Below are 70,330 nucleotides of genomic sequence, written 5' to 3'. Positions count from 1 at the left end.
ATAATGGCCATTTGGCATAAGGGCCGTTTGGCATAATGGCCATTTGGCATAATATATATGCGGTGTCAAATTGAAGGCCATTTGGCATAAAGGCCGTTTGGCATAATTTGTATGCGGTGTCAAAATGAGGGCCGTTTGGCATAAAGGCCATTTGGCATAATTTATATACGGTTCCAAATTATTTGCCGTTTGCAACAATTCATATGCAATAAAGAAGGGTAAATTACAGAAAAAGTGAATGAAAGTTTTCCTATCAAGGCTTTCAAGAAATGGTCAGTTCATAAATTCCATTGAAATAAACAAAGAACAGGTCGCGTTTCAAAGAAGGGTAAATTATAAGAAATTAAAATGATAAGGTGTTGAAGTGAATAATCTTCAGCGGGATATACAGTGAACCCTTCAAGAGACGATGTTCTGACTCGATAACGAGTCATGGAAGCAAGTTATGCCATATTATAAAATATGTTATGGATTACTGCGATGGTCCCTTGAAAAACCCTAGCAGCACATGTTTCACATAGGTTACTGCAATTCATCTGTGACCAGATTTGGTCACAAACAAGTTGCTGCAACCATTTTTGCCTGACTTTTGTTGCTCGGGAAGCTTTTTAAGGATTTTATATTCCACTTCTCGATATTTCCATGAGCCGATGGTCCCTTTATTATCGACTCATGGAGGTTTGACTGTCTCAACAATTTTATGGTGTACTGTTTCGTGATGCACGTGTTTGCCTGTTATAAAGCAAAATGTGTTATTTTGCCTTCTATAACTGCTCGCATTTGCCCGGTATAAGGCCAAATATGTTATTTTGCCTTCTTTGAATACTCGAATTTGCTCGGGTATTGGCAGCAAAACGATTCACTGCAAAATAATTCTAGCTGCGGAATGATACAAAACGCAGAATGGAATATTGGGCAATGGTAATGATCGCGATGTGGTACATCAAGAAATGGATTACCGCGGAATGTTGTATATCGCAAATTGTCGTATAATTTTTAGAGCCTTAAAGTCTACTTAGCATCATCGGAGTAATTCACCTCCGATGATGCTAAGTAGATTTCTGGGCAATTAATTTGGAACAGTATGTAAATTATGCCAAATGGCTTTTATGCCAAACGGCCCTCAATTTGACACCGCATACAAATTATGCCAAATGGCTATTATGCCAAACGGCCCTTATGCCAAATGACCATTATGCCAAACGGCCCTCAATTTGACACCGCATACAAATTATGCCAAATGGCCATTATGCCGAACGGCCAGTATGCCAAATGACCATTATGCCAAACGGCGTTTTGCCAAACGGCATTATGCCATATGGCATTATGCCAAACGGGATACCGCCTTCATCCAAGCTACTCAGGAAGTTCTAAATGATGACGTCACTCTGATGAGGGTTCCCGGCCATGCTGGCATCCGGGGAAACGAAAGCGCCGACATCCTGGCCAATATCGGCCGAACAACAAGCTCCTTCCTCTACCGCAGTGTTTCGGTTGACAACGCCAAATTGTGGGTGAAGAACTAAATTAACATAGCATGGGCAAATGATTGGAGAAGGCAGTGACACATCTGCCGAATGGCAAAAAACTTCGTTCCCATGAGAGGACCTACCGAACTGCCGTGAGCAGGTTGTACTGTCGCGCCTACGCACAGGACACACCAACCTGACTCACTACCTAGGTTCTAAAGAGTATCACCGCAAATGCTCATTTTGTCGTTACCAGATAACCATCTGCCACATAGTTAATGAATGCAAACTTTATGAAGAAACCAGAAAAGCGAACAGCCACAGACAACGCAGCCACAGCCCTGATGAATGGTGTCGTCAACCAGCGGCTGTTCTCTGTTTTGTAACTCTTCCAAGTGGTATCGGTCCACGTCACGTAGTCCAAAGTAAACATGTTCTTCCATCTTCAAGAACTAATCACTAATCAAGCCTGTCTTTAAGAAGAACGGGAGATGGATTGTTACAACCTCAAGACGGTGTTTCGATAAAAAACGAAGTACAACCAAACGCCGAAGGTGGAAAACAGCAAACCGAAAGTTCCGCTCAACAGCGTGTCTCATCAATGCCAAGATAGGTCTGGTAAGTTGGAGGTTCGTGATGACTACGCGAAATGGGCGTTTGGATGGCAGATGGTAATAATCAAGAAGGGAACCTGGCCATCGGTTAATTTTTCGAGTGATCATTCGGGATTTGGGCGATCAAGCTTAATCGATGATGTGCTTGAGAATCGAAACAAATATTCTTGTCTTCGAGTTCCAAACTCTTCAGCTTCCGATGCTTCCTGTTGTCCTGAAAGACCGTCCGGTGGCTTGTTAAAGATTTTTTGACTGTTTGAGCATTCTTCCAGACCAGCGAGACGTTTTGAAAGCCCAAGATAGTCCAATTGAAAGAATCTTCATAACATCAATCGCCAAAGAAAATATTTAAAATTATGTTATACATACGTCCCACGCATTTGATTTTTTTTGCCACCCTACGATTGAACGGTTGTTCCAGACAGTGCCAGCTTGGCCGCCTTTTTCCTCAGCTTGTCCTCGAGCCACTGCTGCGGATGCATTTTCTTACGATGCGAAGCCTTGTTGGCATTCGAGTTGAACGTTCGATCGCAAAAGTCGCAACTGTACAGAGTGACTCCTGTGTGCGATGCCATATGTTCCTGAAAATGGTCTTAATTATATGTATTTGATTTTTATACAACCATGTGGTTGTTTGCAAAACGAGTCTACCTACCTTCAGTGTGATTTCTTTCTTGAAGCCTTTGTCACACACCGAGCACATAAAGTCACCCGTCTCGTGGTTCTTCATATGGTACCGATAGGTGATTGCATTTTTACATTCCGTGCCGCAAATCTCACACGTTTGGGTTCCCGAGTGTAGCCGCATATGCTGGGACAGCTTGCCCGTCCAGGCGTTGCAAACCGAACACTGCACTCGAGGTTTCTGCGGTTTCTTCTTTGGCGTTTCGCTGTGGGTTTCAAGATGTGACCGATACGAAGTGTAGATGCTGAAAGTTCTGGCACAGACATGGCAGACGTAATTCAGCTCCTTTGTATGGATGGACTTGTGATGCTGCTTTAGGAGAGCTTCGCAGATGAATTTCTTGTCGCAAATGTCACACGACCACTTGCGATTGTGATAGCGCTCGTGAATTCTTAGAAATTTCTGATGCGTAAACATTTTAGGGCAAATGCTACATTTGAGCGTTTTTGTTTCTTCCGGTGCGTGGTTACTATCCATGTGGCGCTTGAGGGACTCAGTGTGGGGTAAATTCCTGTGACAAATCTTACACTGAAAGCTGGTCGGATCTAAATGAAAAAGAACGTGATCGATGAGTCGTGGCTTCTTATTGAATCTTAAACCGCAACAAAAAACATACGCGAGTTTAGAATGTTCAGTCGACGAATGCCGTTGCAAACTCCCAAATGAGTCACATTTCTTCTGACACGAATCGCACTCTAGGTTTATGTTTTCTGCGATAATCTTCTCATTGTCCACAACCCGCGTTCGACGCTTTACATTAGAGCCTTCATCGTGGAGCTTTTCATGTCGCGCTAGGCCTTTACTGGTAGAGAATTTCTTGCCGCATTCTCCACAATCGTATATTTTTGCATCCTCAGGTGTGTGTACCTGTTGTATGTGTCTGCGCAGCGCTTGCCGGCTGGGACATGCTCTCGAGCAATGTGAGCATTTGAACCGATCAGGATTCAAATGGAACCGAATATGTTCCTCAAATCGAAAGCGGTTTGATATATTACGATTACAGCACGATACATTTGCTTGCTTTTTGTGTTCTGCCATTGAATGATCCTGTAGCTCTTTGAAGGTTGTATGCCGTTCCGAGCAAGTATCGCAATCAAGCGACAAATGTTTGGATACATATTCTTGAATTTCCTGCAATTCTTCTCTCGTTGCCCTAGTACGCTTTTTTGTACGTTTTTCAATTGCACCTTCTTCGTTCATTTCAGAACTATCACTTCCTTCTGAATCTGAATTTTCGGAATATGAATGTTCGTAATCTTCATCACCATCATTTGAGTCTTCATTATCAATTTCAGATTTGACTGCGCTATCGTCGTCGATTGATTCCTCTTGGTCCGAAGCACTAGCTTCTTGAATCAGTTCCATCTTCTGCAATCGTGTACGTTTTCCGATTTCTCCAATACCATCTGGTGGAATATTTCTCTTCTTTTTACCAGCATCTTCAACAGTACAAGGAATTTCTCCTTTGATTGCACATGATTCCAAAACATCTTCCGCTTCCATGTATTCATCTGTGGTGCCAACTTCCTGTTTAATCTCCATCAGCTGTACGTGCGGGTACAGCTGATGTGCGTGTAGTTCCTCCACTTCGCAGTAAAATCGATGGAATTCTTCAATTTTGACCCAACAGCTACGGCAAATGACGCTCTGAAGGTATTGATGTTCCTAAAAGATGAACGATGTGTACATTAATTCTGGTTCTAACAATTCTGATCGATATTACTTACGCCGAACCAGAAATGCTTGCATAACGCATTCTGCACATGCTTGTTCTTGCTAACCGTGAGTGGCTCATCGCCACAATCAATGGCCTTGGCACAGGTGAGACAGCCAGACATTGTAATCTGTGAAACGGAGCCAAATTTACTTCACAATTGGTTGATTCAACCAATAAGTAGGAACTTCAACTCCTTCTTACTGCGCATCTATGTTTTATCTGTCTTATGCTTTACCAAACATTTACTTCTGTAATACCGAAACGCTTTATACCAGGTTTCTACAACTGAGACTACCAAGTTGCAAGCAGCGAGATTCGAGGAATCTAAACCACCGATGCCTGACTGCAGCAGAACAAACAGTGGAGAATTTGCAAACTGAAATAAGGAAAATATTGCAATAAAACATCAATTTCATCCAGTATAAGATACCAGTGAAACTTCTTTTTATTACCTACTTTATTTGATAGGATGTCAGATGAAGAACCGGACTGAAACAGTTTGATTAAAACCTTAAGTTTGGTATGTAGGGGGAATGACGGCTTTGGCAGGTTTTGTTCTATTATTGTCAGGGGGGTTTTTTATGACTGATTATGCTCAAATTTGGCATAAACATTCTTTGCATATCAAAGAATATTGTGGCCAAATTTCATAAAATTTGGTCGACAAAAACCCCCCTGCCAATAATAGAACAGAACCTGCCAAAGCCGTCTTCTCCCCTATATTCAAGAAAAGTGTGACAAACTCGTAAAATGCTTTATATTGATCTGAATTCGGCTGATTTAGATTTTCTCTTATCATAATTTTCCTTACTTACAATCTGAATTATCAGGAATGAACAATATCATCACTGCTGATGAAAGGATTGCTATCAAACCGAACAGAACTCAGTCAATATGCCTAACTATGAAGCAATTTAACGGTAGAATGATGACGATTAGTTATCGGAACACTAACAGTTTTAACATTTTCAAATTTCATAGACTTACCTCACATAAATTCAAGGTTTTAAACTGAACATCGAGTGCTAAAACAATCTATACATGAAACTGATGCAATGACTGTCACGGTAAAAAAGGTAAAAAACGTAAACACGTCAAGTGATGCCAGCTGTAATTGTTATCGGTTAGGATGTTTCCAAAGGATTTTTGGGATTTATGCACGCAAAAAAATGTTGCAGTCGAAACTACCATTCCGAGGGTTAATTTAAGAATACGCACCGACGATTTTCAGCAGACAACAAACCTGTTTGATTTTACCATGCGCGCAGTAAAAATCAACTGTGGTCCTGGTGGAATGTTGTTGCATGAACTGAATCAGTGGTGAATTTGTTCGAATGCATGGTTAATTTAGCTTAAAATTTGTGGTTGTTTTAAAAACATGGCGTAGTCTACAAAATAGTAATCGTTACCATGGAATTTTTTTCTGTGTGCGATTATAGCGATAGGGTAACTGTACCAGTTTTGGCAATTGTTCCTAATAACTCCGAAAATAGAGGAATTTGAAATCCTACCGACTAACTTATGCTTCCTGTGGTTTTTGTGGAGACGCAGAGGTAAACACGGTTAGCAATCATAGATATGTGTAGTCACCAAAGCCAAGCTAAGCTGGCAAGGACTGTCCAAAAGCTTGACGACCCCTCCGAAAGCCACCAAGCCTTGATGGTGTTACCTGGGACACTAATGGGCCAAACACAATGGATACGTTTGCGTGCGTTTTGAGTTTTCCCATGGGAAATCTGTCAAAACGCACGCAAACGTATTCATTGTGTTTGGCCCATAATAGACCTGACGGACCTGACACGACGGCCCTCGGCACGGCAAATGCCGGGTAAAGCGTACCATTGGTACTTCGCGTACCTGAAGGAATAAAATAGACCCCATCTCGCGGTCCTTAGCCTCTTACCCAGCAACTCCTATCCCTACCTCCCCGCGGTGCTGGCCGGGATACGAGCAACCTTAGGGAAGATCGGGTAACCAACCCCGGTGGGAACTATGGTCGTATGCTGACAGGGAAGGGGGGGTTTGCTCCTCTCCGGAGGTGCAAATCTTATTGAGCGTCTGTTCTCCATGTCAGGATCGGCTCACAACAACGTCTGTTCTCCATGTTAGGGGCGGCTGATCATCGTCCGAGTGGCAGTGAGGGACTCTAAGTGAAACTGTGCACCATGGTCCACCGGAAATAAGGAGGAATGGTCCTCCGGAAATTTAGGGGGTTTGGTGTCAGGCCCTGCAAGCCAGCCTTTAAAAAATCATAAGCAACGAACAATCAACAAGAGAGTACGGACCGGAACCATTGGCGAAGACCACTGCGACGAAAAGGGACTAGCGATTGGAAACTCGGTTCGTGGAACTGCAAATCTCTCAACTTCATCGGGAGCACACGCATACTCGCCCATGTGCTCAAGGACCGTGGATTCGGCATCGCAGCGCTGCAGGAGGTTTGTTGGAAGGGATCAATGGTGCGAACGTTTAGAGGTAATCGTACCATCGACCAGAGCTGCGGCAACACACACGAGCTGGGAACAGCTTTCATAGTGATGGGCGATATGCAAAGGCGCGTGATCGGGTGGTGGCCGATCAATGAAAGAATGTGCAGGTTGAGGATCAAAGGCCGGTTCTTCAACTTCAGCATAATCAACGTCCATAGCCCACACTCCGGAAGCACTGATGATGATAAGGACGCATTCTACGCGCAGCTGGAACGTGAGTACGACAGCTGCCCAAGCCACGACATCAAAATCATCATAGGAGATTTGAACGCTCAGGTTGGCCAAGAGGAGGAGTTTAGACCGACTATTGGAAAGTTCAGCGCTCACCGGCTGACGAACGAAAACGGCCTACGACTAATTGATTTCACCGCCTCCAAGAATATGGCCATTCGCAGCACCTACTTCCAACACAGCCTCCCGTATCGGTACACCTGGAGATCACCACTGCAGACAGAATCACAAATCGACCACGTTCTGATTGATGGACGGCACTTCTCCGACATTATCGACGTCAGGACATATCGTGGCGCTAACATTGACTCTGACCACTATCTGGTGATGGTTAAACTGCGCCCAAAACTATCCGTCATCAACAATGTTCGGTACCGACGACCGCCGCGGTACGACCTAGAGCGACTGAAGCAACCTGATGTCGCCACTGCATACGCGCAGCATCTCGAGGCAGCGTTGCCGGAAGAGGGTGAGCTTGATGAGGCCCCTCTTGAGGACTGCTGGAATACAGTCAAAGCAGCCATTAACGACGCAGCGGAGAACAACGTCGGGTATATGGGACGAAGTCGACGGAACGATTGGTTCGACGAAGAGTGCAGACAGATTCTGGAGGAGAAGGACGCAGCGCGGGCGGTCGCGCTGCAGCAAGGTACCCGGCAGAACGTGGAACGTTATAGACGGAAGCGGAGACAGCAGACCCGCCTTTTCAGGAGAAGAAACGCCGCCTGGAAGAAGCGGAGTGCGAGGAGATGGAACAGCTGTGCCGTTCTCAAGATACACGCAAGTTCTATCAGAAGCTCAACGCATCCCGCAAAGGCTTCGTGCCGCGAGCCGAAATGTGCCGGGATAAGGATGGGAGCATCTTGACGGACGAACGTGTGGTGATCGAAAGGTGGAAGCAGCACTACGAGGAACATCTGAATGGCGCTGAGAGTACAGGCAGTGAAAGTCAAGGCAGCGGAGGAGATGACTATGTCAGTTCAGCGGACGATGGAAGCCAACCAGCCCCCACCTTGAGGGAAGTTAAAAATGCCATTCAACAGCTAAAGACCAATAAAGCAGCTGGTAAGGATGGTATCGGAGCTGAGCTCATCATGATGGGCCCGGAAAAGCTGGCCACTTGCCTGCACAAACTGATAGTCAGAATCTGGGAAACCGAACAGCTACCGGAGGAGTGGAAGGAAGGGGTTATATGCCCCATCTACAAGAAAGGCGACAAACTGGAGTGTGAGAACTTTCGAGCGATCACCATCCTTAATGCCGCCTACAAAGTGATATCCCAGATCATCTTCCGTCGTCTGTCACCATTAGTGAACGAGTTCGTGGGAAGTTATGAAGCCGGCTTCGTTGACGGCCGTTCGACAACGGACCAGATCTTTACTGTACGGCAAATCCTTCAAAAATGCCGTGAATACCAGGTCCCAACGCACCATCTGTTCGTTGATTTCAAGGCGGCATACGACAGTATAGACCGCGTAGAGCTATGGAAAATTATGGACGAGAACAGCTTCCCTGGGAAGCTTACCAGACTGATCAAAGCAACGGTGGATGGTGTGCAAAACTGTGTGAAGATTTCGGGCGAACACTCCAGTTCGTTCGAATCGCGCCGGGGACTAAGACAAGGTGATGGACTTTCGTGCCTGTTGTTCAACATTGCGCTAGAAGGTGTCATGCGGAGAGCCGGGTGTAACAGCCGGGGTACGATTTTCAACAGATCCAGTCAATTTATTTGCTTCGCGGATGACATGGACATTGTCGGCCGAACATTTGCAAAGGTGGCAACAAAAGTTGGACTGGTGGTAAATGCATCGAAGACAAAGTACATGCTTGTGGGCGGAACCGAGCATGACAGGGCCCGCCTGGGAAGCAGTGTTACGATAGACGGGGATACCTTCGAAGTGGTCGAGGAATTCGTCTACCTCGGATCCTTGCTAACGGCTGACAACAACGTTAGTCGTGAAATACGAAGGCGCATCATCTGTGGAAGTCGGGCCTACTACGGGCTCCAGAAGAAACTGCGGTCGAAAAGATTCGCCACCGCACCAAATGTGTCATGTACAAGACGCTTATAAGACCGGTTGTCCTCTACGGACATGAAACATGGACAATGCTCGAGGAGGACTTGCAAGCACTCGGAGTATTCGAGAGACGGGTGCTTAGGACCATCTTTGGCGGTGTGCAAGAAGACGGTGTGTGGCGGCGAAGAATGAACCATGAGCTCGCCCAACTCTACGGCGAACCCAGTATCCAGAAGGTAGCTAAAGCCGGAAGGGTACGATGGGCAGGACATGTTGCAAGAATGCCGGACAGCAACCCTGCATAGATGGTGTTCGCTTCCGATCCGGCAGGTATGAGACGGCGTGGAGCGCAGCGAGCGAGATGGGCAGACCAGGTGCAGAACGACTTGGCGAGCGTGGGGCGTATCCGAGGATGGAGAGATGCGGCCTCGAACCGTGCATTGTGGCGTCAAATTGTTGATTCAGTGTTATCTGTTTAGATGTTAACTAAATAAATGAATGAATGAGATCCAGAATTGGGTGTCCAACTCGCCTGAAGTTCTACAAAGTCTGGGAGAGGAAAAACTAGCGGCGACGGTACATTTCGCCTGCGATAAACAGACGTCGAAGGAAAGAGTTCTGGGAGTGATCTGAGACCCAAGTATGGACTTATTCTCGTTCTCAACAAAGCACCGTGAAGAGATGATGCCTGTAATACTTGTATAAGGAAAACGCCCTACGAAACGACTCATCGCAAGCTGCGTGATGGGATTCTTCAATCCGCTCTGTTGTCGCCGTTCACTATCCACGGCGAAATCATCATCCAGCATCTCTGGCGCTCCAAATGTGTCTGGGACGAAGAGATCGAATCCGATTCCTTGTATCTGTGGAAGGTGGACAAGGTTGCCACAAGAAGAGGAGATCTGGATCCCCAGAGTGATGCTATCTCGGCGGTGCGAGGTCCGCCGAAGTTGATTCGCTGGAAGTGCATATCTTCACCGATGCTAGCGAACACGGGGTCTGCATCGCATATCTGCGAGCAGTTGCGCAAGGAGAAGTCAACTGTAGTCTGGTGATGTCTCGGGCAAAAGTGGCACCGATTAAACGCCAATCGATTCCCCGCCTGGAGCTGATGGAAGCTGTTCTAGGAGCTCCAATGAGCCAAACCGTAATTCCTACAATATTAGTTGAACCATTTTCTGGATCGATTCCACCACCGTATGCAGCTTGCTCGATTCCGACCAACACCGCTACAAGCGGTCCTGTATACGAGTTGAGAGACAGGGTCTTCCGGACTCTAATGTTGGGCAAGTATGGACAGCCTTCAATAATTGCTTCACCTAACAGTGTTCCTATTCTCAGTGGATTAGCCCAATCGCGCAGCAGCACGGCCACCTCAATCTCAAAACACTCACCGTGGGCGCAATGTAGGCTCTCCCTCGACAGACTTCCGTAAAGATAACCTTCAAATTTATTACCAGAATGCAGGCGGCATCAATTCCAATGTCCTGGATTATCACCTGGCCACTTCGACCCAATGTTATGACGTGATCGTGTTAAAGGAAACCTGACTCGATAGTCGCACACTCTGTAATCAAGTATTTGATTCCGGTTACGAGGTACACCGCTGCGATCGTAGTTCACGAAACAGCAGAAAGTCTTCCGGTGGTGGTGTTTTAATCGCAGTAAGATGTGGTTTGAAGGCTAGAGTCATCGAAAATTCTGAATGGGAACGCTTAGAGCAGATCTGGGTGACCATCGTCCTGCAAGATCGCATCCTTCATATTTGCGCTGTTTACATTCCTCCTGACAGAACTAGAGATCTGGTTTACATCGATACTCATTGCCACTCTGTTTCATCTATAGTGGAAAATATGGCCTCAATCAACGAAGTTATTGTTCTAGGAGATTTCAATTTACCCGGTGTCCCATGGAAACCATCTCACAATGGGTTTCTTTATCCCGACGGCGAACATTCCACTTTCCATTCCGGGGCAGGCATTGAAAGCGTGACTGAAGCGGACGAGCATTGATCTAATTCAATCATAGCATCCAGACCGCATCGTGCTTTCGTGCTGTGCGGTTCTTTCTCTCTTTGCGGAAGGAAGTTTTTAATACTACCCGAAGCTATTTTAATTTCAACGGTGCTTCTTAGCGCTATTTGTACCCACTGATCCCGTTACGATCTTTGCAAGGACCCGTGCCTTCGTTTTACGTTGGACCCGTTTGCGGAAGTCAAATTCCGACAAGCGATGGTAATCCTGCAGGGACACCGTTCTGGGAAAAAACCTCTTAGAAGGTCACGTCTCCACGCTCAACAATGAGTATTAATAAAAACAAGAGGAAGGGGGAGTCTTTGAATTCTCCACTTCCTTCTAAGAAACAAGGTTTCAAGACCGTCCTGCCAAAGCGCGGAAAAAATAGAAGGAAGCTGGAGAATTCAGATATTCCTTCAAACTCTAATGTCGGAAATAATTTTTCTCCTATCGAACTGAGCAATCAGTTCGATTTGATTAATGATGATATTGAGCAAATCGAATCTAGCCCAGGTGATTCGATTCATGTGAAAAAGCAAAGGATCCCGCCGATTGTGGTATCTGTTGCCGAGTTTTCTGGCTTTAGGAATGAGATTTTGAGTAACCTTCAGGGGATCAAGGTTTCATTTCAGATTGCTAGGAAGGGTGACTGCCGCGTTTTGCCGGGATCCTTTGACGATCGCAAACGTCTTCTTCAGTATTTAACTGAGAAGCGCCATAAATTCTTCACATACGACGACAAAACTGAGCGATTGTTCAAAGTCGTCTTGAAAGGTCTCCCCAGTGATGACAAATCACTGGATGAGATTAAAATTGAAATTTCTCAATTACTTGGATTTTCACCAGTCCAAGTAATTAAGATGAAAAAGAAATCCCATTCTGGTACTTCCCAGAGGGGCATTTCCCAAGAATTTTATTTAGTTCATTTTAACAAAAGTGAACTAAATAATATGAAAAGTTTGGAAAAGGCCTGTATTATGTCCCATGTCCGTGTTACATGGGAACATTTCCGCAGGCCTGGGGGAAATTTCCAAAACCCCACCCAGTGCCGTAAGTGCCAAAAGTGGGGTCATGGAACCAAACATTGTCACATGGATGCCAAATGCATGATTTGTGGTGGAACCTCTCACGCCAAGGACGCATGTCCTGTGAGAGAAGATTCCAATAAATTTAAATGTGCTAATTGTGGGGGCAATCATAAATCCAATTTCTGGGAATGCCCTTCACGCAAAAAAGTTTTGGATTCCCGTGCAAAATTGAGAACAGGAAATTCCAATCGGATCCCAGATTCGACGGGTAGAAATTTTCAAACGTTCAAATTTCGAAACCGGTTACCGGTCGAGCAATTCATACCCACCACAATTCACAAACAAATTTTGCCGCTCGTCAACGGGTAGCAAGCACTTCAGTAAATTCCAATTTTTCCAATGTACCTACGTATGCAAACATCGCTGCTGGTAGACAAAATTTCTCTTCTCAAAATGAGGTTTATACCCATGTTCCAACGGAAAATAACGGTCATGTTGCCGATTCAGGTAGCATGACTGCTTCCGATTTTGATTTTTAACTGAACAATTGCATCACATGATTGATGCAATGTTCAAAGCAAATACCATTCCTGAAGCTGTTCAGGTTGGTATAAAGTACACACAAAAATTGTTATCGGACTCCGTTTCAATGGATCCAAATAATTGTGTGAAAGTTCTAAATTGGAATGCCCGCTCTCTAAAGGGTAAGGAAGATGAATTATTCAACTTCCTTTCAGTTCATAATGTGCATATTGCCATTATAACTGAAACGTATTTAAAACCAGGACTCTCCATTAAAAGAGATCCAAACTATTTTATCTACAGAAATGATCGTCTTGACAGCGCCTGTGGTGGGGTCGCCATTGTCATTAATAGACGTATCAAACATAAATTATTTTCTTCGTTTGAAACCAAAGTTTTTGAAACCTTGGGAGTTTCTGTTGAAACAAATTTTGGACAATTTTCCTTCCGTGCGGTAAGACGCGCGGCTACAAAGCAAGACCATGCTGAGGGTGGCTGGGTTCGATTCCCGTTGCCGGTCTAGGCAATTTTCGGATTGGAAATTGTCTCGACTTCCCTGGGCATAAAAGTATCATCGTGCTAGCCTCATGATATACGAATGCAAAAATGGTAACTTGGCTTAGAAACCTCGCAGTTAATAACTGTGGAAGTGCTTAAGGTCACTCCTGACAGAATCCAAGTTTCAAAGTGCTCGCGTTTTCGGGGGCACACTACTCGATACGGAGGCGGCGGACAACTGTCATTTTTGTTGTTTCAGCTTTGCTAAGTCGCAGCATGCGTTAAAAAATAAAAATGACAGTTGTGCGTTGCTTCTGTATCGAGTGGTGTGCCCCCGAAAACGCGAGCACTTTGAAACGTGGATTCTGTCAGGAGTGACCTTAATGATCACTAAGCTGCGAGGCGGCTCTGTCCCAGTGGGGGATGTAATGCCAATGAAGAAGAAGAAGAATTTTCCTTCATTGCAGCCTACTTGCCTTTTCAATGCAATGGGCAGCAAAAGAATTTGTTGAAAGCTGATCATCAAATTCTGACTCGCAACAAATCAAAATTCTTCGTAATTGGTGACTTCAATGCCAAACACCGTTCATGGAATAATGCTCAAAGCAATTCTAATGGTAAAATTTTATTTGAAGATTGTTCTGCGGGATATTATACTATTCAATATCCCAATGGCCCTACTTGTTTTTCTTCCAGTCGAAATCCTTCTACAATTGATTTAGTTTTAACGGATTCAAGTCAGCTGTGTGGCCAATTGGTAACTCATGCTGACTTTGACTCTGATCATCTTCCTGTGACATTTGAAATCTCACAAGAAGCCATTTATAATCCAATCAGCTCTACTTTTAATTATCATAGAGCTGATTGGGATTTATATAAAACGTATATCGATAGGAATTTTGATGTTGATATTCCTCTCGATACCAAAAGTGATATTGATAATGCTCTCGTATCTTTGACAAATTTAATTGTCGAAGCCAGAGGCATTGCAATTCCTAAATGTGAAATTAAATTCAACTCCATTATTATTGACGACGATCTTCAGCTACTGATCCGTCTTAAAAATGTGAGAAGAAGGCGAGATTTGCAAAATGAAATTAAGAATGTTTCGCTATTCTGAGAAATACCAACTTTGAGAATAATGTCTCGAAGTTGGATCCCAGTTCGAAACCCTTTTGGAAATTAACAAAAATTCTTAAAAAACCTCAAAAGCCAATTCCAGCGCTTAAAGAGGGAAATAAAATTTTATTAACAAATGGCGAAAAGGCTCAAAAACTTGCTCAGCAGTTCGAGAGTGCCCATAATTTTAGTCTAGGTCTCACTAGTCCAATTGAGGATCAGGTTACACGGAGCTTCGAAGCCATTCTCAATCAAGAGAATGTTTTTGACCCTTCGTTGGGAACTAATTTGGATGAAGTGAAATCTATTACTAGAAAATTTAAAAATATGAAAGCCCCGGGTGATGATGGTATTTTCTACATACTTATCAAAAAACTTCCTGAGAGCTCTTTATCCTTTTTAGTTAATTTATTTAACAAATGTTTTCAATTGGCATACTTTCCAGATAAATGGAAAAACGCCAAAGTTGTTCCAATTTTGAAGCCGGACAAAAATCCAGCTGATGCTTCTAGTTATCGCCCAATCAGTTTGCTTTCTTCAATAAGCAAATTGTTTGAAAAGATTATTTTAAATAGAATGATGGTTCATATTAATGACAATTCTATTTTCGCTGATGAACAATTTGGTTTTCGCCATGGGCATTCAACCACCCATCAGTTATTAAGAGTAACGAATTTAATTCGGCTCAACAAATCTGAAGGATATTCGACTGGAGTTGCTCTTTTTGATATAGAGAAAGCATTTGACAGTGTTTGGCATGAAGGTTTGATTGTAAAATTGATGAATTTTAATTTTCCTCTGTACATCATTAAACTGATCCAAAATTATTTATCAGATCGCTCACTGCAGGTAAACTATCAGAATACTAAATCTGATAGATTACCTGTAAGGGCTGGTGTCCCCCAAGGCAGCATACTGGGGCCCATATTGTATAACATTTTTACTTCTGACTTACCTGATTTACCACCAGGGTGTCAAAAATCTTTGTTTGCAGATGACACGGGCCTTTCAGCCAAAGGGCGAAGCCTTCGTGTCATTTGTAGTAGATTGCAAAAAAGTTTGGATATTTTCTCCTTTTACTTGCAAAAATGGAAAATTTCCCCGAATGCTTCCAAAACTCAGCTTATAATTTTCCCACATAAGCCGAGAGCTTCTTATTTGAAACCTTCTAGCAGAAATATAGTCACTATGAATGGGGTTCCAATTAATTGGTCTAGCGAAGCTAAATATTTAGGACTTCTGCTAGATCAAAAATTAACTTTTAAAAATCACATTGAAGGCCTTCAAGCCAAATGTAACAAATATATTAAGTGTCTATATCCACTTATAAACAGAAAATCAAAACTTTGTCTTAAGAACAAACTTTTGATTTACAAACAAATTTTTAGACCTGCCATGTTGTATGCTGTGCCAATATGGACTAGTTGCTGCAATACCAGAAAGAAGGCACTCCAGAGGATTCAAAATAAAATTTTGAAAATGATTCTGAAGTTGCCTCCGTGGTATAGTACCAATGAACTTCATAGAATTTCTAATATTGAGACATTGCAACAAATGTCCAACAAAATAATTTCAATTTTAGACAAAAATCGTTGCAATCTTCTATTGCAACGATTAACTCCTTGTACCCTTAGTATAAAATAGGTTAAGTTTAGTTTAAGTTGAAAACATTGTAATTCCTACATGGTTCAATTCAACCAGAGGAAAAATTCTAACTGCCAGAGGCAATTGAAATGTATTAATAATAACTAAAAAGTAACATAGCAAATAAGGATGATAGTGTTAAGAAAACACGGAACACCTAGTCTAAGAGATGAATACATGTATTAGATAATTAGCAAATAAAGTTAGTTAAAAAAAAAAAAAAAAAAAAAATCATAGCATCCTATGCCAGTGAGTGAACAGCCTTGCTCAGATGGATACCAAACAACGATTATGAGCGATAGTTGCTGCGTAAATAACGAGCAACAGTGTTCGCCAAGCCATACTTGGTATGGTATCCAGGGAAGCTACGACTGGAGCATTTGTGTAACGCTTGCTCTACTAGAATAAAACCAAAACACATCCGATGTTCTGCTTTATTCACTCTGTTTTCAAGTTGCTGGGATGGAGGAGAGAAAGTATCAAAGCCTCCCATGCAGTGTATCAGAGTTCCATTCTCATAGCGGATATAATTTTCCAAATATCTAAAAAGATTTTTCTAACAGCGTGTGGTAACAACACTCATTGTTAGGTTACCAAGTGATTTGCCTCGCTCAGTTGTCTCCCATTGGTGAGTGATGAAGATCTTTAAACATTGAATCAATGAACGCCAATTTTCAACGACCTAGAGAGCATCAGCGATTAGGCCGCAGTAGAGCATCAAGTTGGCATGAATTTAGCCGATTTTTACTCATGATCTGATTTTTTTCAATGCCTGTTCCGGGGCATTGAAGTTAATCGACAGCTACAGCGCGGCGACGCTAGTTCAAGTTAATCACGTCGTAAACGAAAATCTACGCAGTTTGGACCTATGTTTTGTGAGTGCCAGAGACGTCGCTCCATGCATCTACATGACCCCTGCTCCTTTGGTCAAAATCGTCCCGCATCATCCACCTTTAGTTGTCTCTTTTCCGGAGAACTTGGAAAACGACTTCGACGATTTTCCTGTTCCCGTAGCGGAAAGCCGACCACGAAAGTATTGTCGAAGTGTTGGGAAGTATGGACTGGAGTTCGATATTCTCCAACGACATCGAGAATGCTGCTCTTACTTTTTCGCACGTCTTGGCCTGCGTAATCGAAAGGCACGTCCCTAAAAGATCAACAATAGAGATTCTCATCCCTCCTGGCAAACAAAGGAGGTTAAAAAACTGAAATCCACCAAAAGAGCTGCTCTTAGGAAATACACGAAACATCGTACACTTCTACTTAAGTCCTACTATGTGAGATTGAACTACGATTATAAGCGACTCAGTCGTTTATGCTACTCGCAATACCTAAGAAACGTGCAATCGAAGCTTAAAACCCATCCGAAGACTTGGAATTTTGTGAACAAACAACGGAAAGAATCTGGTCTTCCTTCGACAATGACATTACACGGTGAGGCCGCTTCAACTCCTAAGGACATTTGTCGTCTTTTTTCGTTGAAGTTCTCTGACGTTTTCATCGACGAGCAGCTGTCCGACGCCGAAGTTACTCTCGCAGCGAATAACGTCCCACTGTTCGGCCAAGCACTGAGCAATATCGACATCGACGCCGAAATGATCTCGACTACAGCTTCACGACTCAAGCTTTCATTCAACTCCGGCCCCGATGGTGTCCCCTCTGCATTCCTGAAGAAACACATTTCTAGCTTGCTAACACCTCTGCTTGCGCTGTTTAGGCTATCTATCTCCAATGGTCACTTCCTGTTCACAAAAAGGGAAATAGACGAGACGTGGATAATTATAGAGGAATAACGTCTCTGAGCTCCATTTCAAAGCTGTTCGAATTTGTAATCATGGAACCTCTGCTTTCTCACTGCAAACATTATTTGTCCGAAGACCAACATGGGTTTACGATCGGCCGCTCCACAACTTGTAACTTGTTGTGCCTTACTTCATATATTACGGAATGCATGAATGACAGGGCGCAAACGGACGTAATATATACCGACTTATCCGCCGCCTTCGACAAGCTGAACCACTCTATCGCTATAGCAAAACTCCGAAGGCTTGGAATATGTGGCTCTTTCTTAGAATAGCTCCGTACATACATGACTGGACGCCGGCTGTCGGTCTCCGTCGGCGAATGCACATCTGACGATTTCCCGGCTTCATCGGGAATACCACAAGGAAGCCACCTAGGACCGCTGATTTTCTTATTATACTTCAATGACGTGAACTTCATAATTAAATGTCCAAAGCTTTCATACGCTGACGATTTGAAGATGTTCCTCCGGATCAACTCGATAAACGATTGTCGCTTTTTGCAGAATCAACTACTATTATTTTCTGGCTGGTGTTCCATCAACCGAATGGTGGTCAACCCGATAAAGTGCTCTGTGATTACGTTCTCCCGGAAAAAAGAACCAATTAATTTCGATTATAAGCTACTTGACTCCACCCCGTGGCACCCGAGCTATAACAACGGTTCCGACAGAATCGAGTCGGTGCAACGCCGATGTTTACGTTTCGCACTACGTAAACTTCCATGGAGGGATCCACAACGTCTTCCAAACTATGAATCGCGATGTCAGTTGATACATTTGGAACCGCTTCGACACAGTAGGGAGACAACTCGAGCTCTTCTAATTGCTGACATCTTGCAAGGCCGAATTGACTGTAGCTCTATCCTGAATCAAATTAGCATCAACGTCCGTTCCAGAACACTACGAATCGGCGCAATGCTAAGAATGCCTTTCAGCCGAACTAACTACAGCATGCATGGTGCTATCAGCGGGTTGCAGAGAAACTTCAATCGTGTCTCAGCTTTGTTCGACTTTAACATTCCCCGACAGACGCTGCGCCGCCGTTTCTACCAGTTCTTTTCAGCACAGTAGACTACGTAAAGACTGATATGTTTTTGTAAATTGTTTTAAATGTATAACTTTTAGTTTTGTTTTATATTCGCCCAAATATTTTTTTTATCACACCATCATTGGGACAAATTAGTCTGTTGATGTAGCAACAATAAATAAATAAATAAGCAATTCGTTGCTTTCCGGGTCGGAGAAATCCAACGCAGCTCAACATCGCAGACGTGGTAACAAAGTGGAGGAAAGGAGGTCTGCCGTTGCAAAGTGATGGTGAGTGGTTCAACGGACCGTCTTTCTTGAATCGGCCACAAGAAGAGTGGCCAGCGCAAGAGCCGGAGACCAAAGAGACGGATGTTTAAGCGAGAGGGGTTGTAATGTTCCACGAGGTGATCGACTCCGAGCCGATTTCTCGCTGGACGAAACTGTTGCTGGTAATCGCCAGCGTATTACAGTTTATCGCCAAATACTAGCTACGGCGAAGCAACGGCGGTCGATAGAAGCGACTGCAGTTAACTTCTTGGACAAGAAGAGCTCCAGCAAGCGGAAACGATTAGCTGACGACAGGCACAAGTGATAGTTTTCCGGACGAGATGAGTGCGCTAACGATTGACCCAAAGTGCCAACCGGGCGAACGAATGGAAAAGCTTAAAAAGGATAGCCCGGTATATAAAAGCTCGCCGGTATTGGACGACGAAGGCGTTCTGCGAATAGACGGTTGGATTGCGAAATCCGAGGAGAGTTCCTTCGACAAGAAGCACCCGATCATTCTGTCACGGTTCCACGACGTCACTTTTATGCTAATCCAGCACTACCACGACCAGCTCGGAGACCGTCTTTAATGAGATGAGGCAGCGGTTCCAGATTCCGAAAATGCGTCCGGCAATACAGCAGGTAGTGAGCAAATGCGTCTGGTGTAGAGTGAACAAGTGTCGGCCACGTTCACCGAGGATGGCTCCACTTCATGTCGAACGAGTAACATCTCATCGTTGGCCATTCAGCTCCGTCGGCGTCGGGTCCGGTGGAAGCTACAGTTGGACGGCGTACCCAAGCAAAAATGAATAACTTATTGATAACAAATTCTATTATCCATTATTGATAACAAATTCTATGTACCATTTTATCCCAGACTAACAAACCCAATTAAAACTGCACTTCAACGACAGGGATTGCAGATAGTATATAAAAGTGAGAACACTCTACGTGATTTACTCTGCAATCTAAAGGACAAGGTTCCACCGGAAGAGCAGTCGGGAATCTATCAAATTCCTTGTGATGACTGTTCTGCAGTTTACATCGGTCAGATCCGCCGCAAAATAAAAGTACGTTTAAGGGAACATAAAAATGCTGTGGAATCACACAAAACAAACGAATCGAGCGTGGCTATACATGCAGTAAACTATGGTCTCAACATTAACTGGGAGAATTCGAAATTGTTAAAAACAGTAAGGAAAAACTCCCAGCTCAACGCTTGGGAGTCAATGTTCATCACAAATGCCAAAGAACAGCTGATGAATGAAGACGATCCTCCCATCGTATCCAACCTTTTCGGCCTGGCCGAAATAAACCTTCCCTAACTTCAATTGCAACCGAACGTGTACGAGCAACGTACGAAAAGTAGTCAGTTGGACATAGTCCTGATGATGGGCAACATCGCGCCCGAAACCGGTCGACGTAAAAGGTAATTTTTTAAATCTTAGTTGACGAGTGTAAAAACGATAAATGTTATGTCTTGTCTCGCGTCGCGTTTTATTAATACCATAACCACTTATGTAAATAACAGTCGGCTGGACAGAGTGCAAAGCAGAATAACTTATTAATAACAAACTTAATTATCCAGTTATATTGATAACTAAAATTGTTATCATTCTGGTTGAATTACAAGTCAACATAGCAAAAATGATAACCGAAATGAATTTCATTCAAAATAGCGAATCGGCAATCAATTAGGATAAATACAGTTCATCGTCCTTTTATTGAATACATTTTGTTTTCAGTTGTGACCAATTAAATAATAGGCTTAGGTTAGTTTTTCTCTCTTATATTATCAATCATTAGGTTGCTAGCAGCACCATGCTGTAAATCGATTTCGGTTATAGGTTTTATTCAAACTAAACCACAGCCTTGCATTTCACAGTGAAATGTTTCATGTTTTCATATGCATTCTCAGGACTAATATTCTTCTTCTTCTTCTATATACATAAAAATGAATTTCTGTCTGTCTGAACCTTATAGACTCGGAAACTACTGAACCGATCGAAGTAAAAATTTGTATGTAGAGGTTTTTGGGGTCGGGGAAGGTTCTTAAGGTGGTTCGAGACCCCTCCCCACTTTGGAAAGGGGGGTTCTCATACAAATGAAACTGAAATTTCTGCATAACCCAAGAACTAATCAGAAAATAAATCAATTTTAGGCGAAACGAAGTTCGTCGGGTCTGCTAGTTAAACATATTTTTTGGGCTACTGTGATGGTCCATTCAAACACCTTCCAAAGGATTTTCTATTTCACATTTCGATATTCCCATGAGTCGACCGTCCTTTCAACATCGATTATTGGAGGTTTGACTGCAGATGATCTTGCACATGCCCTTGAATAAGCACATGCCCTTGGATCGATAATCGATTATCGACGTTACGTTCTGGAGCCCTGGCCAAACGAGTAGCTCGAACTGGAGGGTAGATGATGGCTACACTCACAGCGACCACCTGGCGGTTCGCTACAGTATCGACTATACGACCAGCATTCAGCGGACGGAAGAAGGGGCGAGGCCTAGTCCTCGTATGTGGAAGACATCATACTTCGACGACGAGGTGTTTAAGGAAGCGCTCCGCCGCGAGCACAATACTCTCGGTCTGAGTGGCGAGCAGCTGGTAACAGTACTCTCGCGTGCATGCGATGCCACCATGCATAGGAAAGTCCACCCTAGGAATGGGAGACCACCGGCTTACTGGTGGACTCAAGCAATTGCGAACCTGCGCCGCGCCTGCCTACGGGCAAGGAGGCGGATGCAGCGAGCACGCACAGAAGAGGAGCGTGTTGAACGACGGGTGGCGTTCGTGGCTGCTAGAGCCGCTCTGAAGACTGAGATTAGATCAAGAAAAAAGCCTGCTTCGAGGGCCTGTGTCAAAGTGCCAACGCGAATCCATGGGGTGACGCCTATAGGGTCGTAATGGCCAAGACACGTGGGGCGATGGCCCCTACAGAGCGGTCTCCAGAGATGCTGGAGAGGATCATCGCAGGGCTCTTCCCACGTCACGACCCAAGCCCCTGGCCTCCCTTCGTGGAGCTGCCAGGAGCCAGGGTGGCCGACGAGGGAAAAGTAACTGTGGCGGAACTTGCGGGGATTGCACAGTCCCTTAGTGTAGGTAAGGCGCCAGGACCGGATGGTATTCCGAACCTGGCCATTAAAGCGGCCATTGCCGAGGCTCCCGAGATGTTCAGATCTGTCATGCAGAGATGCCTGGACGAGGGAGTCTTCTCTGAAGCATGGAAAAGGCAGAGCTTGGTCCTATTGCCAAAGGCGGGAAAACCACCGGGGGATCCGTCGGCATATAGACCAATATGCCTGCTTGATACGGCGGGGAAGGTGCTCGAGAAGATCATCCTCAACAGGTTGTTGATACGCACGGAGGGTACGGATGGTCTATCGAGTAACCAGTTTGGCTTCCGAAAGGGTAAGTCGACCGTAGACGCTATCTTGTCGGTTACCAAATCCGCGGAGATAGCTATCCAGCGTAAGAGGAGGGGAGTTCGCTATTGTGCAGTAGTGACTCTCGACGTAAGGAATGCTTTCAATAGTGCCAGTTGGGCAGCTATTGCAGATGCGCTCCTGCGTCTTGGAATTTCCGAGTACCTGTACAAGATTCTCGGAAGCTACTTCCAGAATCGAGTACTGGTATACGACACGGAGGCGGGTCGGAAGTGTGTTGACATAATCTCAGGGGTTCCGCAAGGTTCCATACTGGGTCCGGTGTTATGGAACGTCATGTACGACGGTGTCTTGAGGTTGAAGTTCCCGGTGGGCGTGGTAATCGTTGGCTTCGCTGACGATATTACGCTGGAGGTCTACGGCGAATCGATCGAAGAGGTGGAGTTGACTGCAGCCCACTCGATCGCAATTGTGGAGGAGTGGATGAGTTCCAGGAAGTTAGAACTGGCTCACCACAAGACTGAGGTGGTTGTTGTTAACAACCGAAAGTCGGAGCAGCAAGCGGTGATAAGGGCAGGCAACTGCACGATCACCTCTGAACGCTCAATCAAACTCTTGGGGTAATAATCGACGATAAGCTCACCTTTGGTAGCCACGTCAATTACGCCTGCAAGCGTGCCTCCACAGCTATAGTGGCATTGTCCCGGATGATGTCCAATAGCTCTGCGGTTTATGCCAGCAAGCGCACGCTTCTGGCTAGCGTTGCTCTGTCCATACTGAGGTATGGGGGCCAGCTTGGGGCACGGCCCTGCGTATTAACTGCTACAGAACGAAGTTAGAAAGTACGTATAGGCTCATGTGCCTAAGAGTTGCGAGCGCGTACCGTACCGTGTCGCACGATGCACTCTGCGTCATCACCGGTATGATGCCTATTGACATCGTTATCGGTGAAGACATAGAGTGCTTTGAAATGCGCGGCACGAGAGGCATCCGCAGGACTGTCAGGTTGGCCTCAATGGTCAAATGGCAGCGTGCGTGGGACAGTTCCACTAAGAGTAGATGGACACATAGGTTGATACCGGAGATAGGTACGTGGGTCAAGAGGCGCCATGGGGAAATCACTTTCCACCTGACCCAGGTCCTTACAGGCCATGGTTGCTTCAGACAGTACCTACACCGGTTCGGAGACTCGGCCTCGCCCGAGTGTCCGGTGTGCGTTGGTTTAGAGGAAACGGCGGAACACGTGTTGTTCGTGTGCCCGCGTTTTCGCACAATGCGTGATCACATGCTTGCCACATGTGGTCTGGACACTACCCCGGACAACCTAGTTCGGAGGATGTGTAAAGATGAAGTTGGCTGGAACGCCGTTTTATCGGCTATCGTCCAAATCGTCTCGGAGCTACACAGAAGGTGGCGCGTGGACTCGAGGGATGGCTAGTTCAGGCGCAAATAAGAGGTGGTCCAAGGGTTCGGAGTCGGCTTCATGGGTCATACCGGTGCCCTGTGGTCGAACTCGATCCTTTTATCGAACAAGTGGCCGCGTGAAAAAAACATGGTATCGTCGCTTTCGCGGCGTCGGTCAACCGGGCGGGTTCCGAGCCCGAGGACGGAAAGGGGTCCTCGTCAAGGCTGGGGCAGGCGTAGGCACCGCGTCGGCAAGTCCCTCTTTGTGCTGGCGAATAGGCCCTATCGCAGAAAGGTCAATTTGGGGTGCACGCGGCATCATCATTCTTGATACCAGTCGTGCAGAGGGAAGCAGGCGCGAAGTCGACCCTGCCCACCTTCCGAGGACATAGGGCGTGGTAAGGCCACCTGGAAAGCCGGCAATGCGCTGGCACGATACCATGGTGTTCTTCTAAAAAAGCGAGTCACGATGTTCGATGCTGCAAGGACACGCAGCTAACCTCGAGGGTGCGTTATGCACTGGCCCCCCTTTGAAGCATTACTTTCTGGTTGTACCGAAGGGACGATGGGCTTGGCGGCAATGGAAACGGTTTAGCTGGTCGGGGATGCAGTCGTGTCTTCCTCATTGGAGGTGGCCCCTAACCCAGCACTTCCTGGTCAACCCAGGATGTCTGTTGAGCAGATTCCCCCTCCATTGTTTAGGAAGAAAAAAAAAAAAAAAACATGCCCTTGGATCATATGTTTCGGGAGCTGCAAGGCCATTTTAAGTCCTTATCAAACTACAACGCTTGGTTTTCAGATACATATTTCATTATTCAACAACACCTGAAATGAAAGTTAATAATTAGAGTATAAAACAGATAGGACAATTTCAATTTTTGTGGAAATCCCTGTGTTGACAGAGAAATAAACAAAACAGATAAATATCGTTAGTAACGAGGAAAATCAGTCTGCTTAGACAAAAATTTCAGTTCAGTGTTTGGAAACAGCTCCTGTCACTATTCATAGCATTGGGTACATTTAGCAGAAGTATTGTGAATTGTTGACATCTTTCATGATCATTTTTTCAAGGCTTCTACAGATCTGGCATTCATCGCTACAAACCAGCGCGTGGCGATCAAATTTTCAAAATTATCAAAGTAGCTTTTTTGCTACAGGTATGCTTTTATTAGGGCGCCTATCTGGCGCTTATTTTTGGTTGCGTCGAAAAATAAGCGGATGAGTAAATTTTTTTATGCGCTGTACAATATATTTGAAAGAATAGAATGCTTAGCCCGATATCTGAACGACGCGAAATTTAGAAGAAAATACCAAATTTGTATTGATAATACATTTTGTTATTATTCAGTTATCAGTTAATCACATGATTGATAACTAAATATCAAGATGATAATAAGGATAACTAATCCTGTTATCAGTTTGATATTATTTCAGTTATCTGCCTTTGCTCGGGTACAGAGAAACGTTGGGTGGCAGTTTTCACATGCATGGCTATGCGTACGGTGCACCTGGAAGCTGTGCACAGTCTCACGACCTAGTCGTGTCAAATGGCCATCACCCGTTTCCAAAGTAAGTTTGGCATGCCAAGTCAAATATTCTCCGACAATGCCACTTGCTTCCGCAGATCAAACAATGAGATGATCGAGATGGGAAGATCAACGAAGAGTGCGCCGAAGCCGTAAGCAGTTTGACTACCGCCTGGCATATCATCCCACCCGGGAATCCCACACATGGGAGGTGTTTGGGAATGGATGATACGGTCAGTGAAAGAGGCAATGCGGATACTCGACGACGGAAGGAAGCTGATTAAGTGTAATATTACAAAATAAAATTTCGAATAGAATTATGTATTGTGTTTATTATACAGTAGAACAAAAATCCAACCCCGTACTGCTTACCGTTTTTAATACTCTTCACAAAAAATCTAAGAGCAATTTAATAAGCTTTTAGATTTTTTTTCATTTTCATTTCATTTTATAACGCACGAGATAAGTATCACCGTCGCTAGGTGGATTAATCTGGGTTTTTCAGAATGTTCAAAATAGTGTTTCGAAGAAGTTACAAAAACGTCGCTTGTGAGAAGTCCGTCCACAAAATTGCTTCCGATTCCAAAACCGTTGACAAATCCCAGCCGGACCTCACTGGAACTCAGTGTGGGATCTGTGGTCCATCAACATTGTCACAAAAAAGGAGTGCAGCTTCGAAAATTTTGGAATTTTGGAACAGTCTTAGTTGTAACGATTTTCACGGGTATTTTTGTTTCATAGTAGAGTTAAACAATATAACTAGCTAATGCCATCTTAAACTTGTACAGGCCTGGTAGCGAGTCACTTTTTAGTGACTTGGTCACTATTTTGAGTCTGGTCACTAAAAAGTCACTATTTGCATCCAAAAGTCACTAAAGTCACTATTTTTCGGAAAATGGTCACTAAAGTCACTATTTTTACACTGCCTGTTGTAAAGAAGTTGTAAATAAAAATCATTTGTACCTATTATTATCAACCAAATCAAATATGAATCTGGTAGTAATATATTAAATTTGAAAAATATGCACAAAAAAAGTTCCAAGTGTGTTGTGAAAATCTTGAGGTTATTTCCTATTCATGTCGACTATAATCTTTTTCTTCACAAATGGAATTTGTTAAAATGCGAATTTTTTGAAGCCTGTAAACTACTTCTAAACTAAAATCGAAAACAAAATCCGAAAAAGTGCTGCACGTGTGAGCCGGCCTGAAAAATTTACCCGATGTTCGTTCGAATTCGGGCCAATCCAAAAAACAGCACTTTTTCGATTTTTGTTTAAAATTTTAAAAATACTTAAAGGCGTCAAAAAATATGAGTTCTTTGGGAAAGTTGACCTTAAATAAGCCAAAGAATCGATTAAGCGAATAAAAAATTTTGACGAAAAAGGTCAATTGAGGAGTACAGAATTGATGATCATTGGAACCAGAACCACGTCTGTTGGTGAGCGTTGATACCAAAGATAGTGAACAGCCTCTGGTTCATCGCATGACAAACATGATTGATGTTTCTCAACGTCAGGAAGAATTAGGTTCTGCAGCATGACGTCACGAATGAATTAGGTTCTCGTCAAATGAACTTTTTTGACAGTTCAGTAGTACTTTCCACTGACTCCGACGAGGACTCCGACAAGGTTCGAGTTCGTTATTGGTTGGCTGCCCCCGAGTCAAACGCGAAGTACTACTAATCTGTCATCAGTTTGAGGTTAGATACAGACGCTGCAGAACCTAATAATGAGCGATAAGGGCGTGTTGGTTGTGGAATGGTTGTTAAATCCGTTTATGATTGTTAAATCCGCCTTGCAACTTATGTCAGAATTAATTCTAGCACAATCCACTTGCCACTAAAAAACTTTTTGATTGAAATTATTTCAAAAATATCACATTTTTATAAAAGAAAATTCGTTTATTAACAGTTGAGAAAAGATATCCAAAAAGCTAGTATGGAGGTGAATAAATTGGTCGGATTTTTTAAATCTGGAATAAAACAAAAAAAATTGATTTAATGATTTTTTTAAATCCAGATTATTTGGCCATTCATTTTAATTAACTTTAATACAAAAGTCTGTCACTTAGAAATTAAAATTTATTAGAATTGCTGGATTTCTAATACGAGACCATCGTTTGATTGGATTTCAAACCTTTCCCTAGAATGCCACGTCGAGCTGAAAATCTCAAAAACTTCGTTTAAGCTGGTTAATGAACCATTGTTTTATTATATTATATTTTTAAAATTTCTTCATTATTTTAATTATTTTATATTTTTCAAACAAATGGTCCTACCATACTTCACAGTCTAGGAATCAATTAGATTTATATTTTATATCATTCTTTGGCTAATATACAGAAAACTTCGAGCTCATATTGAATAACAAATGTTGTTGTAATTATCAGCATAACTTTGTGACTCAACTTGTCACTTACTACCCGTTCACGTGACGTATATACCCTTCTTGTAGTATGCTACTTGATATGAGGTACCATGGCCACATCGCAAGCTCCTGACAGATCCAACGAATACCATCCTTAACTCCGTGGTGCTTATGAGAGTGTCGCAGTCACTGGCATCTTGCTTCCATCCTCTCCCTCCTTACGATGAGGATGGGCGTGTCCAGTAGCAGTAATCCTTATGCTTTTGTTGTCTTTGCCTTTTCTTGATTCCTGATAGCATTCTAGATATGGATTTCAAAAATAAAACACTAGTTTGCAAACTACGAATTATACCGTAACAATGCTAATGCAACTTGTAGCTCTATACCAGGTTCAAAACTTCATACAAAAGTCACTATTTGGTCACTTTTTCTACAATTGAAAGTCACTATTTGGTCACTGTTTCATCATCGTTGGTCACTAAAGACACTATTTTGAACGGCATTCGTCGCTACTAGCCCTGCTTGTTGAAAATCTCAATCATATTGATAATAATAACATTTGGTGATATTATGCTACCGAAAAATTCATGAGACAAATCGGTTTTTAGCTGGCAGCTCTTAAAGAACAATGCACCACGCGTCGGCGATTTAAATTTCTGGTATGGAAAGTCCGTGGAGACGCATAGTACATCACTTAGACGTTTTGCTTCACCAAAATTTTGGATGTTTCATCAAAATGTGGAAAATTTCAGGTTTTCCTACCTTCATATCGATTATTTTGACACTTTTTTTGCCGTTTTGGCGATTTGGAGGACACTAACTGAGTAAATACTCATAGCTCAAATATCTCTGAGTGCTGTTGAAAATCTCTGTGAATCTTCACAGATTTGAGTAGAACGTATTTACTCGGCTTTATTCATATGGGCTAGTGTCTTGTATTTGACTCGACTTACTAGGAAGCTCTAAATAGTTTAATTATAAAAAATCCATTGGATAGAAGTTGTAGGATTGTCACTTACCTTGAAACTTAGATCCGAATTTTGTATCCTTCGCGAAGCGTTCGCTTCGTTTCCGTTCACTTTTTTTTATGGCCTGTGTAGGAACTCGTAGGAAATGAAAACAGCTCCACAACTTGTTTCATATCAAATAGGTATTCTATAACTCACATGTTAAAACTCGAAGCCTGAATATTACCAACATTCAGTCTGGAGCGGGGTTTGACTATGTTTTATGATCCGAGCGACTGTCGCTCTACTTCTGTGCAATGAATTCCTCATAACGTAGGTCACAAAATAAAATACTTACCAGGTACCATGTTATTTAAATATTCCAACCATTGATTACTTATCGTTAAAATATTCTACGACTGGAGCACTACAGCAGACTCTGCCAGCTTGGCCGCCTTTTTCCTCAACTTGTCCTCGAGCCACTGCTGCGGATGCATCTTCTTGCGATGCGAAGCTTTGTTGGCATTCGAGTTGAACGTTCGATCGCAGAAGTCACAACTGTACAGGCTGACCCCAGTGTGCGATGCCATATGTTCCTGAAATGAAAAAAAAATAAGTTACATTGGATGTTTAACAATATTTGTGGTTTGCAATATTGATCTATACCTTCAATGTGATTTCCCTCTTGAAACCCTTGCCACAAACCGAGCATACAAAGTCTCCCATCTCGTGGTTCTTCATGTGGTACCGATAGGAGATCGCGTTTTTACATTCCTTGCCGCAAATTTCACACGTTTGCGTTCCCGAGTGCAGTCGCATATGGTGGGACAGTTTTCCGGTCCAGGCGTTGCAAACCGGGCACTGCACTGGCGGTTTTTGCGGTTTCTTCTTCGGGGATACATCGTGCGTTTCAAGATGCGACCGATACGAGGAGTAGATGTTGAACGTTCTGGCACAGACATGACACACATAGTTCAGCTCCTTGGTATGGATCGTCTTGTGGTGATACTTCAAGTTAGCTTCGCAGATGAATTTCTTGTTGCAAATTTCGCACAACCACCTGCGGTTGTGATAGCGTTCGTGGGTCTTAAGGAACTTCAGATGCGTAAACATCTTAGGGCACATGCTGCATTTGAGCGTTTTCAATTCTGCCGGTGCGTGATTACTATCCATGTGGCGCCTAAGGGATTCAGTATGGGGTAAATTTTTGTGGCAAATTTTGCACTGAAAGCTGGTTGGCTCCAAGTGGAAAAGAACATGATCGATGAGTCGTGGCTTCTTATTGAATCTCAAATCACAGCAAAAAACATACGCGAGCTTTGAATGCTCCTTAGATGAGTGCTTTTGCAAACTTCCAAATGACTCGAATTTCTTTTGGCACGAATCGCACTCAAGGTTTATGTTTTCTGCGATCATCTTTTCATTGTCCACAGCTCGTGATCGGCGCTTCGTACCAGTTCCTTCGTTGTCGGATTCGTCGTGGATCTTCTCATGTCGGGCTAATCCCTTTTTCGTAGAAAATTTTCTAGTACACTTTTGACAATTATATAGTTTTGCATCCTCTGTCGTGTGCACCTGTTGTATGTGTTTGCGGAGTGCGTCCCGATTGGGACAGGCTCTCGAGCATTGTGAGCATTTGAACCGATCCGGATTCAAATGGTATCGTATGTGTTCCTCAAATCGGAAACGGTTCGAGATGCTACGGTTACAACACAATACAGTTGCTGGCTTATTGTGGTCTTCCATTGAATGTTCATGCAGCTCCTTGATGGTGGTATATCGCACCGCACAGGTATCACATTCAAGTAAAATATGTTCTGAAATATATTTTTGGATTGCCAGCTTTTCTTCTTTTGTTGCCTTAGGATGTTTTTTTGTGCGTTTCGAACATCCTTCGGCTTCTTCAGCAGTATTACTTCCATCTGAATTCGTATATTCTGAATCGGAATGCTTGTAATCTTCGTCGCCTGCGTTTGAATCTTCGTCCTCAATTTCAGATTTGACGTCATCGTCGTCAATAGGATCCTTAACTTTCAACGGTCGGAGACTTTTTCTAATTTTTTCGATACCATCTGCTTCAATGCACACCTTTTCGTCGTTTTCGGCACCTTCGTAACTGGGTTTCTCACCTTTGATCGCATATAATTCACCGCTATCTACATCGCCTTCTGCTTCCATAAATTCTTCAGCGGTGGTGCCAATTTCCTGTTTGATCTCCAACAGTTGTATGTGCGGGTACAACTGATGGGCGTGCAGTTCCTCCACTTCACAATAGAATAGATGGAATTCTTCAATTTTGAGCCAACATGAACGGCAGATGACGCTCTGAAGGTATTGATGCTCCTACAATAATTTAGATGTGAATTGAATTTCGACGACTATTTTAGATATTACTTACGCCGAACCAGAAATGCTTGCATAATGCATTCTGCACTTTTTTATTCTCGCTAACTGTGAGGGGCTGATCATCGTAATCAATTGCCTTGCCACAGGTCAAACAAACAGACATTGTAATCTGTAAAATGTGGCGACCTCGTGCTCGTTAAATAGGCTTGACGATCCTGTGACACCTGAACGTTGGAAAAAGAAAATTGATTGTTTTACCATGATTCATAACTGTGGGATGACTGTATGATGTTTCGACATTTTTGTTTTAAAAGTCACTATTTTTGTCGCATACATTTCTACGAACATTTTTTTAATTGGCGTAAGGCCGAATAGCCCTGAAACTTGTAACGGGTAATAATCTCTCTATTCAATATATGTTTACCAAATAGATCGGAACATTTTTTCTGTTGACTAACCCTTTCAGGACAGGGGCCCTCCTTAGCCGTGCGGTAAGATGCGCGGCTACAAAGCAAGACCATGCTGAGGGTGGCTGGGTTCGATTCCCGGTGCCGGTCTAGGCAATTTTCGGATTGGAAATTGTCTCGACTACCCTGGGCATAAAAGTATCATCGTGTTAGCCTCATGATATACGAATGCAGAAATGGTATCCTGGCTTAGAAACCTCGCAGTTAATAACTGTGGAAGTGCTTAATGAACACTAAGCTGCGAGGCGGCAATGTTCCAGTGTGGGGATGTAATGCCAATGAAGAAGAAGAAGAACCCTTTCAGGACGATTTTTTTACGTGGATCTAACGTACTGATTTGGGTTTTGTTCACTTGATCCTGCCAAAACTTGTATAGAAAAACCCAGATTAATCCACCTAGCGGCGATGATGCCTTTCTAATAACATTAGAAATGTCAAAAAACCACTTTGGGGGTCTAGATCACAATTTTTCTATCATTTTTTCACGTTTTTGCATTAAATAATATGCAACAATTCTTGAAATTTTTTTTTCGATTTTTACATTTTTATCTAAGACCCTTGGCAAAAAAAACAACGATTTTTCAATAATTCCAAAATACAATGTCCGATCGGGCCAATTTTTAAACGATGGAGGCGCATTCCCCGTCGAATGCAACTTGTTGCGAGTAAATCGGATAATGCTAAATTCCAAAAAGTGTGTCTATAAATTTTGTACACACACACACATACAGACATCATATCAGTTCGTCGAGCTGAGTCGTTCGGTATATAACACTATGGGTCTCCGAGCCTTCTATCAACAGTTTTTTTAGTAATCCTATAGCCTTTCGATACAACTTTGTTGTACGAGAAAGGCGAAAACTAAAAGGTCTAGGTCGTCCAAACTGTCCTGGAGCACATATCCTCGAATATATCAGAAAATATGTCTAGAAACAAAATGTCCTAAGCAGAGAATATATGTCCAAAAATATCTATGTGATCATAATTTATGTGAGCATAATTATGAATCTACGCCGAATGGAGTATCCTTCTCCACTGGACTCGATCCGCTTCCATTCGCCCTGAACATTTAGCGCCCTCAGGTCCTCTTCAACAGCAAAAAGCCATCGTGTACGCGTCCGTCCAAGTGTTTGCTCGTTCGTTCGCTATTTTCGTTTTCGCTTCGTCGCGTTGACGTTATTTTCTCCCGGACCCGTCATGGGAGACTCGGTGGCCGATTCTGTCACGGGAAAAGTGCCTAAGCGCACTGCTCTTGGAGGCGCGGGTAACCCCTCCAAGCAGCTTTTGCAGAGCAACGTGTTCTCGCCGTTGCCACTTGATGACGCCGGCAATCCGCCGAAAAAGAGGAAGAAGCAGCAATCGCAGCTGCCGCAGGTGCAACCGGAGCGGAAGGAGAAGTGCCCGCCCGTGTTTGTGAATGGCGATCCGTCGGATTTGCGCCAAAAAATTCGCCAGCTGATCGCTAAGGGGCTGAAATGTACTTTTCGGCTCTGCATCGAGGGCGTGAAAGTGATGCCAGCAAACAGGAACCATCAATAATCCGTCGTGGAGTTCCTCGAGATCCACAAGTATGAGTACTACACTCATGACCACCCCGGCACGAAGCCGCTCAAGGCTTTGCTGCGAGGACTTCACGAAATGAAGGAGGAAGAGCTCCAAGCAGAGCTTGAAAGTTGCGGACTGAAGCCAGTAGCCGTGCACAAGATCGCTCGTCACGACAAGGCAAGGAGATATCGCGACCAGCTTTACCTGATCCATCTGGAGCACGGCTCCACTACCTGGAAGGACTTGAAGCTGGTTGGCGTTATAAATTACACCGTCGTTGACTGGGAGCGATATCGGCCAGTGCACCGCGATGCCACGCAATGCACCAACTGCTTCAATTTCGGGCACGGCACCAGGAACTGCCGCATGAAACCGCGCTGCAACAAGTGTGGCGAACCCCATCCGACGGACGAGTGCGACAAAATGGAGGTGGCCGATCCCAAGTGCGCCAACTGTGGCGACAAACATCGGGCCACCCCAAAGGGATGCCCAAAGCGAACCGAGTTCCTGGAAAACCGGAAGAAGGCTTCCATCAGGACCATTCCGAAGAAGAACCGTGTTCCTGTAATCAACGAGGTGAACTTTCCAGCCATCCCGGCTCCCCGTCGTGTGATTCCAATACTCCGACCGGTACAGCCGCACAAGCGACTGACAGCGGCAGCTGCATCGGTCCAAGCTCCAGAATCGTCAGCACCATCCACCAGCGAATGACCCCCGCTGCTTCCTTCTGGGTTCCGTCGGCAGTCGGAGAACGAAGCCGTCCCATCGGAAGAATCTGCCCCTCTGTACACTCCGGCGCAACTGATGCCGATCTTCGCGCAGCTCGCCACTCGGCTGCGCGGCTGCAAAACCCGCTGCGACCAGGTCTTCACTCTTGGCATGTTCATCATTGAAAATGGCTGCTAGGGTGGGCCTGGTCAACTGGAACGCTTGCTCGCTAAAGAGCAAAACGATTGAGCTGAAGGATTTGCTTGAGAAGAAGGAAATAGACGTGGCGTTCATCACCGAAACGCACCTAAAACCGGAGGTGAACATCAACATCCCGGATTTCCGCATCGTGCGACTCGACCGGCCGACCAGGGGAGGTGGTGTGGCCATCGCTCTTCACTACAACATCAACTGTCGTCTGCTTCCAAGCTTCCAGCTCAGTGTCATCGAGGCCATCGGTGTCGAAATCACCACTTCGGTCGGCACAATCGCGCTCATCGCGGCGTACTGTCCAACGCAAGCCAAAACCGGCGATGGATCATCGTCTGCCCTTCGGAGGGACATCGTCAAGCTTACGCGGAGGCAAGGGCAGTTTATCATTGCCGGCGACCTGCCTGGAGCAACAGTCACGGCAATCGAAACGGCACCATCTCGAGCAACGACATGTAGGAAGGCCACTACACGATCTTGAGCCCGGATTCCCCCACTCGGCTGAGTCGGTCCGGTGTCCACGCAACCCTCGAACTCTACATAACAAACCTGAGTGACCACGTCTCGCAGCCGGTCGTCTACCAGGAGCTCAGTTCGGATCACTATCCGGTGGTGGCGGAACTGGGCTCCTCGGTCAATCGGCACCAGCAGTTACGGCGTAACTACCATCGAGTCAACTGGGAGCGGTTCCAGCAGTGCGTTGATAACACCGTCGATTACGACGCCGGAAAGTATCGACCGCCAGCTTTGCGCTATCGAGGAGGCGATCACGGCGGCCCGGGAGCAACATGTACCGACGGCTTGGCAGGTAAGCAACTCCTTGAACATCGATACACTCACCAAAGATTTGATTCGATTGCGGAATGTCACTCGCAGGCAGTTCCAGCGTACTGGACTGCCTGAACTTAAGGCACGCTGCAATCGAATCACAAAAATCATCCAGGCCAGAATGGTGGACCTCAAAAATAACGATTTTTCAAATGAGATCCGCACTCTCCCAGATTATGCTAAGCCGTTCTGGAATATGACCATAATACTAAAAAAAAAGCCTCGGCCCACATTTGATCCCACTAGACAATAATAGCTCTAAGGATCGCTTGATAACTCCTGCAGAGAAGGTCGTTGAAATAGGTCGTCACTTCGTCAGCTCACACAATCTTGGGCAGAACATCGTCAGTCCATACGAAGCAGCCGTCAACGAGCATGCTAACAACATCCATTTGATTCCCAACGACTTCTCGGAGGAGTTGGAGATCTCAGCTGGCGAATTGACGGCCTAAATCAGATCATCGAAGAACATGAAGGTCCCAGGCTTCGACAGCATCCTGAATCTCGAGCTCAAACACATGAGTTCTCCGTTCTTTGAGCACCTCTCGCTGATCTTTAATCAGTGTCTCCGGCTCAGCTACTTCCCATCGTCCTGGAAGTCAGCGAAAGTCATCCCCATTCGGAAGCCTGAGAAGGATCCTTCCTCCCCCAGAAGTTATCGTCCCATCAGTCTTCTCTCAGGGTTATCCAAGCTATTCGAAAAAGCTAAACATCACCGGTTACTTGAGTCTGCCGAAAATCTCAACATCTTGCTCGAGGAACAGTTTGGTTTCCGACGCGGTCGGTCAACTGTACACCAACTGACTCGAGTTACAAACGTCCTCAGACGGATCAAGTTTGTCTCGAAAACATCCGCCATGGCCTTACTCGATGTCAAGAAGGCATTTGACAATGTATGGCATGATGGCATGGTGTACAAACTACAACACTACAATCTTCCCAGCTACCTGGTGAAAATCATCAACAATTACCTGTCGGCAAGGACATTCCGGCTCTACATCAGTGGAGCGAGTTCCAATGCGCACAACATCGTCGCAGGCGTCCCCCAGGGCAGTATCATCGGGCCCCTGCGTTTCAATCTGTTCACCTCCGATATGCCAGAACTTTCAGAAGGCGGCATTCTGTCTCTATTCGCAGATGATACATCCATCGTCCACAACGGTAGAGTGGTCAGAGCGCTAGCGACAAAACTCAAACGTGTCCTGGATGCTTTGACAGAATATCTTACCAGATAGAAGATCTTTATCAAAGCAGCGAAGACCCAGGTTCCCATTTTCTCCCACTCTAAATCCCCTAAACATGTTCTGCCTGGGGACTGTAAAATCTGTCGTGAACCCACGAAACGCACTTACATCCGTTCACAGCTAAATCCGTTTCAAAACTGATTTTTTTTTTACTGACAGCAGTCTCGCTTACACTCTAATTTTTATTTCTCAAATTAGTGTTACTTTAGTGTAACTCTCCAAAATGGATTATTTTTTATCCTGTATCTTTTATCTCCTACATTCACCTTCTCCTCTACTCTAAAAATATATATTTTAAATTTTTTTGGATGAATAGTTATGTTCTCCTCGTCTTATGCAATCATGGGTAGAGTTTTCGAGAATCTTAACTAAAGCATCAAAATCAGAAAACATACAAATAACTTTTCTACACAACGTTGTTACATGTTCTAAACCTCAGGAACTGTTCTTGGTTTTGCAATCATTGGTAGTTTTCCAGGCTCTAAAATCCGTCAAGCATCAAACTCACAAAACATACAAATCCTCTTACCACACCACATTGTTACATGTTCTAACCTTCAAGTACTGATATTGGTTTTGCAATCGTAGGTAGAGTTCTCCAGGCTAGCATCAAAATCAGAAAACATACAAATTACTTTTCTACACTACGATGTTACATGTTCTAACCTTCAAGTACTGATCTTGGTTTTGCAATCGTGGGTAGAGTTTTCCAGGCTCTAAAATCAGTCAAGCATCAAAATCAGAAAACATACAAATCCTCTTACCACACCACATTGTTACATGTTCTAACCTTCAAGTACTGATCTTGGTTTTGCAATCGTGGGTAGAGTTTTCCAGGCTCTAAAATCAGTCAAGCATCAAAATCAGAAAACATACAAATTACTTTTCTGCACTACGATGTTACATGTTCTAACCTTCAAGTACTGATCTTGGTTTTGCAATCGTGGGTAGAGTTTTCCAGGCTCTAAAATCAGTCAAGCATCAACATCAGAAAACATACAAATAACTTTTCTACGCTACGTGGTTACATGTTCTAACCTTCAAGTACTGATCTTGGTTTTGCAATCGTGGGTAGAGTTTTCCAGGCTCTAAAATCAGTCAAGCATCAACATCAGAAAACATACAAATAACTTTTCTACGCTACGTGGTTACATGTTCTAACCTTCAAGTACTGATCTTGGTTTTGCAATCGTGGGTAGAGTTTTCCAAGCTCTAAAATCAGTCAAGCATCAAAATCAGAAAACATACAAATTACTTTTCTGCACTACGATGTTACATGTTCTAACCTTCAAGTACTGATCTTGGTTTTGCAATCGTGGGTAGAGTTTTCCAGGCTCTAAAATCAGTCAAGCATCAAAATCAGAAAACATACAAATTACTTTTCTGCACTACGATGTTACATGTTCTAACCTTCAAGTACTGATCTTGGTTTTGCACTACGTGGTTACATGTTCTAACCTTCAAGTACTGATCTTGGTTTTGCAATCGTGGGTAGAGTTTTCCAGGCTCTAAAATCAGTCAAGCATCAACATCAGAAAACATACAAATAACTTTTCTACGCTACGTGGTTACATGTTCTAACCTTCAAGTACTGATCTTGGTTTTGCAATCGTGGGTAGAGTTTTCCAAGCTCTAAAATCAGTCAAGTATCAAAATCAGAAAACATACAAATTACTTTTCTGCACTACGATGTTACATCCCAAGTAACACGGTTTGTTGTATGAGTGTAAAAAATACATCTTTCGAACATATAGTATGTTACGTTTTGGTATGAAAAACTGCTTTGATTACTTTCACACGACCCAAACAGCGCAAAAATTATCGATATTTTCAACATCTTTCAGTTGCAACCTTGTTTTTGATTGCACATTCACAAGACTAAACTTAAGTACTAAGGATGTTTTCAGTAACCGACTTTCAACATGGTTCTGTCAAATTGAATACCAAAACAAAAATTCTGACCAACACGTTCAAAGAAATAAATTTTATACAAAAAATGAATGAAAACAAGCATGCATGAAATGATGAACACCATTTCAATAATATTAATAAACATATACAAACTGAATAAATAAATCAAATTTGTTCCGAAGTCTCGGTCGAAACATTATATGCGGCTCATGTTTCATTGGCTAACTTTTCATTTTACTTCTCCTAAATTCATGCGCCATTGATTGAAGAAAAATATAACTATGCCAAAGCATGATTTTGAAATTGATATGTTAACAAATTCTCGAATCTGCAAAAGAAAAACATTATGGCGAGTTGTCGATAAACAACAGGGTCGATGAAGAACGTTCATAACATTGATCTTAAAAGATGTTGAAACTACGTTAAACTTCTATCATTGTGGTTTATATTCTGACGAAACAAATGTCAAAAAATGAACATGTTATGAAATTGTTCGTAAAATCTTCCTGTAGACATGTTTTATGTTGTGCGAATGTAAAGCGAAACATCTCAAAAAACCAAACAAATGTCAAAAATCGACATGTTATCAGCAAGTTGTGAGAATGTAGTATGAAACTTCTTCTCTGATCAAATTACTGTATGTTTTGCAAAAACCTTATCATAGCTTTCCTTGAACATAACATGTTTTGTATTTCATTTTCCCGACCATTATTCAACATCATTATTAGATCTTCGTTAATAATGATGTTTTCGGTGTTACTTGGGATGTTCTAACCTTCAAGTACTGATCTTGGTTTTGCAATCGTGGGTAGAGTTTTCCAGGCTCTAAAATCAGTCAAGCATCAAAATCAGAAAACATACAAATTACTTTTCTGCACTACGATGTTACATGTTCTAACCTTCAAGTACTGATCTTGGTTTTGCAATCGTGGGTAGAGTTTTCCAGGCTCTAAAATCAGTCAAGCATCAAAATCAGAAAACATACAAATTACTTTTCTGCACTACGATGTTACATGTTCTAACCTGGATTGGATTTTCTTGACCCAACTAGGTCCGATGGCGTATCCAGCCACCGACCAACCCACTCCAGAGTTGGATTTTCTTGACCCAACTAGGTCCGATGGCATATCCAGCCACCGACCAACCCACTCCAGAGTTGGATTTTCTTGACCCAACTAGGTCCGATGGCGTATCCAGCCACCGACCAACCCACTCCAGAGTTGGATTTTCTTGACCCAACTAGGTCCGATGGCATATCCAGCCACCGACCAACCCACTCCAGAGTTGGATTTTCTTGACCCAACTAGGTCCGATGGCATATCCAGCCACCGACCAACCCACTCCAGAGTTGGATTTTCTTGACCCAACTAGGTCCGATGGCATATCCAGCCACCGACCAACCCACTCCAGAGTTGGATTTTCTTGACCCAACTAGGTCCGATGGCATATCCAGCCACCGACCAACCCACTCCAGAGTTGGATTTTCTTGACCCAACTAGGTCCGATGGCATATCCAGCCACCGACAAACCCACTCCAGAGTTGGATTTTCTTGACCCAACTAGGTCCGATGGCATATCCAGCCACCGACCAACCCACTCCAGAGTTGGATTTTCTTGACCCAACTAGGTCCGATGGCATATCCAGCCACCGACCAACCCACTCCAGAGTTGGATTTTCTTGATCCAACTAGGTCCGAGAGCATATCTCGTGAATTGTTGAAGCTTTGAGCCTTTCTTCTAACATTAACACTTTACATAATATCAAATCAAATCATTACAATATTATAATACCAAAGACACTACAGCAAAGTCCAATAGAATTGAATTTGTGCCGAATGCATCCACTTCTAATAAATCAAAAGTATAATTTTAGCTAACCAACTGCCAATTCATTCATAGGCTCAAACTATTAAGTCAAACATATCACAATGATTCAATTCATGAATAAGATACTGGATCGCCAAATTATGTAGATTATAGAACTTGTGTAACAAATTTACACTATCATCTCTCTGATATTTTGCGTTTCGTAAGTCATAAATAGATCAGTCAACCTTATGTCGTTTGAAAACTGCTCATAACATCAATAAATTAATGGAACAATTGATCTTTCCCGTCAATTTTTTTTTATTCGCTCAGTCGATTCTCTATTTTATTTAAGGTCAATTAAGAGCATCGACTGCTGCTATAAAATACTCTAAGATCAATCGTATCACCACTTCTCACATAGTAATGTCATCAGGCCGCTACCAAACCGAACTCCGATAGTGGAAACTTGTGATGCGAGTTGCCTAATATTACATATACAGGGCTGCCGTTATTTGTACTCTCAGGTTTTGCCGATTCCAGCTTTCTATCGTATCGGATTTTATAAATCGTACTTCGAGCAGTTATGTCAATGTTTTACTTAATTTAATATTATTTCAAGTTTATCTCTGTCAATTTGTCAATTAAATCACTGCTCAAATCATTAGTAATAAATTTCAGTTTGCTCTATTGTATAACTTATTTATATAAAAGCCGATAAAAATGGAATTAAAGTATAAATCATTAAATATTTTTCTATGCCCTGTTGAAACAAATAAACTGGCAACGCACTTCACCAGACCCGCTCAGCCCACATTTGAGTATATTCAATATTCTCAACTTTGAGTTAAACCACTTTGCGTAAACTAATCTCAGCTTTGAGCAAATTTTTGTATGTGATAAGACAAACTGCCAGTGCTAGAAGACTTTTTACTTAAGGTTGGTATCGTATTCAAGAAATTTCTTTTTCTATCCTCTCTACTTTTTAAGTCTATACTGGCCTTTAAAATTGAATTATTAGCCCAAAGTGCGGTTTTGAGTGAAAACAACCAACTTTTGGGTAGTTTTTGGTTTCAGTGTATTTGAAAACGTCAACCATTTTCGATGGCGCAAAACCGTTTCATTGATTCATCAGTTTGCCGGAAGAACAATCTAACTACTAATCTAACTACTTACGCATCTTATGACCTCGCTCTTTTCTGAAGTACGGAGCCGATCAAGGTGGGAAGTGCACAATATTCATTATTTATACCAAACTTACCTCATTAGTATAGGCGGATTCGAGAAGGATCCAGTGGTAGAGTGCGCTGCGAGAGTTTGGAAGAAAAGTCGTCAGAAGCGATAATTTACATTCAAAATCAAATTTTCTCCATCAAATTTATTTCACTTTTTGGTATATAGTCTCATCTTTTCCACTGGAAATGGCTGCTAAAGTCTTTAAGCAGCTGTTGAAAACAAATCCCACCCACATAAGCCGCGAATTGAAAATCCGGGAATTCATAACCAAGATTGTGCGGTGGAGGCACTGCAAGAGATGTGCTGTTTAATCGGAAAAATCATATGCAAGCACACACCGGATGGAAGCTCATCCCAAAGAAATCAAAATTGTCTTCGAATTTGCGACTATTTCAGCTTTCATAAATGATTGGATTAATCAGAAAACGCGAAAACCGTACTCCTTCCGTATGCTGCCAATGCACTTTTTTTTGCCAACGACACTTTTTTCGTGGTTCTTGTGACGACCACCAGATGTCAAAATGATCGATGAGCTTTACTCAAATTCGCCTATAGCTACATCAGTCATCCGATCTATAGACGAATCCAAGTAAAAATAAGAAGAAGACACACGACGGTGTTAACTTTGACAGATCCTACAGCACAGCATAGGAAGATAATTTTAAAATGCTTATAATAAATTCTAGACAAAATGTAATAAAAATCTGATTGAAGTATGATACGGAAAAAGTTCCGAACTGTACGATAGGCACATTTTTGGAAAATATTCAAAAAATTGAGATAAACTTCCGAATATGTAATTCAAAACTTTTTCCGTATCGTACATCAATCAGATTTTAATTACAATTTGTCTAGAATTTATAATAAGCATTTTAAAATTATCTTCCTATGCTGTGCTGTAGGATCTGTCAAAGTTAACACCGTCGTGTGTCTTCTTCTTATTTTTACTTGGATTCGTCTATACACAAAACACACGTATATCACAAACTTTTCTCAATTGCCTCATCTTCCTATGAGGCAAGCACATCGTGGCCGAATTTCCGTCAAAACAAAACAAAAACAACAGGGGAAATCCCACCGACTGTTGCCATTGTCGTGAACCCACGAAACGCACTTACATCCGTTCACAGCTAAATCCGTTTCAAAACTGATTTTTTTTACTGACAGCAGTCTCGCTTACACTCTAATTTTTATTTCTCAAATTAGTGTTACTTTAGTGTAACTCTCCAAAATGGATTATTTTTTTATCCTATATCTTTTATCTCCTACAAAATCATCCTCAATGGCACGACTGTGGAATGGGCCAATGAGGCCCCAACTACCTTGGCTTGACCCTCGACAGCAAGCTTATTTTCAGGCAACGGGTTGACAAGACGGTGACGAAGTGTAACGTTTTGTTGAAACTGCTGTACCCTTTGATCAACCGTCGATCGTCATTGTCCCTGAAAAATAAGCTTGCTGTCTACAAGCAAATCATCCTCCATGTGATCGATTACGGCATGCCGGTCTGGAAGAGCTGCGCTAAAACCCACCACCTCAAACTGCAACGGGTCCAAAACAAATTCCTGAAAGCTATTGATTGCACTATTAAAATTAATTCATGAAAAAAATGTTACTTAGGACCTTTTGAAAAGTTAAGCGAGAATTAGGTTTACATGATGTGCATATACTTTTTTATTTAACCGGTTTGGGTGTATGCCGATTAATGAGGACAAAGCAAAAGGCTCGGTCAAGGTAAATACCGTGACCGTGGTAAAAACTCGAGAACGTTTCGCAGAAGTTTGAGCATCTCGTATTCCTGGAAAATGATCTGCGATCAATAATAATTATCAATTATCAATAATATATTCAGGAATTATGAAATATTGAAGGTCAAAACCAATTACGCCTATTTAAAAAGGTATAGGCTTTTATGACACAAGATTATCGGTTTGATAAAATAGGCGCTTACCCTAGCATTCAGAACAGCACCAAATCTAAACAAGATTTGATCCTCCAAACAACACGCCGGGTATACGTTTTTCTGATCAATATAGAAGCACCGAAACACTTATTCTAGGTTTTTTTCAAATTGATAATTTTAAGTAAACATGTTTAATCTTAAACATAAAACTTAGAACTTTTATAAAGAGCAATGTAAATCAGCTTAAACAATTTGTGCAAAACACGATAGTAAACATTAACAGTGATGCCAAAGCTGTTGAATTTTCTCATAGGAAGGGGAAGGACGATACCGAAGGGCACAGAATTAGACAGCTGGGGCAAACAAAAAAGAAAAGCCAAACAATTAAACAAAAGAAAAATATGTTTGTTTTCCATTATCAGTCGTAAACTTGTCAAAGTGCTGCTGATTATTAGCATCGTTGGAAGAAAATACTCCGAAACGATTATGTCCACCGTGGAACCATGTCTAACGTGTTTCCGCAAGACGGACAATTATCTGCGCATCACGGACGACACCAATTCCGACGACGTGGAGCGGATCGTCACCACTCACTTTTGGTTTTCGGTGAGTACGGCTTCCTTCCTTGATTGTTGAGTTCTGGTTGTGATGGTCAGAAAAAATGATTCCATTATGATCCACTCCGCAGGAAACGGAATGTTCCAGCAGTGTGTTGTGCACCAGCTGCTGGGAGAAAATTGACGATTTTCATAAATTCTACTGCGAGGTGCGCCGGGTCCATTTGGATAATGAGGCCGACGATCCGTCGGCCGGATTGCAGATCAAGGTTGAACCGCTGGAAGGTGCAATTGTGGATACGGCAATCAAGCGAGAAGATGCTGCCGATTCGAAGAAAGTTGTCGATGCTGATGCTGAGGGGGAGGATGTGGATCGACTGGAAGCCAAAGCAACGGAACTTGATGAAATAAAAGACGAGGAAAGTGAATCGGAAAAAATCGTTGAGGTGCCAGTCAAGAAGAAGCGAGGGCGCAAACGGAAAAATCCGGAAGTTGTAACGGCGCCGAAGCCAAAGGTGGTAAAACCGGTGGAAGTTATTGTAGAGCCGGAAGAGGAACCCCAGACGGATGATGATTCCGATTGGGAACCACCGCGTGATGATGACTCCGATGATGAACTGTTGGTCAACATGAAACGAACGAAAGGGGAAAAGAAACCAAGGAAAAAGTACGCCAAACGAAAACCGAGGAAAGAGGACGTGGATCGGTCCATGATTGGAAAAACCAAGGCAACCATTGCCAAGGAGGATGAGTTCATCCGAAGATACTGTCCAATCTTTTGCGATAAATGCAACTTCAGCTCCGACACGTTCGGTGAGCTAAAATATCATACCACAACTGTGCACAACTGCAATCCGATGGTCGTTTGCTGCGATCACAAATTCTACAAGCGATCGTTCCTTTACCAGCATGCCCAATTTCATGAGGACCCGGACAAGTTTAAGTGCGACATTTGTTCCAAAACTTTCCACAGTGGCCTGGCACTGAGACTTCATCAGGACTATGCCCATGTGAAGGACGAGGAGAGAATCTACAAGTGCGATGTTTGCCAGGCAAGTTTCGCCAAAGCTTATCATCTAACGTCCCACCGCTTGAAGCACACCTCGATCGCGGAGAAGCGCTTCTACTGCGTCGAGTGCGATATCGCGTTCCGAACCAACCAATCCTACCGAACACATTTGCACTCGAAGCACGGGGCGGCAGCCAAGTATGTGTGTGACATCTGCGCACGCGGTTTTCGCCAGCGGTCCGATCTGCTAACGCACCAGCTGACGCACAGTGCCGAGGGGCTGGAGAAGCTCAAGATTCAGTGCGAGCGGTGCCACAAATGGATGAAGAACAAAAAGTCCATCTGGACGCACCGGAAGATCTGCCAGAGCACGGGGCCGATCGCGTGCGATATTTGCGGCAAGATGGCACCCAATCCGGCGCAGCTCAAGAGCCACAAGAAGTACATGCACCATGACCAGCGGGTGCACCAGTGCAGCTATTGTGAGAAGGCGTTCAAAAGGCCGATCGATTTGAAGGTAAGACATATGTTTGTGTCGTGTCGCAATGAATATTTTTGATTTTAAATCCAACTGAAATTCTAAAAAGCGCCATGAACTCACGAAATATTAAAAAAAATATTTATTGGTGCTTGCATTGTTAGATGGATTTTCAAGATTTTCACAATAATCGACTCGGAAGCACTCCACCAATTTGGTGAACAAATTGAAATTTGATAAATTACATTTAACTATTGAAAATTAGAATTATTATCAAGACCAGTGGAAATATTCGATTATTAAGGCGTAAGATAGGCAATTATTCCTTGAGCACGATCATCAACATTGGCACCGAAAGCAGCTGCGTTTGAATTGTAAGATTCAATTGCTTTCGTATCCCTATGAAAAAAGATTGTTCTCTGCAGTTCGAATATTAAAACCGATCGTATAAAGCAAGTCTACCGGATACAATTTCTCAATTGAGCACTTCTTCAAAATTATATGACTTCCTCCCTTTCTGCAGGAACACGAAACCATCCACACCGGTGAGGTGCTGTACACCTGCAATTTCTGCACGAAAACGTTCAACTCCAACTCCAATCTGTACTCGCACCGGCGGAAAATGCACCCGGTCGAGTACGCCGACTGGAAGCATGCGCTGCAAATGAAAAAGCAACCGGCGGACGTGCAAGCGACCACGACGGTCGCTGCAACGACTGTGGGAACAACCGCGGTTAGCGCTGCGACTGCAATCGCAATTCCAGAGCTACCTCCGTTCCTTCCGGGATTGATTCCCGGTGGTGTGCTACCGCTGATGTCGTCGCAACCGTCCGAGGACGGATCAGATTACTCCTGAGCAAGGGAAGGTTGCGACGATTTTCCCGGTAAGTACGAAGTAGTAAGTAAATAAGATTTGTGTGTTTCCTAATCCGAGTTGGTGACTGTACTGTACATAATAAAGTGAGCTCTGAAGTCACGTGTAGGTCGATATCAGGATTACCCTCTAAAGCAATCCAAAACTCCATTATGTTAGGACTTAGGAGATTTCACCGTAGGCAATAGCCACTATTGATTTACTTATGTTGTTTTGCCAGGAATGCTAATTACTGGCAGGGAGCTGTTTGAATCGGAAGCATCTAGTAAGGATTACCACTAGGAGATGGTTATTATTCGGTTACTACGATTTTTTATTCGATCTTCAATGATCTTATTGAAAAGCGATGTACTTTCAATTCAAGACCTAACCCATGGCCATGAGTTCTTTGGAAACTAGGAAATGGTTCCGATTGGACTGTAATTGCTTGTCAAAAGAAATCCACTACAAATAATGTTGCCGAACATTTGTATTCGTCATTCCATTTGCATATCTTCCTCTCGAATGCTTCCACCAAATTCGCCAGAAACCCTTTCCCCGTAACTACGTTTCGTTCCGTGGTCCTGCATCCACTCTCGCGGATGATCTCTCTTCCGGTGCGCGTACATGGTAGCGCTGGAGAAGAAACTTTTCGCACAATATTGGCACTCGTACAAAGGCACTCCCGTGTGGGCATTCGCCATATGCTCCTTCAGTGATTTCGCCCGCGAGTAACCTTTGCCGCACAGGTCACACAGATGTTCTTTTCTGTTCGCACTATGTCGCCTTTTCCTGTGAACCTTTAGTGCCAACAGATTGACCGATACGTGGTCGCACTCTTCGCACTTGTACTGGCCTTCGTATTGGTGCCTTACCACGTGCTTCTCCCACGAGGCCTGATTCTTCAACCACATGTGACAAACTTCGCACTGTTTCTTCATTTCTTCCGCCGTCAGTTCGTGTATTTTCTGATGCGCCACAAATAGTTGCCGTTTGTAGAACCCTTTCGAACAGACTTGGCAAATGTAATCGGTTGGCTCCCGATGGACGGCTTTCGTATGCCTCTGGAGTAAATTTCGTGTCCGAAATTGCCGTCCACAAACCTCACAGTTCCAAGGAATGTGCTCGGTTAAATGGCGCTTCAATAACCCTTCCTCGTTGAAACTTTCCGGGCATCGCTGGCACTTGAACAGCAATGGTTCTCCGTTTTCCGCGTGCTGTTCCCTCTTGTGACGCAGGTAACCATTCAAAAACTTGAACGTTCTGTTACATACCTCACACTTGAATGCCCCCGGATTCAGAACATGGTGGTACAGCAGAGAGCGCGTTTTGAACTGTCGATCGCAGCACTCGATGGATGCTTGATTGTGCTTCTTTATTCGGTGTCGGATGGCCGTGCAGAAACTGTAAAATTGCAAATCGCACTCATCGCACCTGTATTGCCGGTGCTCTCGAATGACTTCGTCTTGAGCTTCACGTGTTACTTTTGATATCTTTCGCGACTTTTTATGCTTTTCATGCTTATTTTCGGTAATCTGATTATCTTTATCATCTCGATTTCCTCCCAATAGTTGATCATCAAATATTTCAGTTTTAATTTTCACCTCATCAACTACGCCTATCTCATGTGGAGAGTCATGTGCTGTTCTTCCTCGATGTCAATTTCTTCCTGCTTGATTGTATATGTTGGCCGATGGAATGTCAGCTCTGCGTGAAGTTGTTTCACTTCTTGGTAGAACCGATGGAAACTATCCACTTTGCTCCAGCAAGCAACGCAGAAGATAGCATTTAGCAGGTCGTCTTCCTGGAATTAGTTGAAGTTCTATTTAAGTGTACTAACAAGGTTTTGATTGGATGCTCATGATTGTAATCTATCTATCAAAATGACATTGAGCAAGATTTAATTTTGGCATTGAACTGAAACTGGTTTGGAGAAAAATTAGATCAAATTATTCGTCAACTGCAGCACATTCAGATAACACTCAATAAAGATAGACAAGCTTTAATAATGAGCAATAAGACAAGGTAAGGAGACGGATGTGCATCTAAGCCTCAGCGCTACCCAAAGCTCTGAGAATATTAAACCGAGGTAACAGTACCCCGGTTAGAAATGTAATGCAAGAAAGGACGAGAGCTTAAGGCCCCTTGGCCCACGTAACGTAACGTCTTTTCAACTCTGCGTGCAGACGGCGTTAAAAAGACGCAGGTGTGCATCGGTCCTAACACATAATTACGATTAAAACATTAAAATTAATTGTTAATCTAAATTTTAGTATAAATCGATTTCTATTTTGCACTTACCTGGAACCAAAAATGCTGGCAAACGACACTGATAATTGTTGATCTAGATTCTTGCCCACAGTCGGGCATTTCGTAGGAAGTTTTACTATCTTGGCAGCAGATGAAGCATGTTTTATAATTTAAATCTGAGGCCATGTTTCTTATGCGTTTTCAGGATACACTAAACAATGTTAAAATCAAATAAAAATGCATTCAATTAATTATAAAATATAGTTGGCAAAAATGTTATGGACGGTGCACAACGAATATTGCGTTGCGGCAACTGCAGCGTTGCACGTTGCATACGATGCATTGCTGTGACAAAACATTCATGGCGAAATGTTTCATCCATTAGGGTGGTCATGCGGTGCAGAATCAATCGACATTCATTAAATCAAGCTCTATAGACTAACGCAAAATGAACTCCCTCAAGAAATTATGACATTTGAGCGGGTCGCATAATGAACGCAAAATGAACTTTTGTTCGAGAAGACGACCCGCTCAAATGTCAAAATCCATCAGGTGAGTGAATTTGATGAACTCCTGCACAGGTCTATAGACTTATGCAGGGGTTCATCGAATTCACTCACCCGAAGGATTTTGACATTTGAGCGGGTCGTCTTCTCGAACAAAAGTTCATTTTGCGTTCATTATGCGACCCGCTCAAACTTCATAATTTCTTGGGGGAGTTCATTTTGCGTTATGTCGAATTCGTTTTTAAAAAGTTCCAACCTAGGTTGGAACCAGTTCCAACCTAAGTGCTGTCAAAGTGTTTTTTTATTCGCTCAGGTTGGAACTAGGTTCGCACTAGTTCCAACCCCAAAGCTGTCGGGTTCGCACTGTGTTGTTTCCAGGTATCTGGCAACCCCAATCCTACCCACTACGTTTGACAATAGCCAACATCTTTGAGTTTCCCATTGTTCTATTGAAATTGGGTTTCCCACTGACAATTCTGTTTTGTAAACAAACCACTATTCCGAAGTGATTTTTTCCAAATAGACGTAATTATTTTTCATCATTTTTTAAGAACTTGTGCCAAAGTATGAATGCGAGGTGCTATTTCAAAAAGAATATTGACGCCTTTAATAAATTTTCATATTTCAATCGGCACCAAGCGCTCTACTTCGCCTAAATATCACGATATTCAAAATTAATTTTCAATGGCAGGTTCCAACGATTATGATTACGCCTTCGTATTAAATTAATCGATGATTTTGATGCTGGCATCAGAAACATGGCCGCTTCGCAGACCCCTGGTTGTTTCACGGTTTCGCACCGGGTTCACCAATACAAGTGTACTTCAACTGTCAAAACCACGTGGGTGGGTGGGACTGGTTGGAATTAACAAGCAGAAGGGAGAAACGAAGCTGTCTGTTTATTAAAATGAAATGCGCGTTGAAAATCTTTTTTTTTCGGGAATTTTTTTGTTATTGTAGTTTTAAATGAAATTAATCTGGTACTGTTGACTAGATTCATTTTTTTTAATAATTGTTAGGGAATTATTTTAGGTCGGTGGATGGAATTATGTAGTTTGGAAATTCCTCTTGAAACCCGTTCGCAAAATCCGCTAAGAATTGTCAGAAAAATATATTTGAGGAATACCGAATAGAATTATTTCTTATGCAGCAATTACTTCAGAAATTCTTTTTTTTTTAATTCTTCCAAAAACTCTTTCGTGCGTTTCAGAATTTTCTTCGGGAATCATGAAAGAAATTACTGCCAGAAATTCTTTCAGTAATTATTTCTTGAATTGTTGGCGATATCTTTCAGCCATTCCTCCATATTTTTTCCAAGGTATCCTTTCAGGATGAATTCCTTTGGGAATTCTTCTAGGAAGATCTTTGAAGACTGATCCTGGATTTTTTCTGGAAGTTGCTCCAGGAATTAATTTGAAAATTCCTACAATATAATTCCTTCAGGAAATCCTTCTGAAATACAGGAACTAACTCGAAGTTTCCTACAGGAATTGCTCAGCAAGGTTCGTACATAAATTCCCCCGGAAGTACCTTGAGAAATTCCTCCGGGAGATTCTTGAAAATTAAAAATGCACGGGGCCCAAAATCTGGTAGAAAATTTTCCTGAGGTTTGAAGCTACCTTTATCAGGAGAGGTAACGAGGAAAAAAAATTAGCGAATCCTGGAGAATTTTTATTACATGCTTCTGAGTGTTCTCCGAAAACTTTAGCAAAAATAGATGAATTTTTGTAGAATGGAAAATCTCTTTGACATGAATTCTATACGGAATTCTTGGTATAAAAAAGTGCACGGGATTATTGAATATAATTGAATAGGGGAACTGTTCCGATCTCCATCTCACTGAACATATAATCATCTCATCGGGAAACAAAGAAATACAGCACCAATTTCGTCGCCTTTTTTGTCAACATCAACAAAAAAAATCGCGAAAAAATAAGCAATCATATGTTTCAAATCAAAACAAAAACGATGCTACGCACACCAACATATCTAATGACAGATGGAACTGAAAATGTTTTTTTATTCAGGGTTCGGGTTGGCACTGACCCAGGTTTAAAAACGAATTCGACATTAGTCTATAGAGATATATCTGGAATAAGGAGGAATGTCACAAGAGAGGATTCTCTTCATCGACTTCCCCTTCTTTTAAAAGTGACAAGCAGCTGATTGCTTTTTGGTTTATCCCAATGAAAATAAATACACTTGCATTTGGTCTTCTTCCTCACCTTCTATCTATTCTCATTGGGTTTATCCAAAAGATATTGCCTGATTTTCTTAAAATTGCGCACAGCGAACCTTTCATGAAAGGTACCGCCGTGCTTTCTGCACCCAGTTTACTTGATTCTTATGGGCAGGCTACTGTCATGCTATTGTTTAGCCCATCGCCAAATCGTAGCCAGGATGTCCCGGGCACAAATTTTTTTTCATACTACTTTTCAATGATGACAGCGATCTATGTCTATTGATGATGATGACACCGCGCTTGTCACAGGGTCGCTTATGGGTGAATAGCATTGCGGTGTATCGTTTGGCGCGGCCGTACCTTTCGACAAAAGATATTATGCATCTCGAGAAAATATAGAATACTGCGCCGTCCTGCTGGCTGCTTCTCAGGTAATCGCAACAGTCACTAAACACGACAGAGCCAATAAAAATCTTACCCACCGTATGCACTTGTCATGATAAACACTCTCCATGTACTCAGTGACTCCGGTTGCCTCTCACTAATACAATCGAGTACTGCTGTCATTTGGTGAAAAGCACGTGGTTTTGTTTTGAGAGGGAAAATTTACCCTATCTTTTAACCCGGCGGCTATCCTGACGTCTACCTTCGCAGTCGAGCCTGCGAGAGTAAGACCGCCGCGAAAGTCTAGAACAAGATAAGCGCGACAATATTTTAGTTACTATAGATAAAGATTGTCACTTCGGTTCCCTTTGTTCTGCTGTCCGGAACATGTTGGGTACCAAGCTGTCAAATCGTATGGATTTTCCTTCTTCGACATTTAGCTCCACTATCCTCGCAAAGCAAAAGATGTTCCGGACAGCGACGACAGCGACAATCTTTATCTAGTAACTAAAATATCTTTTCCTTCGACAGTCATTCGCTGCGTGAAGTTTTGTTCAAGTACCCATTTGGGAACATTACAAACGCCGCGCAGTGTATCATATCCAGAAAATCTGACAATATTTTACAGTAGACGTTCGATAACTGCAAGTCATTTAACTGCAATGCTTTTTAACTGCAACTCGATAGTTGCAACAGTTTTGCAGTTATCGGACCGCTAAACTTCAAACTGGTGTTAAACTCAATGACAGCTGCATTGCGCTGCACATTTAGATGCACTTTTATTGCATCTGACGTCGATTGACAATTAACCGTTTGACATCTAGAATGCATTGCAGTTATCGAACGGCATACGTTTACTGAAAAGTAAACATTTTGCAGTTATCGAATGGCTACAGTAGCTATATCACCAGTCTGAACGTAGTCTAACTATCAAATCGTATGTATTTTTCCTTCATTGACATTTAGATCCCCTATCCTCGCCAGCAAAAGATGTTCCGGACAGCGACAATGTTTATCTTGTAATTAAAATATCTTTTGTTTATCCCCTCAGAACGATATATCGATATATCCAATTTGGATTCTGTGATGCTTGTCCTTAACACCAGGGATAAGGGAAACGGCAGCTCTTGGCTCTTCAAATTTCTACCTATAGCTTATAAGCAATAATAAGGGCATCTTTAATAATGTTAGACCACGTTCAGACTGGTGATTGGAAACTCGGTTCGTGGAACTGCAAATCTCTCAACTTCATCGGGAGCACACGCATACTCGCCAATGTGCTCAAGGACCGTGGATTCGGCATCATAGCGCTGCAGGAGGTTTGTTGGAAGGGATCAATGGTGCGAACGTTTAGAGGTTATCATACCATCTATAGTATACCAGAGCTGCGGCAACACACACGAGCTGGGAACAGCTTTCATAGTGATGGGCGATATGCAAAGGCGCGTGATCGGGTGGTGGCCGAAAGAATGGTGGTGAAAGAATGTGCAGGTTGAGGATCAAAACCCGGTTCTTCAACTTCAACATAATCAACGTCCATAGCCCGCACTCCGGAAACACTGATGATGATAAGGACGCATTCTATGCGCAGCTGGAACGTGAGTACGACAGCTGCCCAAGCACGACGTCAAAATCATCATAGAATATTTGAACGCTCAGGTTGGCCAAGAGGAGGAGTACATTCAAAGTTAATTGCCTATATGCCGGGTATTAAGCCACCCGGTGTGGAAATTAATTACTATGTCTGAAACTTGATTATGCACATGTACAACATGTGATAGATTTAGTTCGGAAAAGGTATTGGAGGGTAACCGCCCCTTCGGTGGGGTTTGATCCCACGACCCCAGTTCGCATGACAGGTGCTTTCCCTACTAAGCTACGAAGGACCTCCGTCGTCCACCGCAGCTTAGCGGGTACTGATGAAACCAAATTCCCAGCACCAGGTACCAGCCGATCTCTCGCAAGTGTGTAGGAGCCGGACAATACTAAATACTCATCCTACTTGGTTGACATGTGTACAAAAATACATTTGAGAGAGTTAGTTCTGAAAATGTATTGCGTGCGGTAAGACGCGCGGCTACAAAGCAAGACCATGCTGAGGGTGGCTGGGTTCGATTCCCGGTGCCGGTCTAGGCAATTTTCGGATTGGAAATTGTCTCGACTTCCCTGGACATAAAAGTATCATCGTGTTAGCCTCATGATATACGAATGCAAAAATGGTAACTTGGCTTAGAAACCTCGCAGTTAATAACTGTGGAAGTGCTTAATGAACACTAAGCTGCGAGGCGGCTCTGTCCCAGTGTGGGGATGTAATGCCAATAAGAAGAAGAAGAAGAAGAAGTACCCGCTAAGCTGCGGTGGACGACGGAGGTCCTTCGTAGCTTAGTAGGGAAAGCACCTGTCATGCGAACTGGGGTCGTGGGATCAAACCCCACCGAAGGGGCGGTTACCCTCCAATACCTTTTCCGAACTAAATCTATCACATGTTGTACATATGCATAATCAAGTTTCAGACATAGTAATCAAGAGGAGGAGTTTAGACCGACTATTGGGAAGTTCAGCTCTCACCGGCTGGCAGCGCGGGAGGTCGCGCTGCAGGAAGGTACCCGGCAGAACGTGGAACGTTATAGACGGAAGCGGAGACAGCAGACTCGCCTTTTTCAGGAGAAGAAACACCGCCTTGAAGAAGCGGAGTGCGAGGAGATGGAACAGCTGTGCCGTTTTCAAGAAACACGCAAGTTCTACCAGAAACTCAACGCATTCCGCAAAGGCTTCGTGCCGCGAGCCGAAATGTGCCGGGATGAAGATGGGAGCATCTTGACTGACGAACGTGTGGTGATCGAAAGGTGGAGGCAGCACTACGAGGAACATTTGAATGGCGATGAGAGTACAGGCAGTGAAAGTCAAGGCAGCGGAAGAGATGACTACGTCAGTTCAGCCGATGGAAGCCAACCAGTCCCCACCTTAAGGGAAGTTAAGAATCCAACAGCTAAAGACCAATGAAGCAGCTGGTAAAGATGGTATCGGAGCTGAGCTTATCAAGATGGGCCCGGAAAAGCTAGCCACTTGCCTGCACAAATTGATAGTCAGAATCTGGGAAACTGAGCAGCTACCCCGGAGGAATGCAAGGAAGGGGTTATATGCCGCATCTACAAGAAAGGCGACAAGCTGGAGCATCCTTAATGCCGCCTACAAAGTGATATCCCAGATCATCTTCCGTCGTCTGTCACCATTAGTGAATCAGTTCGGGGGAAGTTATTAAGCCGGCTTCGTTGACGGCCGCTCGACAACGGCATAGATATTTACTGTACGACAAATCCTTCAAGAATGCCGTGAATACCAGGTCCCAACGCACCATCTGTTCGTTGATTTCAAGGCGGTATACGACAGTATAGACCGCGTAGAGCTATGGAAAATTATGGACGAGAACAGCTTCCCTGGGAAGCTTACCAGACTGATTAAAGCAACGGTGGATGGTGTGCAAAACTGTGTAAAGATTTCGGGCGAACACTCCAGTTCGTTTGAATCACGCCGGGGACTAATACAAGGTGATGGACTTTCGTGCCTGTTGTTCAACATTGCGCTAGAAAGTGTCATGCGGAGAGCCGGGTGTAACAGCCGGGGTACGATTTTCAACAGATCCAGTCAATTTATTTGTTTCGCGGATGACATGAACATTGTCAGCCGAACATTTGCAAAGGTGGCAGAACTGTACACTCACCTGAAACGTGAAGCAACAAAAGTTGGACTGGTGGTGAATGCGTCAAAGACAAAGTACATGGTTGTGGGCGGAACCGAGCGCGACAGGGCCCTCCTGGGAAGCAATGTTACGATAGACGGGGATACCTTCGAGGTGGTCGAGGAATTCGTCTGCACGTAAAAAAATAACCTTATCCAGTATTTTGCGCTCGGTAATGGCGGCGTGAGTTACCCAACTAACAATTTTGGTGCTAAAAGCTTCAACTTCTAGCCTTTGGCTGTATAATATTTAAATAAAAGCAGCCAATGCTGAATAAAAGAAAAGCCTCTGCAAATAATCCCTTAAACTTCAACTCGACTATTACCCAAATATCTATCAGCTAGTCAGTGTGCCGAATATATTTCATCTTTTATCGTTTATGCAGCTTTCATATAGTCATAAAACAGCTCTATCTGAATTAGCAACAAAGCTTATCGGTTAAGAGCTCATGTATGTAACTGAGTTGCTTGTTAGCAACTTCCCATATTACGGTGAGTAGCATTTACAATGAAAACGTTTTCGCTGTTGTTATAGCACTAACAATATAGCGTAATGGAGCTATAAATGAACTAGCGAAGCTTTTAGGCAACTTCTGTATCTTTGAAGATTACACAACGTTTAAGTAAACCTTATACTGCTTCTTTTAATAGCTTATCAGTATGAAACGTCAAAACCGCAATGTTTACATTTGATTTTTGTTGCCGAAGCTGTGTATGAGCTATTGATTTCTGTAATGCAGCTACAAATGTATTCACCTGCTCTTATAGCAACTGACAAAACGCTGTCATTAATGCCAGCAGTAGCGTAAGAAAACAAGCCATTTAGAAGCGATATTTCTGTTGACGGCTACTGTTAAACGATTAGCAGCAGAGTAGCATCTATACAGATCGAGAAAATGTTGCCTAAAAACAATTTCAGCGATTGATGGTGCATAAAAGTTAGCCAACAGAACATGCTGATAGACGTTTGAATAATGGTTGAAATAATGCTGAAAGCATAATTTTTAAGCTTATGTGCTGAAAGCAGCATGTAGGCCTCTTTCTAACGTTTATACAGCATGAATCTGAAAATAGCATTAGAAAAACAACCTATAGGGTATGCGAAGAAGCACATCCATAATTTTCTTTGTTATTTACATATGTCAAAGTGACGGTGATGACAGAGCAGCGGCCATTGAATCAGGAGATCAGGAGTTCAAATCTAGGTAGCAACAAAATTGATATTAGAGTTTTCACAAAAAAAAAACATTAAATAAACTCCGAAATTTACTTTCCTCTCAAATAATATTTAATCAAATTGAATTCAGTGGCTGTATAAAACTTATTTAACAGATTCAAAAAATCTGAACAAGCGCCATTGAAGCGAATTATATTACTAAATGGTTTAGTAAAGATTGTGAAAAAATTGTGTAACATGCTGTAAAGTAGTTGTGCAGGCACGTCAAAAACAGCTGAATAGATTCGCCAGATTTGCTGGTAAAAGCATTGAATAAAAGTTCTTGATCATATGTATAGCACACATATTCAGCTTGAAGCCGTATAGACGAGTTGAAATAACATTTACATTGACATTAAATGTTAGTTGGGTTACCCTTAGTTTGACATTCAAGAGGTAGAAAACATTGGAACTCATCTAGTTTGCCATGATGAAATAAAATTTGTTGAGAAAATAAACAAACGTCAACAATCGTATGTAATGGAAGTAAAACCATAGATATAATTATCATTAAACTTAGTGTCTTAATAATGCTATTTATGTGCCTTTTGAAATTTTTTAGGAGATCCACAGTTGAAGGCAATGAGTTAATATTATTCCAACATATTCCGACCAGAAAATATCATCTATATTTGAACAAGAGAAGGTCTGATTTAAAAACGCCCCTATTTCCGACCAAGTTTATGAAAGGTTTTTACACCACTATAAATGTACGTAGAAATGTACCAGAAAACGTTGAATGCGGCTTAGTAAAAAACGGTACGGATGAGAACATAAATGCACCAACAATCTCAAATTTTTATTCTTCCTTCTTCTGAATTACACTTTCAAAAAACCAGAAAATTGAAAACGAAACATTAATATGTAGTATCAGTCCAATTTATAAAAGATGTGTATATGATTGATTCTTTTATAATTTTTAGAAAATGGTATTTGAATGCCAATGTTGTTTGTTTCAGCTCGTTTGTATTGAGTGAAACTATCAAAGTTTTATAATTTTTTTTGAGATGCTGCATGGAAAGATAGATTATTAATAAAGTGACAAGCTCAAGCTCAAGAATGTGTTAGTAGGTTGGTAGGACTACGGGTTCTTGAAAGCTGAATTGCATTTTTCCAGTCTTTATCTACAGATGGAAACGTTCTAAGGCTAATTTTAAATTTTGTTTGAGATTTCACGTTTTCAGAAGACTGCAAGCCTGGTGGGAAGTTATTTCGTTCGCTGTGTTCGTGTGAAGTTGCTCAACAAACGGGGTCAGAATGAATGTATCAATCCCCAACAGTTCCACATAAAATCGAAAGACCTAAGTCAGAGCAGGAATGTTGGCTGTGGTTGCGAAGAATATATATGTATGTATAGTAATCCATCAGGGCTATCAGCATAATTGACTTGATCCACACGTATTAATTATTCATTTTCCTTGATTTTTTTTAATGTGTTGTGGTCCTCACATTCCTAGAAAATAAAATTATTAGGAAAAATTGAACTGAAAAAATAACAAAATTCTTATAGAACGTATGTGACGTTTGCTTGTTGTTGGGAATCCCGATGAGGCCAATATTTTTAATTAAAGCGAAGCCTACATGTCATTAAGTGCCTGCTTTGGCTAAAAAGTATTAGAAATGTTAATAACAAACAACATTAATTTTTGTTACGTGTACCTCGGATCCTTGCTAACGGCTGATAACAATGTTAGTCGTGAAATACGAAGGCGCATCATCTGTGGAAGTCGGGCCTACTACGGGCTCCAGAAGAAACTGCGGTGAAAAAAAATTCGCCACCGCACCAAATGTGTCATGTACAAGACGCTAATAAGACCGGTTGTCCTCTACAGACAAGAAACATGGACAATGCTGGAGGAGGACTTGCAAGCACTCGGAGTATTCGAGAGACGGATGCTTAGGACCATCTTTGGCGGTGTGCAAGAAGACGGTGTGTGGCGGTGAAGAATGAACCACGAGCTCGCCCAACTCTACGGCGAACCCAGTATCCAGAAGGTAGCTAAAGCCGGAAGGGTACGATGGGCAAGACATGTTGCAAGAATGCCGGACAGCAACCCTGCAAAGGTGGTGTTCGCTTCCGATCCGGCAGGTACGAGACGGCGTGGAGCGCAACGAGCGAGATGGGCAGACCAGGTGCAAAACGACTTGTTGATTCAGTGTTATCTGTTTAGATGTAAACTAAATAAATGAAATGAATCGTATTAAATTAATATTTTCACTTCTATGAACATGCTATCATGCAAACATAAAAATGACTTCAACGCCGTTAAAGCGACGAATCACCCCCAATTTTGTGACCAAATAATCTCGGGATTTTCCCAATCAATCAACTAACGTCAGTCATCAGTCGATTTTAGAGATCGAAAACCAAAAATGCAACACATGAGCGTCGCGAATACAAATTTATTGTCGACCAGTGTAATCGAAAAAATCTCCATGAGAAAGCATGCGAAGAAGTTTTTAAATAGGGGGAATGACGGCTTTGGCAGGTTTTGTTCTATTATTGTCAGGGGGTTTTTTTATGACTGATTATGCTCAAATTTGGCCTAAACATTCTTTGGATATTGCGCTTGCGCATAAATCCCAAAATTTTATTCCCATCTTTGGGTTTCCGCGCCGAGCACTCAGCCAGGGGGAGAAGGTGGAGCACTGAATCCCTACCCCAACATGTGCGACATCTGGATTTGGTTCTAAACTGTAAACAACAGTGTTAATTCTCTACCACTTTTTTGTTATGGCGAGACAATTTTTATGCACACTTTTGTTTTCGATATTTTATCAAAATTAAACACTCAATCATGCAGCAATATAACGATGTAGTATGCTTGAGATGCCTGCTTGATTATAGGAACTCGAAAAATATTTGCAGTAACTTATAACGCTTCCGAAGCGTTTCCGTATGAAAACAAACCCTATCCCGTCTCTGCGCGTGCAAGAGAAAGAAGATAAACGTCAGATAGCCTTATAGTACGGTGTTGGACTGTTTATTAAGTGTAATATTACAAAATTAAATTTAGAATAGAAATATTGTGTTTATAGTAGAAAAGAAGTCTAACCCTACCTAGGGGGAATGACGGCTTTGGCAGGTTTTGTTCTATTATTGGCAGGTGGTTTTTTATGACTGATTATACTCAAATTTGGCCCAAACATGCTTTGCATATCAAAGAATATTGTGGCCAAATTTCTTAAAATTCGGTCGACAAAAACCCCCCTGCCAATAATAGAACAAAACCTGCCAAAGCCGTCTGTTCCCCTACACGGAGAAACACGTTTACTCATTAATGGGTACTTTTTCTTTGCTATCTCTTTCCCTCTGCTGAAAAATTTACCCATTTTGAGAGAATAAGTGGATCTACTCATTTAAATGAGTAAATCCACTTATTCTCCCAAAATGGGTAAATTTTTCAGCAGAGAGAACGAGATAGCAGACAAAAAGTACCCATTAATGAGTAAACGATTTTTACCGGGTAGTTAATTAAATTGCTTTTAGAATTTTTGAGAAGAAATTTAAAAAGTTCTTCGTATGCTTTCCCGTGGAGATTTTTTCTGTTTCTTCTTCTTCTTCATGCAACATGAAAGCGCCGCAGATGTAGCATATCTTTTGTTTGTTTCATACACCGTAATTGGAGTCACTTTGTAATTCTGTTTAGAAATTCTTGGACTATTATTTAGATCATGGATAATTCAAGTTGTTTTATGTGTGGCCAAAATACAGAAGAATTTCAAATAACATCTGGCACTGAAGTAAATTATAATCAGAATATTTATTACATTATTTGCCAACATTTCTGGTTCGAGGTAAGTCAGATTTATAAGTCCCAGCGGCTTCAAAATTACCTAGAATATGTTGCATTTCAGGAAGCCGAATTGCAGGCCGCACTAATCTGTAAAATATGCTGGCTAAAGGTGGATCAATTCCATTGTTTCTATCAACATGTAAAGCATCATCGTGAGAGTTTGTTGGAAGCAATATCAAACTCGATTTTCATCAAACAGGAAGAAGTCGAGATAGACGAAGAACTGCTAAAAGAGCAAAACCACATTGACTTGGCACCGAAGGTAGAGGATCTACAAGATCGGTTGCATTGTGAAACCGATACTGCTGCCATCATTGATGAACGTAATCAGCTGCAGCCTAAGTCAAATTCGCTTATTCACAAAGCCAAGAAAAAACCTAAAGTCAAGAGAAATCCCAAGTCGATCACTCATCTGAGCGTAACGCCGGAGCAACAAGCGGAGGACGAGTTTATCAAACAGCACAGACCTTACGTATGCGAGGAGTGCAATGAGGAATTTAATAGTTATTGTGCTATCCGTCGCCATACAATAGATGCTCACGATAAGCGGTACATTATGTGCTGCGAACATCAATACCGGACGCGATCCATGCTATATCAGCACGTCCAGAACATATTCAATCCAGAGGCAATCAAGTGTGAAATTTGTAGCAGAACGTTCAAATTTCAAAGTGGGTACATCCGTCACAAAGAGGAAATTCATCCAGAACAGCACCAGTTGATATTTAAGTGCCGGTATTGCTCCAAAAGCTTTCCAAAACAAAAGCTGCTGAAGCGCCATTTGGCTGAACATGAAACGCTTGAAAAGCAGAAAGCCAAATGCGATATCTGCGGTAAGTGCTTTCGAACGCAAGTTATTTTGAAGAACCACATTAGAGCTGTCCATCAGGTATCGAGAGATTTTATCTGTGAAATCTGCTCGAGAGGGTTCTTCCGTCGGGCAATGCTGATGATGCATCGGAAACTACACGACCTTACCGACGAGCAAATGAAGAAACAGTGCCCGGTGTGCAACAAGTGGTTGAAGAACCACCGATACTGGTTGACGCACGTGAGGCGCCACAAAGACGAAGGGGACTACAAATGTGAGCAGTGCGGGCATGTGTCGATCAATTTGATGGCTCTCAAGGCGCATATCAGGTACAAACATGCACCGGATAAGAAGCGACATGTGTGTGAGCTGTGCGGCAAGGAGTACTCGCGGGCAACGACATTGAAAGAACACGTGGCCAATGCCCACACGGGAGAGCCATTGTACAAGTGCCAGTTTTGCGAGCGGAAATTCTTCTCGAACGCCACTATGCACTCGCACCGGAAGAAGGACCATCCGCAGGAATGGTTGCAGGATAAGATGGCCAAGTACGCCAGGAAGGAGGATACAGGCGAAGGTGATAGCGTAACGGAATAGAGGCGTTTATGTTTTTCAAATTTCCATCGATTATGGAGAAAAAGTGATCAATTAACAAAACTAACTAATTACAAATGAAGTGCACGCTATTTTTTAAATAGTTTTTAGAATTTGCACTGATAGGGCAGGATGATTGTCCATTATCCCTTGGACAGAATGTAAAGAATATATCAATGAAATGTCATCAACATCAAATAAAAAAATTAATATAAAATATCTGGTTTCTATTCGACTAATTCTACAAACAGACACGAATCAAGGCTACGAAACGTCGTTGGAGCTGTCGCCCTTCTCATTTGCATCTTCCTCTTTGCTGGCGTACTTTGTCATGTGATCTTTCAGCCATTCTTTCGGGTGATCTTTTTTCCGATGTGCGTACATTGTGGCACTGGAGAAGAACTTTTTCAAGCAGTACTGACACTGGTACAGATGCTCTCCGGTGTGAGCATTTGCCACATGTTCCTTCAAAGTCGCTGCCCGGGAGTACTCCTTGCCACAGATATCGCATGGATACTTCTTGTTGTTCGGTCCATGTTGGCGTACCTTGTGAACCCTCAGAGACATCGAGTTCACCGAAACGTGATCGCAAATGTCACAAATTTGCGCCCCCTCAGTTTTATGTCGTTTTACATGTTTCTCCCAGCAGATATGGTTCTTCAGCCATTTGTTGCAAATTGGACATTGCTCGCGCATCTCTTCTGCTGTCAAATCATGGGTCACTCGGTGTTCCAGATACATCGACTGCCGAGAAAATCCTTTAGAGCAAATATCGCAAATGAATTCTTTCTGCTCAACATGGAAATCTTTGATGTGTCGTCGCAGACCATATTTATTCGCGAACTCTTTTCCACAAACCTCGCACTTTGTTGGATCATGCTCGACCATATGGCGCCGCAACATCCCTTCGTGAGCGAAGCTTTGCGGACAATAAAGGCACTTGAATAATAATTCCTTCTCGTCTTTGTGAAATTGTTTCATATGGCGATGAAAGCCATGCAGCAGTTTGAAATTTTTACCACAGAACTCACACCTAAATGCTCCTGGATTCAGCGCGTGTTGGTACAGCATTAACCTAGTTTTGTATTGCCTATCGCAGCACATGAGATATGTTTGCTCGTGAACGTTTATCCGATGCCGCAGCGCTAGGCAAAAGTCACTAAACTCCAAGTCACATACTTCACAGTCGTAGCTTAAATGCTGCATGATTACATTATCCTGGGCCTGTCGCTCCTCGTTTGACAACTTTTTACGGTATTTTGCCTGTTTCCAAGTTCGTCGCTGCTCTTGCGTAGGTTCCTCGTTATTTATATCCTCAGGATTTGTGCCCATAGAAAGTTCTTCGTTTACATCCAGTTCCATGGAGGACATCTCAAACCTTCCTTCACTTGTTGTCACTTCATCATAACTTTGGTGGCCTTGGTCCTCCTCAATTATGATTTCTTCTTGCTTGATGCAAACGGGTGTTAGCTGAAGTTTCAGCTTTGAGTGATTGTCTTTCACTTCCTGATAGAACTTGTGGAATTCATTCACTTTCTCCCAACAGGGTATGCACACCAAAGCATTGTGTAGCTCGTCATTCTAGAAATTAGCAAACATGAAAGATCCATTTTTATTAAATTTGAATGCATCATCGATTACCTTGAACCAAAAATGTTGGCAGATGATTGATTTCATATCCTGCTTCAAATCCACTTCCGTAAAATTTGAATCACTGTGTTTTTGGCAACATATATAACATGTTTGCTCACTATTTAAATTCGACTCCATGACGCAGCTCGAACTTGAAGTTGTTCCGATTCCAATTTATTCGGATTTTTTTTTATTTTGCGATTTTTGTCAACAAAAAGCTGTCAGCCAGGCTGCTAGCTGATGTTGCGATGTTGGATGTTATTCACCTGCATCACTGGGGAACTCCTGCAACCCAACACTACATTGCATTGCAACCATTGCAACATCCTAGATTGCAACGATTGCAACGGCTTGTGACCGCTGCAACATATGTTGCCACTACACTGAACAAAATCTCCTATACAGTTTTTATGATTTTTTACCTATGATGCCAGGGGACTGATGATGTGTAACAAGTTTCTTCGGAATTTTCTACTGAGTCTTTAATTAAAATGTGGATTTTTTTAATTTCTTTAACGAAGATTTTAATATTAAAGTTTACGGCGGAAACTCTGAGAAAGGTTCATTCAAGAACAATTTTTATTTCTTGTCGACATTCGTAAGAATTGTCTTTGGAAATTAATTAGGGCAATTTTTTTGTGACAATTAAAATTGTGGAAGTTCAGTTCAATTTCTATTCTTTTTTCCTCATAATTCCTTATAATTTTGAGGGAGAAATTCCTCATAATTTTCATCATAAATCGTCCTTTTATACGGAAAATCCTTCTAAGTTTTCACTGAAAACTCTTTCAAAAATCCACGGGAAATTCAAAGAGTTTCCTAAAATCTGTCCTCATTCTTGATGGGTATTCAGAGAAATGGAGAAATGTCATATGAAAATGTCGAAAAGATCACATGAATTCAGAAGAAATCTATTTAAAAAAAATCTGGATCTAGCTCAATGATTGAATAGATCAAATCAAGTCATAGGAGAATTCAGTCTATTTTTGCCGTTCAAAAAAAATTAGATCAGCCATTGCGTTCCGATGTAATGATCGAAATACCTTTTGAAAGACACGTTTAAAAAGGTCACCGCCACGAAAAATTTAAACGAATGCTACCCTCGGGTTTTTTTTTTTAAACAGCTCACAACTCGAAGTTAAATGCGTTTGACGTTCAAAATGTTGTCAACCAGCTAGTGTAAATATAGGGGACAGTGGTCGGTTGACGGCACCCTTTTGTTTTTGGTCCATAACTTTCGTCCAATTGCACAATATGGCGATATTTGCATACCAATGGAAGTCAATAAGTCAATAAATAAATATTATCAATAAATTCCGAATTGATGAGATCCGGACTAACGAAATGTCGGATTAGTGAGGTCTGGATAAGCGAGGGGACTGTAGGTGGTTGTTGATTTTAAAAATTATTAGTTTTGCTAACAACTTGGCTTATAGTCTGAAATTAGGCAATAAACTGCCCGCCTAGAAAAAAACCATTTCGTTTAATGTACTGATTATAAACTCATTTTAATACACACCGTTAACATTCACGTTGGTGTTCAGTTAACTTAAGACCATAATTGCTTTTCAGTTTTGGATTATGAATTACATCATTTGCACACCAATACATATTGTTAAAATTCAGAATAGTAAGTAGAATAGTAGATGAATAATAGTAGATGAATAATGGTATATACTCCGTCTATCAAAAGATGTTGATACTTTTCATTCCGTGCACCGTATGTTTTGTTTGAAAAAAAAAATAGCCCGTGTAAAAAGTAGAAAAGTGTGTTTGTAATTGTAATTGAGATTCCAACCGGATGAGGTTGGTTGATCTGCACTTATTTTCCTCTTGCTTATTATTCGTTGCTTGTTTTTTCAAGGCTAGCTGGCAGGGTCTGACCCCAACCAACCCGAGGACCATTCCGTCTAAATTTTCGGTGGACCATGGTGCACAAAATTGCTTACTGTCCCTCGCTGGCACTGGTTAAAAAAATACAAGCGCTCAACCAGCGAACGCTTTCCAGTTTGGTGCTGCAGCGACGCATTGAATTTGCCTGCGTCGCTGGAGCACTTACTGGAAAGGGTCGCCAGTGACCAGCGACGTTTGAGTCGAGCGATGTTGGTGAGACAAGTTCATACATGTTCTTGATTTCGTCTGCATCGACAATACACAGGAAACATTTCAGCTGTCTTCCAACAGGACGGAAATACACTATTAGAAAGGGAGAGCTGGAAGATTCGATGAAATGGATCTAGAAGGCAGGAAATGTTCGCTTTTAGGAAAACCGACGGAACACCGTCAGGTCCGGATTTGTACGACGTTTTTAGCCGCGTGGCTGCTCTCGCTATGGCATCATGTACTTACATCGACAGCGTTTAGCGTTTTATTCGTTAAGGGTACATTACCCGCTGCGCATTGACAAACACGCTAGCAAACTTGGCCGAGAATAGGTTACAGATTGTTTGTTGAGTTGATGCCATGACTCCATTGTAGACCATGGATGATGGAAGACCTACTTCCTTACGCTGCTCGTTTACGTAGTTCCAAAAGGATTTCGGATGGGATTTAAGCTGTTGCTGTATCCTCCGCTGGTAACGTTTAAAATAGAAACGACTTAACCGTGTGTATTCGTGGTTCAGCCTAGCATAATGGTGTTTCAAGGGAAGAGTGCGGAATCTTGTAAACCTTTTCAGGACGGCCTTTTTTGTCCTTTCCAACGAACGAATTTGTCATCCTCGGAACCCTAGAGTCGGTATGGGCAATCTTCTTTGGAACATGTCTGTCAATGACATATGCCAAGACATGAGAAAAAGTTTGTGCAGCGATATTTGCATCGGCCGGGTCGAGGATTCTCTGCCAATCCAAGTTAGACAGCACTTCGGCAATACTGCAATAATTCGCCTTGCGAAAAACATGACACAGCCGTTGAAGTACCAACATAGTCGCGGACGTCGTCATTCTCAACTCCAATTACTAGAGATGGATGGTGAGGGGCAGCCTTGACCAAAGGAACAGGTGCAGTGGAAATAAATGGAGCGGTGTAACGACCGCCGACGAAGCACAGATCCAGCAAGCGATTATTCTCATTCACGATGCAATCAACTTGAGATAAAGTTGCAGTACTGTAATTATCCAGCAACCTGAGAGCTCTCGGGTGAAACGAGGAATGCTCCTGATCAGGGCGTAGGAAACCGTTGTGAGTTGGAACCCACGCGACTCCTGCAAGGTTGAAGTTGCCCAGAACGATGATTTAATCGTTGGGAGACGCTATTTCCGACGCAAAGAAGACTGATCGGCAGTGCGTGTCGATGAGTTCCATGTCTCGAGTTCGGTCTGGAGGAATATACACCGCACAAACAAATAGTTTACGGCCTCCGAGCTGAATAGATACCTAAATCTGCTCCACGGTGTTGAAAGAATCGTCTTCGATTTGATGCCTTCAGTCTAGAACTTACAGCGATTATGATGCCACCTCCTGTCGATTTCCTGCTGTTATTCGAGTTTCGATCACATCGAAAAATCTCGTACGCAGTTCCAAAAATATAGCTCGAAATTGTGTGAGAGTCTAGAGTGTTTAAATAAGTGTTGATACTTTTTAATCCGGAAAATTCCGAATTAGCGAAATCCGGACTAACGAGTCGTCGAACTAGCGAGGTCCGGTTAAGCGGAGGGATACTGTACTGCCGCTAACAGCAATTCAAGCACATCTGTATATGAAGGCCCATATACAGATGTGCTCGACTTGCGGTCTGCGGCAGTGTAGATATATGTATAGATAATCGTTAATAAACAGGATTTGAAAATAATCTGTAAGTATACCCAAGTAACCATGAAGCTATATATGCTTGTAAAAAACACAGCCCTAAATGTTGACTTGAAGTGAAAAAGGGCAATTATAAGATCGAATTAATGGCTCATTACTTTGACATGTTGAAATAAAGCATCAGTAATGCATCGCGGCATTTGTAATGCTGATTTAGAGTATCGTTGTCTGACAGTTGATGAATAAATGCAACTTCGCATCGTTAAAACTGATCTAATGCAATTAGCATTTAGCATGCCGATTTGTGATTGATATATGTGCAATATTGTAATGCTTGGTGTTACTTGGGTATATATAAATAAGTATGTATTACATTGTAAGAAATTGAAAATTAAAATCTAAAGCAATAATTAAGGCTCAAATTACCGTCATCCAGTCATTGACGAGAAAGATAACCACGTGCTCGTACCACCCCCAGTAATAAAACCACCCACCGAGGAGAAAAAGCAGTCTCCAGCTGGATGGGGGAGGTATTTTCGTTTCAAACCTTCATCACCCAATAGCGAAGACATGATTATATCCGGTGGATGCTTCATTTGGTTGTATATCGCTTTAGTTTAAAAAAAAAACTGCCTTTTGAAATATTTTTTTCCCAAAAAGGGAAATCGACGATTTACTCTCACGCTCTCTAATATATAAGAGAGCGTGAGAGTAAATTAAAACTAAAGCGAAATACAACCAAATGAAGCATCCACCGGATATAGTTATGTCTTGGCTATTGGATGATGCAGTTTGGAATCAAAAATACTTCCCCCATCCAGCTGACTATAAATGAGACTTATTGTTCGAATCTTCTAAAGTGGATGATATCTCAACATTATGTTGTTATTCTTCTTCTTCTTATTGGCATTACATCCCCACACTGGGACAGAACCGCCTCACAGCTTAGTGTTCATTAAGCACTTCCACAGTTATTAACTGCGAGGTTTCTAAGCTAGGTTTCCATTTTTGCATTGGTATATCATGACGCTAACACGATGATACTTTTATGCCCAGGGAAGTTGAGACCTGTTGAGACAATTTCCAATCCGAAAATTGCCAAGACCGGCACCGGGAATCGAACCCAGCCACCATCAGCATGGTATTGCTTTGTAGCCGCGCGTCTTACCGCACGGCTAAGGAGGGCTCCTATTATGTTGTATAATATGTGAAAAATTTTGTTCGAGAAAATGACTAATTTTTTATAGTAACATAACTTAACCGCTCTTTTCACATATTGTAAATTGGTGAAATACCATTTATCGTATGTATCCGCTATCTTTGATTCAACCATCTACTTTTTATTTTTCCGACGACTAAAACACGCACTGTACTTATTTGCTACTGCAAAACTCAATAAAGTAGTCAATAAGTCTTCAAATATTTTGAAAAGTCTTCAAAATGTCTTCACAGAGATTCAAATGTCTTTAAATTAAAGACATGTCTTCAAATCTGGCATCTCTGACTGCGACCTGATTGTGATGCAACGAACGCAACAATTTTTCTTGTTGCACGTGCTGCAAGATGCAGTTTGTTTGTTTCACGATTTACCGTTACAGTTTCCACTCAACATCAGTCAACATCAGTAGTTAACAAATTTGGACGAGTGCCTTCGGTCTGTGTGGGATTTATAAACCAAAACAATGAACAATAATTATAAATGCTTTACATGCGCCCAAAAATCCGAAAAATTCTTCCAAATCGTGAACGATGAAGAAGAATCGAAACCCAACATTCGCATGGTCATGTGCAAGCATTTCTGGTTTCAGGTAAGTTGAATTCAGTTTTTGATTTTATTGTTTCTCACTTTGTTTACATTGCAGGAGGACGACCTACAAAGTGCCGTCATCTGCGAATTCTGTTGGGAGAAAGTCGATCAGTTCCATCAGTTTTACCAAGAAGTGAAGACATTGCATGAAGATCTGCTGGACTCAAGACCGCTTTCCGTATATCTCAAACAGGAGGACAATGGTTGCGAGGCGAATTCGCTATTTGACAACTGCTTGGATGCAACGTTGGAAGCGAACGAAACTTCCGACATAGTTGAGTGTGAGCCGGATATTGAGGATGATTCCGATCAGAAGCCATCAATGGGTGACACCGATATTGATATTGATGAAAAACCACTCATAGTTATGGCCGAAGACGATGAAGATGTTCGTTATGAAATTCGAAAACTGCGCAACGGGTCGAAACGGATTGCATCGGAAAAAGGATCTAAAGCTAAGCCGTCGAAGCCGAAAAAAATTTACCGGAAGCGAAAGAAGTTATCACCGGAACAGCAAAAAGAGGAGGACGACTTCATCAAACAGCACAGATCTTATGTCTGCGAGCATTGCTATGAAGAGTTTGATGATTTCCAAGCCATCATTCGCCACACGGTTCAGGTTCATGATCAGCCGTACATCGTATGCTGTGACCTTAAATATAGAACTCGGGCAGCTCTTCTTCTGCACGTGCAGCATTTACTCAATCCGCAAACCATCAAATGTGAGATTTGCAACCGATCGTTCAAGTCTCAGAGTAGCGTCAACCGCCACAAAGAGGAAGTTCATCCCGAAGAGCATCAACTGATATTCAAATGCGAGCGATGTCCGAAAAGCTTTCCCAAGCAAAAATTGCTGCAGCGGCATATAGACCAGCATGAAACACTGGAAAAGGAGAAAGCCAAATGCCCCACCTGTGGCAAGTGCTTCAAAACGAAGGTTCATCTCAGGAGGCACATCCTGGCGGTTCACGAAAAGAGCTTCGAATTTATTTGTGAGGTTTGTTCGAAAGGCTTCCTAAAGCATTCGGAACTTAAGGCGCACCAGGTGTATCACGAGCTGACGGCCGAGCAGCAGAAGAAGCAGTGCCCCATTTGCAACAAATGGATGAAAAACCTCCGATACTGGAGGAAACATATGGGCCGACACCGGGGCGAGGGAGAGTACAAATGCGAACATTGCGATCACGTGTCGATCAATTTACTATCGCTGAAGTTGCACGTCGAGCGGAAGCACAACCCGAAGTGTAAAAAGTACGTTTGCGAACTGTGCAACAAGGAGTATTCGCGGCCTGTCACGCTGAGGGAACACATCGCTAATGCCCACACGGGGGAACCGTTGTACCAGTGTCAGTTTTGCGAGAAGAAGTTCTTCTCGAATGCCACCATGTACGCGCACAGGAAGAAGGACCACCCGCAGGAGTGGCTGAAGGATCACAAGGCCAAGTTTGCCAGTACGGAGCAAAACGAAGAAGGAGGGGATGGTAGTTCGAAATAGTGGTAACGTTTTTTTTTCTATGTTGATTTGATGTAGCAATAATAATAATAAAAATCAAATGAAAATAATAGCTGGCATAAATTAGTTTTTGAAGAAACTACAGGGTGACATTATTATTATTGTTATTTACAGCTCGACTATATTTGCATAGCCGTGCCCTTTGCGAAATTAAGAGATTTTAATGAAAAACCCGTGTTAATCCTCATATGTACAGTGAATGGAACCCTTTTTGCACCTCTGAAAGGTTATGTGTACCCAGTGTATATTACAATTTCTATGC

At 42.5% G+C, this 70,330-nt stretch overlaps 7 protein-coding genes across 13 annotated transcripts; 3 read left to right on the top strand and 4 right to left on the bottom strand.

The window, feature by feature from the left end:
* Positions 1-2,441: 2,441 nt before the first annotated feature.
* LOC134202950 (transcription factor grauzone-like) lies at positions 2,442-5,569 on the bottom strand. Of its 6 annotated transcripts, XM_062677949.1 has the most exons (6): positions 5,473-5,506; positions 4,938-4,974; positions 4,721-4,861; positions 4,496-4,612; positions 2,739-4,433; positions 2,443-2,664 (listed from the first exon to the last, which is right to left on the bottom strand). In XM_062677949.1, the coding sequence occupies exons 4-6, from the start codon at positions 4,604-4,606 to the stop codon at positions 2,482-2,484; spliced, it is 1,989 nt and encodes a 662-aa protein (XP_062533933.1). In that variant the 5' UTR covers positions 4,607-4,612; positions 4,721-4,861; positions 4,938-4,974; positions 5,473-5,506; the 3' UTR covers positions 2,443-2,481. The 6 variants fall into 6 exon arrangements, with proteins under 6 accessions (XP_062533930.1, XP_062533933.1, XP_062533931.1 ...); XM_062677946.1 differs by lacking the exons at positions 4,938-4,974; positions 5,473-5,506 and adding an exon at positions 5,301-5,382 and having other exon boundaries at positions 2,442-2,664; positions 4,758-4,861; XM_062677947.1 differs by having other exon boundaries at positions 4,496-4,861.
* A 22,302-nt stretch (positions 5,570-27,871) lies between these two features.
* Positions 27,872-43,247, bottom strand: LOC134202953 (transcription factor grauzone-like). 2 transcript variants are annotated; one of them, XR_009977388.1, is made up of 5 exons: positions 43,042-43,247; positions 31,188-31,359; positions 29,456-31,132; positions 28,862-29,385; positions 27,872-28,142 (listed from the first exon to the last, which is right to left on the bottom strand). XR_009977388.1 is itself a non-coding variant. In XM_062677953.1 (4 exons), the coding sequence occupies exons 2-4, from the start codon at positions 31,296-31,298 to the stop codon at positions 29,203-29,205; spliced, it is 1,971 nt and encodes a 656-aa protein (XP_062533937.1). In that variant the 5' UTR covers positions 31,299-31,359; positions 43,042-43,247; the 3' UTR covers positions 28,778-29,202. The 2 variants fall into 2 exon arrangements, 1 of the variants encoding a protein (XP_062533937.1); XM_062677953.1 differs by lacking the exon at positions 27,872-28,142 and having other exon boundaries at positions 28,778-29,385.
* Positions 43,248-43,344: 97 nt separating this feature from the next.
* Positions 43,345-46,033, top strand: LOC134202952 (transcription factor grauzone-like). The gene is made up of 3 exons (XM_062677952.1): positions 43,345-43,599; positions 43,682-45,076; positions 45,561-46,033. The coding sequence occupies exons 1-3, from the start codon at positions 43,480-43,482 to the stop codon at positions 45,891-45,893; spliced, it is 1,848 nt and encodes a 615-aa protein (XP_062533936.1). The 5' UTR covers positions 43,345-43,479; the 3' UTR covers positions 45,894-46,033.
* A 224-nt stretch (positions 46,034-46,257) lies between these two features.
* Positions 46,258-48,442, bottom strand: LOC134202954 (zinc finger protein 431-like). Its single transcript, XM_062677955.1, is given in 3 exon segments — positions 46,258-47,518; positions 47,521-47,694; positions 48,192-48,442. Coding segments are annotated over 3 exon segments (1,440 nt in total). The 5' UTR covers positions 48,327-48,442; the 3' UTR covers positions 46,258-46,387.
* An 11,347-nt stretch (positions 48,443-59,789) lies between these two features.
* On the top strand, positions 59,790-61,585 carry LOC134202958 (transcription factor grauzone-like). Its single transcript, XM_062677959.1, has 2 exons — positions 59,790-59,964; positions 60,025-61,585. The coding sequence occupies exons 1-2, from the start codon at positions 59,842-59,844 to the stop codon at positions 61,369-61,371; spliced, it is 1,470 nt and encodes a 489-aa protein (XP_062533943.1). The 5' UTR covers positions 59,790-59,841; the 3' UTR covers positions 61,372-61,585.
* On the bottom strand, positions 61,581-63,255 carry LOC134202959 (zinc finger protein 728-like). Its single transcript, XM_062677960.1, has 2 exons — positions 63,010-63,255; positions 61,581-62,949 (listed from the first exon to the last, which is right to left on the bottom strand). The coding sequence occupies exons 1-2, from the start codon at positions 63,136-63,138 to the stop codon at positions 61,633-61,635; spliced, it is 1,446 nt and encodes a 481-aa protein (XP_062533944.1). The 5' UTR covers positions 63,139-63,255; the 3' UTR covers positions 61,581-61,632.
* A 5,081-nt stretch (positions 63,256-68,336) lies between these two features.
* LOC134202960 (transcription factor grauzone-like) lies at positions 68,337-70,120 on the top strand. The gene is made up of 2 exons (XM_062677962.1): positions 68,337-68,556; positions 68,611-70,120. Exons 1-2 carry the CDS (start codon positions 68,431-68,433, stop codon positions 70,048-70,050), a joined length of 1,566 nt encoding a protein of 521 aa, XP_062533946.1. The 5' UTR covers positions 68,337-68,430; the 3' UTR covers positions 70,051-70,120.
* The last annotated feature ends 210 nt before the right edge of the window (positions 70,121-70,330 follow it).

The sequence above is a fragment of the Armigeres subalbatus genome, unplaced genomic scaffold, assembly GCF_024139115.2.
Source record: "Armigeres subalbatus isolate Guangzhou_Male unplaced genomic scaffold, GZ_Asu_2 Contig1541, whole genome shotgun sequence".
Lineage (NCBI taxonomy): Eukaryota > Metazoa > Arthropoda > Insecta > Diptera > Culicidae > Armigeres > Armigeres subalbatus.
This window is presented reverse-complemented; position numbering and strand designations above follow the sequence as displayed.

What these genes read in the sequence shown, in the direction of transcription:
- LOC134202950 (XM_062677946.1), bottom strand. Translation starts at nt 5,331, where the DNA reads ATGATATTGTTCATTCCTGATAATTCAGATT. An exon ending in GTCTCAGTTGTAGAAACCTG is followed by an intron (nt 4,613 to 4,757) that starts GTATAAAGCGTT and finishes TCCGTTTCACAG; the next exon opens with ATTACAATGTCTGGCTGTCT. An exon ending in GCAAGCATTTCTGGTTCGGC is followed by an intron (nt 4,434 to 4,495) that starts GTAAGTAATATC and finishes TTCATCTTTTAG; the next exon opens with GAACATCAATACCTTCAGAG.
- LOC134202953 (XM_062677953.1), bottom strand. Translation starts at nt 31,298, where the DNA reads ATGTCTGTTTGTTTGACCTGTGGCAAGGCAATTGATTACGATGATCAG. An exon ending in GCAAGCATTTCTGGTTCGGC is followed by an intron (nt 31,133 to 31,187) that starts GTAAGTAATATC and finishes AAATTATTGTAG; the next exon opens with GAGCATCAATACCTTCAGAG. An exon ending in AGAGGGAAATCACATTGAAG is followed by an intron (nt 29,386 to 29,455) that starts GTATAGATCAAT and finishes TTTTCATTTCAG; the next exon opens with GAACATATGGCATCGCACAC.
- LOC134202952 (XM_062677952.1), top strand. Translation starts at nt 43,480, where the DNA reads ATGTCCACCGTGGAACCATGTCTAACGTGTTTCCGCAAGACGGACAAT. An exon ending in CCACTCACTTTTGGTTTTCG is followed by an intron (nt 43,600 to 43,681) that starts GTGAGTACGGCT and finishes TCCACTCCGCAG; the next exon opens with GAAACGGAATGTTCCAGCAG. An exon ending in AAAGGCCGATCGATTTGAAG is followed by an intron (nt 45,077 to 45,560) that starts GTAAGACATATG and finishes CCCTTTCTGCAG; the next exon opens with GAACACGAAACCATCCACAC.
- LOC134202958 (XM_062677959.1), top strand. Translation starts at nt 59,842, where the DNA reads ATGGATAATTCAAGTTGTTTTATGTGTGGCCAAAATACAGAAGAATTT. An exon ending in GCCAACATTTCTGGTTCGAG is followed by an intron (nt 59,965 to 60,024) that starts GTAAGTCAGATT and finishes GTTGCATTTCAG; the next exon opens with GAAGCCGAATTGCAGGCCGC.
- LOC134202959 (XM_062677960.1), bottom strand. Translation starts at nt 63,138, where the DNA reads ATGGAGTCGAATTTAAATAGTGAGCAAACATGTTATATATGTTGCCAA. An exon ending in GCCAACATTTTTGGTTCAAG is followed by an intron (nt 62,950 to 63,009) that starts GTAATCGATGAT and finishes GCTAATTTCTAG; the next exon opens with AATGACGAGCTACACAATGC.
- LOC134202960 (XM_062677962.1), top strand. Translation starts at nt 68,431, where the DNA reads ATGAACAATAATTATAAATGCTTTACATGCGCCCAAAAATCCGAAAAA. An exon ending in GCAAGCATTTCTGGTTTCAG is followed by an intron (nt 68,557 to 68,610) that starts GTAAGTTGAATT and finishes TTTACATTGCAG; the next exon opens with GAGGACGACCTACAAAGTGC.